We start from the raw sequence: 71112 nt of genomic DNA, 5'->3' as shown, positions 1-71112 counted from the left end.
CGATGCATCAAGACCTTCTAGAATTAACACCAAAAAAAGAGATGTCCTTTTCATCACAGGGGATTGGAATGCAAAAGTAGGAAGTCAAGAGATATCTGGAGTAACAGGCAAGTTTGACCTTGAAATACAATATGAAACAGGCCAAAGGCTAACAGAGTTTTGTCAAGAGAACACATGGTTCATAGCAAACACCCTCTTCCAATAAAACAAGAGTCAGCTCTACACATGGACATCACTAGATGCTCAATGCCAAAATCAGATTGATTATATTCTTTATAACAGAAGATGGAGAAGCTCTATACAGTCAGTGAAAAGAAGACCTGGAGCTACCTGTGGCTCAGATCAAGAACTTATTGCAAAATTCAGACTTAAATTGAAGAAAGTCAGGAAAACCACTAGCCCATTCAGGTATGACCTAAATCAAATCCATTATGATTATACAGTGGAAGTAATGAATAGATTCAAGGGATTAGACCTGATAGAGTGTCTGAAGAACCATGGATGGATGTTCATAACATCGTATAGCAGGCAGTGACCAAAACCATCCCAAAGAGAAAGAAATGCAAGAAGGCAAAGTGATTGTCTGAGGAGGTCTTACAAAGGGCTGGGAAAAGAAGAGAAGTGAAAGGCAAGGGAGAAAGGGAATACAGAGTTCCAGAGAATAGCAGGGAGAGATAGAAAGACCTTTATAAACGAACAATGCAAAGAAATAGAGGAAAATGATAGAATGTTAAAGACTAGAGATCTCTTCAAGAAAACTGGAGATACCAAGGGAACATTTCATGCAAAGATGGGCACCTAAAGGACAGAAACGGTGAGAACCTAACAGTAGCAGAAGAGATTAAGAAGAGGTGACAAGAATACACAGAAAGGGAACGTGAAAGTGAAGGTTGCTCAGTTGTGTCTGACTCTTTGTGACCCTATGGACTATACTATACAGGCCATGGAATTCTCCAGGCCAGAATACTGGAGTGTGTAGCCGTTCTCTTCTCCAGGGGATCTTCCCAATGGATCAAACCCAGGTCTCCTGCATTGAAGGCGGATTCTTTACCAGCTGAGCCAAAAGGGAAGCCCAGAATACACAGAAGATCTATACAAAAAAGGTCTTAATGACCCAGAAAACCATGGTAGTATGATCATTCACCTAGAGCCAGACATCCTGGAGTGTGAAGTTAATTGGGCCTTAGGAAGCATTACTACAAACAAAGCTAGTGGAGATAATGAAATTCCAGATGAGTTATTTAAAATCCTAAAAGATGATGCTATTAAAGTGCTGCACTCAATATGTTATCAGATTTCGAAAACCCAGGAGTGGCCACAGGACTGGAAAAGGTCATTTTTCATCCCAATTCCAAAGAAGGGCAGTGGTAAAGAATGTTTCAAACTATCTGACAATTGCCCTCACTTCCATGCTAGTATGCTGCTACTGCTGCTAAGTCGCTTCAGTCGTGTCCGACTCTGTGCAACCCCATAGATGGCAGCCCACCAGGCTCCCCCATCCCTGGGATTCTCCAGGCAAGAACACTGGAGTGGGTTGCCATTTCCTTCTCCAATGCATGAAAGTGAAAAGTGAAAGTGAAGTCGCTCAGTCGTGTCCGACCCTTAGTGACCCCATGGACTGCAGCCCACCAGGCTCCTCCATCCATGGGATTTTCCAGGCAAGAGTACTGGAGTGGGGTGCCATTGCCTTCTCCTCCATGCTAGTATGGTTACTCTCAAAATCCTTCAAGCTTCTGCTGCTGCTAAGCTGCTAAGTCACATCAGTCGTGTCCGACTCTGTGTGACCCCATAGACGGCAGCCCACAAGGCTCCCCCATCCCTGGGATTCTCCTGGCAAGAACACTGGAGTGGGTTGCCATTTCCTTCTCCAGTGCATGAAAGTGAAAAGTGAAAGTGAAGTCGCTCAGTCGTGTCCGACCCTCAGCGACCCCATGGACTGCAGTCTTCCAGGCTCCTCCGTCCATGGGATTTTCCAGGCAAGAGTACTAGAGTGGGGTGCCATTGCCTTCTCCGTCCTTCAAGCTAGGTGTCAGTAATATTTGAATTGAAAACTTCCAGATGTACAAGCTGGGTTTAGAAAAGGCAGAGGAATAGAGATCAAATTGCCAATAGTCAATGGATCATAGAGAAAGCAAGGGAATTCCAGATAAACATCTACTTCTGTTTCATTGACTTTGCCAAGGCCTTTGACTGTGTGGATCACAACAAAGTGTGGAAAATTCTTAAAGAGATGGGAATACCAGATCATCTTACCTGACTCCTCAGAAACCTGTATGTGGGTCAAGAAGCAAGAAGTAGAACCTTACATGGAACAATGGATTGGTTCCAAATTAGGAAGGAGTACGACAAGGCTGTATATTGTCACCCTGATTATTTAACTTATATGCAGAGTTCAATTCAGTTCAGTCACTCAATTGTGTCCGACTCTTTGCAACCCCATGGACTGCAGCACGCCGGGCTTCCCTATCCATCACCAACTCCTGGAGCTTGCTCAAACTCATATGTGCATATGTACTCATATATGCAGAGTACATCCTGCAAAATGCTGGTCTGGATGAAGCACAAGCTGGAATGAAGATTGCTGGGAGAAATATCAATAATCTCAGATATGCAGATGATACCACTCTAATGGCAGAAAGTGAAGCTGAAGCAGAGGCTCCAATACTTTGGTCACCTGATGGAAAAAGCTGACCCATTGGAAAAGACCCTGATGCTGGGAAAGACTGAGGGCAGGAGGAGAAGAGGGAGGCAGAGGATGAGATTGTTGGATATCATCACCGATTCAATGGACATGAACTTGAGCAAACTCTGGGAATTGTGAGGGACAAGAAGGTGTGCCTTCTTGGGATCACAAAGAGTCAGACACAACTTAGCGACTGAACAACAACAACAAGAAAATTCTGATCGTGCACAACTCTAAAAACACAGGCTTTCTTATGGAGAATAGCTCAGTATGGCACCAAACTCTTTGTTTCCTAAATACAATACTTCAGTCTCTCTCTGCCAAGGGCCGGTGCACTGGGATGACCCAGAGGGATGGGATGGGGAGGGAGGTGGGAGGGGGGTTCAGGAAGGACAACAAATGTACACCCATGGCTGATTCATGTCAATGTATGGCAAAAACCACTACAGTATTGTAAAGTAATTAGCCTCCAATTAAAATAAATAAATTAAAATTTTTTTCAAAGAATAAAAAAGTCAGATTTAAAAAAAGAGGTGGGGGGGGGGGGGAGCCAATATTCACAAATGACTGTTTCAGCACCTTATTTGACTTGGAAATGACTCACTGATTCAATAAACCTCCACCATTTATCTTTAATTATTAAGCTACCAAGTAGCTAAAGAGATTATTCTTCAGTACACATTTGCTTGCTCCTTGGAAGAAAAGCAATGACAAACATAGACAATGTATTAGAAAGCAGAGACATTACTTTGCCTATAAATGTATGTATACTCAAACCTATGGTTTTTCCAGTAGTCATGTATGAATGTGAGAGTTGGGCCATAAAGAAGGCTGAGCATTGAAGAATTGATGCTTTTGAACTGTGGTGTTGGAGAAGACTCTTGAGAGTCCCTTGGACTATAAGGAGATCCAACTGGTCAGTCCTAAAGGAAATCAGTCCTGAATATTCATTGGAAGGACTGATGCTGAAACTGAATCTCCAATACTTTGGCCACCTGATGCAAAGTGCCAACTTATTGGAAAAAACCCTGATGCTGGGAAAGATTGAAGGTGGGAGGAGAAAGCCTGGCAGGCTACAGTCCATGGGACCACAAAGAGTTGGACATGACTGAGCACATCTAGAGAATAGGCCGAGTTCAATTTTAGGAGTACATGATCTGGGAAATATTCAGTACTGAATTGATATGTGTTATTGAAGGTGGTTTAAGATTGTTGGTTTGATTAATATAGCCATTTTTAGAGTCATCAGTGTTAAGTAATGCAAGTGAGTTAAGAGCTTTTGGGTAAACACTTTAGGAATAATTGTTTTAGGAATGTGTTGTTGTTGTTCAGTCCTTCCCTGAATATTCCTTCCAATGAATATTCAGGGTTGATTTCCTTTAGGATTGACTGGTTTGATCTCCTTGAAGTCCCAGGGACTCTCAAGAGTCTTCTTCAGCACCACAGTTCAAAAGCATAAATTCTTCAGCGCTCAGCCTTTTTTATTGTCCAGCTCCCACATCTGTACATGACTACTGGAAAAACCGCAGCTTTGACTATACGGATATTTGTAGGCAAAATAATGTCTCTGCTTTTTAATATGTTGTCTAGGTTGGTCATTGCTTTTCTTCCAAGGAGCAAGTGTCTTTTAATTTCATGGTTGCAGTCACATTCCACAGTGATTTTGGAGCCCAAGAAAATAAAGTCTGTCACTGTTTCCACTGTTTCCCCATCTATTTGCCATGAAGTTATGGGACCAGATGCCATGATCTTCGTTTTTTGAATGTTGGGTTTTAAGCCAGTTTTTTCTCTCTCCTCTTTCACCTTCATCAAGAGGCTCTTTAGTTCCTCTTTGTTTTATGCCATAAGGGTGGTGTCATCTGCATATCTGAGGTTTTTGATATTTCTTCCAGCAATCTTGATTCCAGCTTGTGCTTCATCCAGCCTGGCATTTTGCATGATGTACCCTGTATAGAAGTTAAATAAGCAGGGTGGCAATATATAGCCTTGACATACTCCTTTCCCAATGTTCAACCAGGCCATTGTTCCATGTCTGGTACTAACTGTTACTTCTTGACCTGCATACAGATTTCTCAGGAGACATGTAAGGTATTCCCATCTCTGGAAGAATTTTCCCCAGTTTCTTATGATCTACACAGTCAAAGGCTTTAGCGCAGTCAATGAAGCAGAAGTAGATGTTTTTCTGGAATTCTCTAGCTTTTTCTGTGATCCAATGGATGTTGGCAATTAGATATCTGGTTCCTCTGCCTTTTCTAAATCCAGCTTGTATATCTGGAAGTTCTTGGTTCATGTACTGTTGAAGCCTAGCTTGAAGGATTTTGAGCATTACTTTGCTAGCATGTGAAATGAGCATTATTTTGCTAGCATGTAAAACGTATTTTAAACTTAGTCAATCCTGACTGACTATGTACAAAACCCTTTTTGGGTCCATTTTCCACAAACTTTTCATCATTTAACTAAGAGTTGGATTTGGCTTTTCTTTTCCTGTTCAGAGAAAAATTTTCTTGGACTGCCATTTTTGATAACAGATTTTGTGAGCTTCTTTGCCTTTAAGTAGTTTGTATTTGCTTTTGAGATGTCTGGTTTTTTTTTTTTTTTGGTTGAGGAATAATTATTGTCCAAGTTTCTTTATCAATTAATCAGATATTTAACATGATTCTTTTGTCATTTATAGATACTTTTGTACTCTGATCCTGTTACAAAAAGGTCTTAGTTATCAAGGAGATTCATAGGAAGAATATGGAAGCAGTTACAATAGTTCAACATCAAAATGATGTTGGGTGAAGATTTTCAAAATTCGTTTTTGAAAATTAATTTTCAAATTCAAGATTCATTTTCAAAATGCGAATAGGTGAGGACTCCAGCCCATACAGATTAAAACAAGGAGCTGTCCTGCCCCTGGGGCCCCTAGACCAGGTATCTAGAGATTTTTACTCCCTGACAGGCAGGGTCTATGGCCCTACTCGGCCTTGAAGCAGTTACAGAAGATAGACCATCACTCCTCTGCTTCCCAGAAGAATATGGGAGTAAAACCTCTGAGGGTGGAAATGAAATAGGAGTGTAGTGGGCAGGGTACAACCTTTGAAAGGATGACATAATCCAGGGATATTACAAAGGCTGTTTATAAGCAACTAGATCCAAGATGGTGGACTAGTCTACTTCCACTAGATCTGGAGCCTCTGTATATGCTCTTTGTAACACATGAGTAAAGTAAGTGATGCACCCACAGGTGAGTGGTGGCCCAACTCAAGGTAAAGAAACTTTTAAAGAAGTGAAAATGAAATAAGAGTTTTTTAGATAAAGAAATTTAAGGGAAGAAAATACAAATGAGAAAAAAGTTTTGAGTGAACTTTTAGAAATATATGTTCTAAGATCTCTCCAGATATTCTACAACAAGCTAAAATTGTGCTGCTGCTGCTGCTGCTAAGTCGCTTCAGTCGTGTCCAACTCTGTGCGACCCCATAGATGGCAGCCCACCAGGCTCCCCCGTCCCTGGGATTCTCCAGGCAAGAACACTGGAGTGGGTTGCCATTTCCTTCTGCAATGCATGAAAGTGAAAAGTGAAAGTGAAGTCGCTCAGTCGTGTCTGACTCTTAGCGACCCCAAGGACCGAAGCCTACCAGGCTCCTCCATCCGTGGGATTTTCCAGGCAAGAGTACTAGAGTGGGGTGCCATTGCCTTCTCCGAAATTGTGCTAAAATAAGTTAAATGATGAAAGGTTTGTGGAAAATGGACCCCATGATCAGTCAGGATTGACTAACTTTAAAATAAGTTTGGTTGAGTAAATGAACTTTAAAAGTAAGCTAGTGCAAAATACAAATTTGGCTTTTCTTTCTGTTAAAATGGCCAAGTTTTCTGAAGATGCTAAACTGCCTTTGATAACAGATTTTAAGTTTCTTTACCATTTAAGTGCTCTGTATTTGCCTTTGAACTCCTTTATTGTTACTTTGGCTAAATAAATAACTATTTCACAGTGACTTATGATTCCATTATGTTTATAAAAACTTCTTTTAAGTTCTTCTGACAAAACTTCTCAAGCCAAATTACCTGTATCTAACTTTGGGATGCTTCAAACAGCCTGTGAAACACCCCAAAAGAAGATATTAACCTAATGAAGTTCACTTGGTATGTTAAATTACGTGGGAGGCTGACCCTTCCAGGAGATGTTTTGCAAGACTGAAGACCCTTTTTACTTTACTTCCTCTCTACCTCTTCTTCTGTATACTACCTTTTGACTATATTTCCTCATTGCTTCTCTCTGTCTCTACTCTATAAAAGAACTTTCCTGACAAGATGGTTACTATGAGACATTAGTCTGCCGCCTTCCTGGTCAGTTAGTTTTCTGAATAAAGCTTATTCCTTGCCTCACACCTTGTCTCTCTGATTCACTGGCCTGTTGTGTGGCAAGCAGAGCAAGCTTGGATTTGGAAACAATTTTTTTTCTTTTGGAAAAAAATTTCCAAAAATTTTGGAAACAATTTCTTTTGTTAGTCATAGGTTTATAACTATAGGTCATCCAAGCTGTGAAAAATTTTCCCCTGGGGGCTATCAGATGAAACTGAAGCTCTTTCCATATTGATTGAAGAAACACTTCCCATACTGATCAAAAAACCCTCACTAGTGGACTGAAAACAAAACAAAATTTGCCAGCAGACGGAAGCCTTATTCCAGAAAACAACAGACAGCACAAAGCTCAGAGTGGCTGCTTCCAAGTCCCACTAAGCCTGTGACCTTAGTCCAAGCAGAGCCTTACAGACGGGATCTCCTTTTTGAAATGAACAATCCCAAATGAGAACCAAAATTTCCTCAAAGGGACAAGGTTGAAGGAGCCTGAGAGTGCACTCCTGGGATTTACCAGGTTCTGGTAGAGGTGTCTGGATGTCAGACACTATCTTTTCTGCTTTCTCAAAGTAATTCTGCAGAGTAGGAAGTCCAGGGCTGTTCAAGCTAGAGGAAGAGAGGAATATCCTCAAGGCAAAAGGGCCTTGGCAGCTGGTAGGGTGGTCCCTCCTCCACCCTGGAGTTCCAGCTGCCAGGATAGCAGATCGGTATGACTAGGGCTCAGCCTTTCAAGCAAGAGTCCTAGACAATCTGGCCTCTAGGGATCCCTCCCTGGGACTGTCTCTGAGTCAGCCCCAAGTTGGGTGCCAAATTTGATGCCAAAATCCCAACTTCTCTGTATACTGGTGCCAAATCAAATCTCAGAGACAGAGTTCAGGTGAAGTAGACTAGGATAGCTTTGTTGTCATGCCAGGGAAAGGGAGCCACAGTGGGTGAATGCCCTCAAAACCATGTGTCCACACTTGGGGAAGATAGTGAGTTTTATAGTAATTGTTCAAAGAGGGCATGATCAGCTCCTGGAGGTTCTTCTGATGGGTTGGTGGTGAGGTAAGTAGGAGTCAGCATCATGAACCTTCAGGTCCAACTGCTCTGGAGTCTCCAGGCTTGTGGGCAGCATACTATCATTTATCATTAACTTCTCCCACTTGGAAGCGGTTTCAGTATCTGCAAAATAGGCCAAAGGTTGTTGTGTGTATCCACTGATGGGGAAAGAGAACTTTAGCCCAAGCCTGCTTCTGACTGTTTGTTTCTCCCTGGTATCTCTTCCCCTCCTTTTTCTAATTAACAACTGCTTGTATCTGCCACTTGGAACCCAGGGAAGATCATGAAGGCTGAATGAAGCTGTTTCCTTTAATTAAAGAAATGGGGGACACAGAAACATCTTGTGCCCAGGAGCCCCACAGGGCCCTGCACAATATCATAGCCAATGAAGATGAAGTCCATCACTGGTGCGTGGCAGTGTGTGCATGTATGCACACACACACATGTACACTTTCCACGAATTCACAGTGAGGCTGACCTCAGACATGGTTGGATGTCCTCCTATACTTCCAGAAGTACAATTCCGTGTGCTGTGCATATATTCCATGCTGGTCAAGGGACATTCATGGTCAGTGAGTGACAAAGTGACCGATGTGTATGAGGTGATTGTAACTCTCACACAGGGCTCTGACTTTCCAGTCATTTTCACTGTTTTAAGTGATGCAGGTTCTTGGAAGTCCAGCCAGTCACTTCCTCAGCTGTCTGTTTTCACCCACCTTCTGCTGGCTTGGCTGTCATTCACAGCTGGACATGTTATTTTTTTTTTTTTTCCTTCCCTGGCTAAAATGCATTTCCTCCTGCTGGTTCTCAGAACACCAAACAAACAGACTTCTTGTCCCCAGTATGGTTCCATATGCCAATGTTTCCCCTCTCTGGGATGTACCCTCTGTTCACCCCAGAGAAGGGAGGAACCCAGGTGCTCTGACGTAAGCCATCTTGGCCTTGGGAGAAGTGTAGAGATGATAGCGCTTCTCTGAATGGTGTCCTTGGCAGCACAGGCCCTTGGGAGGGACGGGGACATTGCAAGACAACCCCCTTCAGGAGAAAGAGGGATTTGTGGGAGAGAAAAGTGTCTGGAATGGTTTGTGTGCTTTCCTCAGCAGGTGAGAAGAGGCCTCCTGTCTTCTCTAAGTACTTTTTAGTGGGAAGAGTCGTTGGATGTTTGCTGGCTTCTGAGACTGGCATAACATCCGGGTTCTTAGTGGTAAACCAAGTATCAGTGAGTTTTTCCAATCAGCCATAGAATGTTGGAACCGTGGTTTGGGTCTTGTTCAGAGCCTCCAGGAAGCACTCTGGTTGAACAGGCAGAGGGAATTTCCAAGAACCTCCCTGATGGACTGGGCAGAATGTTCCTTCTTCTCTCCATTAACCTACTCCTTTCCCCTGGGTCCTGGTGCACACAAGGTTTTGTTTGTGTCCTTCAAGAGTAAGAGTCTCCGTTTCCCCCAGTCCTGTGGAAGTCCTGCAATCTAATTCTTCTGGCCTTCAAAGTCAGGTTCCCTGGGGATTTATAATGCCTTTGCTGGATCCTCAGACTTCGAAGCCTGACATGGGACTGTGAACCTCCACAACAGTGGGACAACTTCTTCGATATTATTGTTCTCCAGTCTGTGGGTCAACCACCTGGAGGGTGTGGATTTTGCTTTTATCACGATTATACCCCCCCCTACTGTTTCACTGTGGCTTCTCCTTTGTAGCTGGACGTGGCACGTCTTTTTTTCCCTTGAGTTCCAGCATCTGCCTGTTGATGGTTATTCTATAACTGTTTGTGATTTTGGTGCTCTTGCAAGAGGAGATGAGCACATACATGTCCTTCTACTCTGCCATCTTGAACCAATGAACCCTTCTTTCCATTAATCTAAAATCCTTTTTTGATCAAGGCCAGTCTCCTACTTTCCGTCATTGTTCCATTTCTCTTCCTTTCTTTTTTTCTGCCTCTTTATTTATTTTTTAATTGAGGGATAATTGCTTTACAGAATTTTGTGGTTTTCTGTCAGATATCGACAAGATCTCTTCCTTCCTTACCTCTCCCTCTAAGAGAGCACCTGGTATTATGTGCTTCTTGTTTTGTTTCCTTTTCTTACCCAACCCTCCTTTTTCCTAATTAGTTTACAAATGATGCATTTTGATAAAGTTGGCTTCAGATGAAAAAGGTGTCAGATCTGTTCCTTGCTTTTGCAGAATGGCGTAGGGACAGAACTGGGAAAGGTGACAGACAGATCTTACAGCTCAGCCAAGACCTTTTGACCTGAAATAGACCCAGAGATGGTCAGGGTAGAGAAGAGCAGATAAACCAGCTATCATATAAGTCACACACTCAGGATTTTAAACAAAAGTCAACCTTGAGGTATTATGGCTATTATATGAGGAGTAAGGTGAGGTACATTTTGTGGTAAATCCACAGAGAAAATATCATTCAAATAAAATGCCCTATCACTCAGCAAGCATGTGCACACCACACAGATAAAACACTAAGCAACAAATAGAAATGCAAGCAGCTCTGGATGAAGATTCAGGAGGCCAGGTTCTGGGCTAACCTTGCTACCCACTGCCTGTGTGACCCTGGGGAAGTCACTCTTTATTTGCAGCTTTCAGTTTATCTATAAAGAGAAGTGGGCCCACTAAACACTTGTGTTGGCTCCCCAACGTTCTGGTGTTTAGGATTCTCTTGTGCATCATCAGATCCAGGAGCTCCTAGTACTCACCTCCTTCTGCCCTACCTGTTCAATCTTGTACAAATCATGTATCCTCAGGTCCTCTTTATACAAAAGGGGGATCAGAATCTTATTTTATTCTCTGTTAAAACCAGCTGGGATGGAGTTGCCTTTAGTTCTGAGGGATAAGGAGAATAAAATAATGAGAGGAATCTTGTTGAGAAAGGAGAAGGGAAATGCTGCTGGGAACATGATCATTCCCTCTGCCACTGAAGTCTTTCTGACCAGGGAGTCATCCTGAGTGACTTTCACTCTTTTTTCCCCCTCTGCTTTCCTCCCATCTCACACCTCAGTCACTGATTCCTATCCATTTGTCTTTCATAAGCCTCTTGCACTGGTCAGTTCCTTCCTTTCCCCACATTCTGGTTCTGCCCTGACTCACCCTAGTTTTGCCCCAAGATCATATCCTTCTCACTCGTCTCCCTGCCACCAATCCTCTCCACCCTTTTCTCCTCTATACCAAGGTTTTCCCTCTCGAGCTCCCTATTACCACAGAACAAAGTCTCATGTCTCATCCAAGGTTCTAGCCTGGAAGCTCCCATCTCTTCCGGTCCCTCATACACCATTCCTTTACCCAAGCTCTTCATTGCAGCCAAACTAACCTTCTCCTTTCCCCCACTGTGTCACCCACACTCCTGCTTCTGACTGTCTCTCTGCTGTCCTCCATGGCTGGCTGGCTGGCTCCCTTCTTGCTCAACCAGTATCTCAACTCTGTCTTGTCCATGGAGCCTTCCCTACCTGCCAAGCTCCAGGGAACACCAGATACTGCTTCTCCTTTTCTTTCTTTTGTTTTTCCTATTTATCATGTCTTTATGCATCTTACCTTTTGCCCAGATTAGATAATAAAATCCTCAAGAGCTCTAAATTGTATTGGGCAATCGATGATGTTTATTTTGAGGATAAAGATGATGACATGGGTGTAAGAATGACCTTGGCCTAATTTTGTCATTCAAATCCAAAGTCTCAGCTGTTGGTTCTAAAGCTGTTTTTGGAAGCTGTTTCTGGATTGACTAAAACACTGTGGTTATTCATAGCTAGAGGGCATAATTTCTGGATTTTTCTCTTTTTTCTTTCATTTTCCCCAACTTGAAGCCCCACTAAGTTTATTTGGAGCCCAACCTAGGATGCACAAAAACAAAGAGAGCCAGGAGAGCATGAGCGTCATTTGAATTTTGGTCCTTTTACAGTTGGATGAGCCAGGGCTCAGATGGTAAAGCGTCTGTCTACAATGTGAGAGACCTGGGTTCGATCCCTGGGTTGGGAAGATTCCCTGGAGAAGGAAATGGCAACCCACTCCAGTACTCTTGCCTTGAAAATCCCATGGACAGAGGAGCTTGGTGCAGGCTACTATCCATGGGGTCGCAAAGAGTCGGGCACGACTGAGCGACTTCACTTACAGTTGGATGAAAACAGCAGCTCAAGCCACTTTTCCAGCCTGGAGGTGGAAATTCAACATCTGTTTCCTAAATGACGGAAGAATCTTTCAGAAGCAGCAGGACACACCTGCCCCGGTCTTGTGAAACTTTATCCTTATGTCTCTTGGCCAGATGGAGGCTGGAATTCCACAAGAACGTTCTTGAGAAGGCACCCCGCACAGCGGCTGACTAGCCCTGGCATTTGTGGGTGGTGGCTGCCTGAGACATACCGTAAATGGTTGAGATCTAACTACTTCTTCCTGGGGCTCCACCCAGATAATTTGGGGATATGCAAAGATAATGAGCTCTGAAAGCCTGGGGTGAGGCTGGAATGGGGTGGGGTGCTACAGTAGACTTGCTCTAATAGAATCTGTTCTGCTTTCCTGGGAACCCAGGGAGGCCTAAGTGGTTATTTGCCTATCACTCTTCTCAAAGTCCTAGGAAGCGGGCAGAGGCCAGGGGAAGAGAGAGAAAGAGCCTTTAAGGTCCTGCTTTCTTGTTTTTGTCTTAAGAAATACAAGTTTTTAAGGTGCTATAGAATGTCCCTCTATTCTGTGAACAACAGGGTGTGGGCAATGCTATTTATTTATTTAAACACATTTTTATATTGGAGCATATTTGGTTAACAATTTGTGTTAATTTCAGGTACACAGCAAAGTGATTCAGTTGTACATATATGTGTGTCTATTCTTTTTCAAATTCTTTTCCCATTTAGGTTATTACAGACTATTGAGTAGTGTTGCCTATGCGATACAGTAGGTCTTTGTTGGTTATCTATTTTAAATGTAACAATGTGTATGTATCAGTTCCAAACTCTGAGTCTATCCCTTCGCCACTGCATAACCATAAATTCTCTAAGCCTGTGAGTTTTTTTCTGTTTTGTAAATATGTTCACTTGTATCATTTTTGAAGATTCCACATATAAGCAATACCATACGATATTTGTCTTTCTCTGTCTGACTTCACTTAGTATGATAATCTCTGGTTCCATCCACGTTGTAGCAAACGGCATTATTTCATTCCTTTTTATGGCTGAGTTGTATTCCATTGTATATATGTACCACATCTTCTTTGCGGCTTCCCTTGTGGTTCAGCTGGTAAAGGATCCGCCTGCAACGTGGGAGACCTGGGTTCGATCCCTGGGTCAGGAAGATCCTCTGGAGAAGAGAAAGGCTACCCACTCCAGTATTCTGGCCTGGAGAATTCTATGGACTGTATAGTCCATGGGGTTGCAAAGAATAGGACGTGACTGAGCAAACTTCACTTTCAGTTTCATGTCCACTGAGTCAGTGACGCCATTCAGCCATCTCATCCTGTCCTCTTCTCGTCCTGTCTTCAGTCTTTCCCAGAATCAGGTTCTCTTCTAATGAGTCAGTTCTTCACATTAGGTGGCCAAAGTATTGGAGCTTCAGCTTCATCACCAGTCTTTCCAATGAATATTCAAGGTTGATTTTCTTTAGGATTGACTGGTTTTATCTCCTTGCTGTCTAAGGAACTCTCAAGAGTCTCCTCCAGCATCATATTTCAAAGGCATCAATTCTTCAGTGCTCAGTCTTTTTTATCATCCAGCTCTCACATTCATGCATAACTACTGAAAAAACCATAGCTTTGACTATAGGGACCTTTGTTGGCAAAGTAACATCTCTGCTTTTTAATATGCTGTCTAGGTTTGTCATAGCCCTTCTTCCAAGGAAAGAATCACTAAATAGAGCTATTTTGAGAGTACGAGCAAAGTCTACTCTGCAAAAGGATGGAAAATGCCAAATTCCCAGGACAGGGAATAAGTGTAAAGCTAGGACTCCTAAATAACAGGGACGTGTTCTGACCCTGTGCTATTTACAACATCTATACATGAGGACAAGTTTCTCTGTTAGCTTAGATGGTAAAGAATCCACCTGTGGTGTGGGAAACCTGGGTTCAATCCTTGGGTTGGGAAGATCCCCTGGAGGAAGGCATGGCAGCCCACTCCAGTATTCTTGCCTGGAGAATCCCCATGGACAGAGGAGCCTGGCAGGCTACAGTCTATTGGGTGCCAAAGAGTCAGACACCACTGAGCAATCAGCACACACACACATACAGCGGAAGGATTGCTGTCAGCTTACACTTGCCCCATTCTGATTTATATTTGTCAGATTCTTGAGAAAAGGAAGTGTAGAGTTTGAAATAAATTTAGGAAGCCTCTGGTTCAGAGTTTCCCAAAGATTGTGTCTGAATCAGTGGAAAGGTTGTTAAAAATACAAGGGTCCAGGTTCTGTTCCTCATCTACAGAATTTGAATCTCTGGCATTGGAGCTTAAGAACCTTTATTTCTAGTACATCTCCTGGGTAAGTCTGATGTACAGGCAGGTTTGGAAACTAATAACCTGGTAGAGGGCTTCCCAGGTGGCGCTAGTGGTAAAGAATCCACCTGCCAATGCAGGAGACATAGGAGACATGGATTTGATCACTGGGTCGGGAAAATCTCCTGGAGGAGAGTCTGGCAACCCACTCCAGTATTCTTGCTGAGAGGAGCCTAGTGGGCAACAGTCCATGGGATCATAGAGCTAGACACGACTGAAGCGACTTAGCTTGCACGCAACCTAGTTGACCTTTCTATCTATCTATGAGATCCCCTGCTATATCCTTCCTGTTTAAAGTGTGGTCTGCACTTTGAGTAAAAGAGTCTGCACCTGCAGCATTGGAATTCTCTGGAGCTATCTAGAAATACAAACTCCCAGGGCCCACCCCAGACCTATCAAATCAGAATCTGCATTTCCACAAGATCCCCAGGTAACACTTATTCACATTAAAGCTGGAGAAGTACCGCTCTATCTCATCTTTGACAGATCACCAAGTCTCTGCTTAAAACTCCTGGTTGGAGACCTCATTACATGGCAACGTGCTTCTTTGGCGGGTGGTTCTTATTACTGAGTAGCTGTTTCTTAGAGTAAGTTCAGTTATTCACTCATTCACATGTATTTTCTGTTACTATGGGCACACTCTAAAAAGTTGAACAAGAGAAACAATTATCACATTTCAGCCATTTAAATTAAAAAAATTTTATTGAAGTATAGTTGATTTACAATGTTGTATTGATTTCTGCTGTACAGCAAAGTGAGTCAATTTTATATATATATATACATTCTTTTACATATTCTTTTCCATTATGATTTATCACAGGATATTGAATATAATTCCGTGGGCTATACAGTAGGACCTTGTTGTTTATCTATTCCACATGTAGTACTTTGCATCTACTAATCCCAAACTCCCAATCCAGCCTTCCCTCACCAAGCTCTGTCCTTCAGGCAACCACAAATCTGTTCTTTACATCTGTGAATCTGTGAACCGCAGATTAGTTCATTTGTGTTATACTGCAGATTCCACACGTAAGTGATTTCGTATGGTATTTGTCTTTGTCTGTCTGACTTACTTCACTTAGTATGATCATCTCTAGGCCCATCCATGTTGCTGCTAATGGCATTCCTTCATTCTTTTTTTTATGGCTGAGTAGTATGCCATTTTGTGTGTGTGTATATATGTGATCATCATCATCACCATCTTCATCCATTTATCTGTTGATGAGAATTTAGGTTGTTTCCATATCTTGGCTATTGTGAAAAGTACATTTCAGCCATTTTTAAAAAGTGTAACTCACAGGCAACGAGAACCTCTCTTAACAGAAATATGTTTTGTTCTTTCTCTGTTTTCACACAAGCCAGTGTGAGGCTAAGCATGCCTCTTTTTTTTTGTAGAAAAAAAGAGGCTTATCAAGGGCTACAAGAAGTTGGCCACACAATCCTGCATCCTGACTTTCTTATACCTCCTCCTAATGCAACAGCAAGCACGGCACATGGACCCTCTTCCAGGACACCAGCTTAACACCTTGCTATACAAAGGGTGGTCCATGGATCAGCAGCACTGGGAGCTGTGATGCTAAATCCCAAACAGGATTGTTAACTTTCCAGCCCTATCTTTCCAGGTCAGCCAGTTTCATCAGATTTAAAATCTGTTCATTGCAGCATTCCAAACTGATTGAGATCTTAACTATTTTCTTCTGTTGAAAGAATAAAAATACTTTTCCTTCCACCCTCCCCCAAGAGACCAGTTAAAAGCTTTGTGTCCTAGAAGGCTGGATTTTCCTTGCCTCCCAGGAAATTAATAAGCATTTTTTTAAAAAACAAACAAGCAGATAATCAACCTGCCAACCACCATCACTACCACCAACATAACTGACAAAACCTACGTCACAGTAGCCAGGGAGTTCCACTCAGGTGTTGGGGCTGCAGAGGAGCGGGGAGGAATGGAAGTCTACCTCTGAAATCCCTTTTTTCTTCTTCCTGTACCTGGGCTTTCAACTCTTGCCCTTAACTGAATTGGGAAATTTTGCTTCTTGCCCTGTGTGGCCTTGGCCCCTTTTGTCCTTTGCAGATTTGCTAGCAACTGATAAGGTCTTCATACTCTGATTCTTCAATTTCTGCCTGGTGACCCTGACATTAAGTCCTGGGAGGGGGTGAATTGAGAGAGTAGCTTTGACATTTATATGCTACTATGTGTAAAATAGATAGCCAGTGGGAAGCTGCTATTTAACACAGGAAATCCAGCATGGTGCTCTGTGATGACCTAGAGGGGGGGGATGGGGGGTGGGGGGTGGGGGGTGGGTTGGGAGGGAGACTCAAGAGGGAGAGTGTATATATGTATATATATCAATTCAGTTCAGTAGCTCAGTCATGTCTGACTCTTAGTGATCCCATGTACTGCAGCATGCCAGGCTTCCTTGTCCTTCACCATCTTCCAGAGCTTGCTCAAACTCATGTTGATTGAGTCAGTGATGTCATCCAACCACCTCATCCTCTGTCATCTCCTTCTCCTCCCGCCTTCAATATTTCCCAGCATCAGGGTCTTTTCTAATGAGTCAGCTCTTTGCATCAGGTAGCCAAAGTAATGGAGCTTCAGCTTCAGCATCAGTCCTTCCAATGAATATGCAGGACTGATTTCCTTTAGGACTGGTTTGATTTCCTTGCAGTCCAAGCGACTCTCAGGAGTCTTCTCTAACACCACAGTTCAAAAGCATCAGTTCTTCAGTGCTCAACTTTCTTTATGGTTCAATTCTCACACCCATATATGACTACTGGAAAAACCATAGCTTTGATTATATGGACCTTTGTTGGCAAAGTAATGTCCCTGCTTTTTAATATGCTGTCTAGGTTTGTTGTAACTTTTCTTCCAAGGAGCAAATGTCCTTTAATTTCATGGCTGCAGTCACCATCTGCAGTGATTTGGGAGCCCAAGAAAAGAAAGTCTGTCACTGTTTCCATTGTTTCCCCATCTATTTGCCATGAAGTGATGGGACCAGATGCCATGATCTTCGTTTTTTGAATGCTGAGTTTTAAGCCAGCTTTTTCACTCTCCTCTTTCACCTTCATCAAGAGGCTCTTTAGTCCCTCTTTACTTTCTGCCATAAGGGTAGTGTCATCTGCGTATCTGAGGTTATTGATATTTCTCCCGGCAATTTTGGTTCCAGCTTGTGCTTCATCCAGCCTGGCAGTTTGCATGATGTACTGTTCATAGAAGTTAACTAAGCAGGGTGACAATATACAGCCTTGACATACCCTTTTCCCAATTTGGAACCAGTCTGTTGTACCACGTCTGGTTCTAACTGTTGCTTCTTGACTTGCAGACAGGTTTCTCAGGAGGCACGTAAGGTGGTCTGGTATTCCCATATCTTCAAGAATTTTCCACAGTTTGTTGTGATCCACACAGACAAAGGCTTTAGCTCAGTCATTGAAGCGGAAGTAGATGTTTTTCTGGAATTCTCTTGCTTTTTCTATGATCCAACAGATGTTGGCATATTGTTCTTTTGTTTCTCTGCTTTTTGTACACCCAGCTTGTACATCTGGAAGTTCTCAGTTCATGTACTGTTGAAGCCTAGTTTGAAGTATTTTGAGCATTATCTGGGTAGCATGTGGAACAAGTGCAAATGTACAGTAGTCTGAACATTCTTTGGCATTGCCTTTCTTTGGAATTGGAATGAAAAGTGACCTTCTCCAGTCCTGTGGCCACTGCTGAATTTTCCAAATATGCTGGCATATTGAGTGTAGTACTTTAACAGCATCATCTTTAGGATTTGAAATAACTCAACTGGAATTCTATCACCTTCAACAGCTTAGTTCATAGTAATGCTTCCTAAGGCCCACTTGACTTCACACAGCAGGGTGTCTGGCTCTAGGTGAGTGATCACATCATCAGGGTTATCCGGGTCACTAAAACCTTTCTTGTACAGTTCTGTGTATTCTTCCCACCTCTTCTTAATCTCTTCTGCTTCTGTTAGGTCCTTGCAGTTTCTGTCCTTTATTGTACCTATCTTTGCATGAGATTTTCCCTTGGTATCTCCAGTTTTCTTGAAGAAATCTCTAGTTTTCCCATCCTACTGTTTTCCTCTATTTCTTTGCATTGTTAACTTAAGAACACTTTTTTATCTCTCTTTGCTGTTCTCTGGAACTCTGCATTTAGTTGGGTGTATCTTTCCCTTTTTCTTTTGCCTTTTTACTTCTCTTCTTTTCTCAGCTATTTGTAAGGCATCCTCAGACAACCACTTTGCCTTCTTGCATTTCTTTTTCTTGGGGATGGTTTTGGTCACTGACTCCTGTACAATATTATGAACTGTCATCCATAGTTCTTCAGGCACTCTGTCTATTAGACCTAATCCCTTGAATCTATTTGTCACCTCCACTGTATAGTCATAAGGGATTTGATTTCCCTTAAAAGTATTTTAAGCTCTTCTACTCCCACAATTCTTATTATCCTTCCTTGTTTGATTTTTCTTCATGGAACTGGCCACCCAATATTGTACCGTGTTTTACCTTTTTCTTTGTTTACCGTCTGCATGTCTACTTAGAACGTTCATTTCATGTGGTCAGAGAATGTTTAGTATATCACATATCCGCAGAGCTTACACAGTGGCGTATACACAAAAGACCAACACTAAATATTTGTTGAATCAAGTGAATTAATTAATAAATTGTGGACCAAACTTATAATTATCACATCTTAGGGGCCCAGAGAGGACTGCTAAGAATTCATACTCAAAATAATTTGTATCATCACTTAATTTCAACCTTAGTAGCTATAGCCAAATGATTCTTTTGAGGTAATAGCCGAAAACTTGATTCAAAATTATTGTGTAAATACAGATACGATAATTGGATACAGATTTATCTGGGGGGAGTCAATGGACTTTAATGAAATTAAACTTGAAAGACTCATAGATGGCAGAAAGTTCTGCCATTTATTAGATTTTATTGAAGAGATAAATTTCTTTGTATTTTTGTATTTCCAGGAGAACGCCAAGAAAGGGAGGAGCATGGAAAGAAAATTTTCAAGTCCCTGTGTTTCCAAGAATTGAAATCACTTCTCGGAGGAGGAGGGGCCATAGGAGCCAATGTCATCAGAGTCCTACCGTTGAGAACACTCCTTGTGCTCCAAATCTTGAACGTGTCACTGAAGACCTTGGCCAACTTGTTGGGACACTTTGTAGGGAAAATGGGGCTGCCCAAGATAAAAGCATTTGATTATCAAAAGCCAAGTATGTCTCTTAAGGAAAGGTATTTGAGTTCTGGCTAGGGCACACAAATGAACTGTTTCAGAGCCTGGGTGCTGCTGATCTCCTTTATTTTCCTACTGATTCTGGTAATGTCCATTCGGTAATACCCATGTGGTCCCACCTGTTCCACTGTTGACTCATCGCCTGGAAAGGGCTGGGGAGAGGTGAGGATGCTTCCTCTCTTGGTGCCCTGGGTAAGCTGTCTTGTAAATAGCACACTTGTACCAGTTCCTGGGATCACCAAAACACACTTGCAGCAGATGCTGTTGGCACCCTGCCCAGGTCCCCTTGACCAGCTGCTGAGCATGTTGGCTGTTAACAACTCATACATGCACTCACCTCAGCCCTTGGCTGATGGAAGGCATCTAGCCCAGTGGTTGTTAAGAGGTTCCATTCTATTTCTTCCAGGAAATCAATCAATTCTCCAAGGAGATCTGATCCCTTGTAATGAAGAATGATATATACAACCAAATCTGGATGCTAGGGATGCTCATTTCTACTGGAGAGTGACTGCTTCTGGACTCTCTAGATGGACAGAGCTGGGAACTATATGTATGTATGGAGCTCATGCAAACACACATACATACATACTTACATACCTATTTTCATGTCTGACTCTGTCTTTGTACATATTTTTTTAAACCTCCAGGAGTTTTATTGTTAACTCCAAATCTGATCCAGCACCACAGGCTTCACTGTCTGTTTTACCCCCTCTTCTTATTTGTAACTTTTTTCTCAGACACTGAGAAGCATGATTCTTGTTCTCTACAATATGATTACTTATTTGTTCAACTCTAGCAGACAAAGTACTTTCAGAATTGTGAACCTATAACCTTCTGAGAGATAAATTTACTAACTAGAATACAGTGTTTGTGGACAGCTCTTTTTGTCTTTAGCCTTGTGAATCCATCAAAGCACTACTTTCCAGAGTTATTTCAGGTAGTTCCTTATTTTCTCACTCCCTTCAGTGTGGTTATGTAAGTTGCTTTTAAGACAGTTAGAATTCTTGGTCGTAGTCTGCATTCCATTTTGGATCCCTCTCACAACTCGGTAAATAGATTACAATTTACATACAGTGACACCCACTCATTGTGACACACAGTTCTTTAGATTTTGAGTTGTGTTCCACTCTTTGGATCCCATGGATTGTAGCCCATCAGGCTCCTCTGTCCATGCGGATTCTCTAGGCAAGAATACTGGAGTGGGTTGCCATGCCCTCCTCCGGGGATCTTTCCAACCCAGGCCTCCCGCATCGCAGGTGGATTCTTTACCATCTGAGCCACCAGGGAAGCCCACTAAGCACACTCACAACTTGGTAAATAGTTTACAATTTACATACAAGGACACCCACTCACTGTGCCACACAGTTCTATAGATTGTAAGTTGTATACCACCACCATAGTTCCATATAAGACAGTTTCTTACCCTCCGCCCTAGTTTCTTTATGCTGCCCCTTTATTATTATTTGCTGTGTTAAGTCACTAAGTCATATCTGACTCTTTGCAATCCCCTGAGGAATTCTTTGGCAGGTTCCTCTGTCCTTCTCTGTCTCCCAGAGTTTGCTCAAATTCATGTCCATTGAGTGGTGATGCTATCTAACCATCTCATCCTCTGCCAACCCCTTCTCCTTTTCCCTTCAGTCTTTCCCAGCATCAGGCTTTTGAGTTGGCCCTTCACATCTGGTGGCCAAAGTATTGGAGCTCCTGCTTCAGCATCAGTCCTTCCAATGAATATTCAGAGTTGATTTCCTTTTGGATTGACTGGTTTGATCTCCTTATTGTCCAAGGGACTCTCAAGAGTCTTCTCCAGCCCAATTCAAAAGCATCAATTCTTTGGCACTCAGCTTTCTTTATGGTACAACTCTCACATCCAGACATGACTACTGGAAAAACCAGAACTTTAACTATGTGGACCTTTGTCAGCAACTCCAGAAGGAATGCTTTCAAACACATTCAGTGAGGCCAGCATTTATCCTGATATCAAAACCAGAGACATTACCACCCCTCCCAAAAAAATGCCCAATATCACTGATGGACGTGTTCACAAAAATCCTCAACAAAACATTAGCAAACCAAATTCAATGATACATTAAAAGTATCATACATCATGAGTAAGTGGAATTTATTCTAGGAATATAAGGATCATTCAATATCCATAAATCAATCAATGTGCTACGCCACATTAATACAATGAAGTCACATAATCATCTCAATAGATGCAGAAAAAGCTTATGAAAAAATTCAACATCCATTCATGATAAAAACAATCTCAACAAAGTGGGCATAGAAGGAACACACCTCAACATATAAAAGGTCATTTATGACAAACCTAGAAGCTAACATCATTCTCAATGGTCGAAAGTTGACAGCTTTTCCTTTAAGATCAGGAACAAGACAAGTAAGCCCATTCCTGCTACTTTTATTCAATATAGTACTGGAAGACCTAGCCACTGTAATTAGACAAGAAAAAGAAATAAGAGACTCCTAAGTTAGAAAGGAAGAAATAAAACCATCACTATTTGTAGATGACGTGATATTACATAGAGAAAACCATAAAGCTTCTACCAAAAATATTAGAGCTAATAAATGAATTCAGTTAAGTTGCTTGATACCAAATTGATATACAGAAACATTTTGTATTTCTATACACTTATAATGAACTATCAGAAGGAGAAACCAAGGAAACAATACCATTTACAATAGTATCAAAAATAATAAATATCTAAAAGCAAATTTAACCAAGGGGATAAAAAAATCTGTACTCTGAAAACTATAAGACCTTGATGAAAAAAAGATGACACAAATAAACAGAGAGCTATACCATGATCATGGATCAGAAAAATTAATATTGTTAAGTGTCCATCCTACTCATGGCAATCTACATATTCAATGCAATCCCTATCAAAATATCAATACCAACGACATTTTTCACAGAACTGGAACAAATAACCATAAAATCTGTGTGGAACTACAAAAGACCCTGAATAGCCCAAGCAATCTTGATGAAGAAGAATAAACTTTATCTTTTGTACTCTCCTTAAAAATACTGGAAATACTCTGTTTGACTTCAAGCTATCCTACAAAATTATAGTAATCAAAATAATATGGTGTGGATTTACATAAGATGATGGAGTAGAAGGATGTTCTCTCATCTCCTCCTGCGAGAGCACCAAAATTGCAACTAGCTGTTGAAAAACCATCGACAGGAACATGCTGGAACCCACCAAAAAAAGATACCCCACCATCCAAAGACAAAGGAGAGGCTGCAGAAGATGGTAGGAGGGGTGCAATCATGATAAAATCAAATCCCGTATCTGCCAGCTGAGTGACAAACAAACCAGAGAACAATAATACCAAAGAAGTTCTCCTACTGTTGTGAAGGTTCTGAGCTCCATGTCAGGCTTCTTAGCCTGGGGATCTGGCAAAGAGACTGGAAATCCCCAGGGAATCTGAACTTGAATGCCAGGGGGATTTGATTACAGAACTTCCACAGGACTGGGGGAAAAGAGACTCCACTCTCGGAGGGCACAAACAAAATTTGGCATTCACCAAGACCCAAGGGACAGGGACAATGACCCCACAGGAGACTGAACCAGACCCACCTGCAGGTGTTGGAAGGTCTCCTGTGGAAGGCATCGGTTGGCAGTGGCTCACCCCAGGAACCAGGGCACTGGTAGCAGCCGTCCTGAAAGCTGCTCCCTGGCTTAAGTCCTCTTGGAGCTCACCATTAACTCCTCTGTAGAGCCTGTAGGCCCCAGGGCTGGGTCACCTCAGGCCAAACAACTAAGAGGGAGGGAGTACAATGCCACCCACCAGCAGATAATTAGATTAAAGAAGACTGAAAAACACAGGTGATTGCAGAGAAGAAAGCATTTAAGTGAGAAATTAATATCTGGTCTTATGTCCTGGATATGTCTCCTAGTTTATAGTCTATGGGAACTTGAGTAGAATTTGTATCCTACTGTTGTGTGAAAATTGTATAAATCTTAGTTATGTTGAATTGGTTTGCTGTGTTTTTTGTCTACTATATCCATCTACTTCTCTGTATATTCATTCTATTGATTTAAAAAAAATATTATTTATTTCTTTTACTTTACAATATTGTATTGATTTTGCCATACATTGACTTGAATCCGCCATGGTTGTACATGTGTTCCCCATCCTGAACTCCCCTCCCACCTCTCTCGCCATCCTATCCCTCTGGGTCATCCCAGTGCACCTAAAGGAATCTCCACACTGTTCTCCATAGTGGCTGCACCAGCCCCAAGCACCCTGTATCATGCATCAAACCTGGACTGGTGGTTCATTTCACATATGATAATTTACATGTTTCAACGCCATTCTCCCATATCATCCCACCCTCGCCCTCTCCCACAGAGTCCAAAAGACTGTTCAATACAGCTGTCTCTTTTGCTGTCTTGCATACAGGGTTATCGTTACCATCTTTCTAAATTCCATATAAATGTGTTAGTATACTGTATTGGTGTTTTTCTTTCTGGCTTACTTGACTCTGTATAATAGGCTTCAGTTTCATCCACCTCATTAGAACTGATTCAAATGTATTCTTTTTAATGGCTGAGTAATATTCCGTTGTGTATATGTACCACAGCTTTCTTATCCATTCATCTGCTGATGGACATCTAGGTTGCTTCCATGTCCTGGATACTATAAACAGTGCTGCAACGAACATTGGGGTACACATATCTCTTTCAATTCTGGTTTCCTAGGTGTGTATACCCAGCAGTGGGATTGCTGGGTCATGTGGCAGTTCTATTTCCAGTTTTTTTTTTTTAATTTAAATTTATTTATTCTAATTAGAGGCTAATTACTTTACAATATTGTATTGGTTTTGCCATACATCAACATGAATCCGCCATGGGTGTACACGTGTTCCCAATCCCGAACCGCCCCCCCCCACCTCCCTCCCCATACCATCCCTCTAGGTCATCCCAGTGCACCTAAAGGAATCTCCACACTGTTCTCCATAGTGGCTGTACTAGTTTGCATTTTCACCAACAGTGTAAGAGAGTTCCCTTTTCTCCACACCCTCTCCAGCATTTATTGCTTGTAGACTTTTGGATAGTGGCCATTCTGACTGGCGTGAAATGGTACCTCATTGTGGTTTTGATTTGCATTTCTCTGATAATGAGTGATGTTGAGTGTCTTTTCATGTGTTTGTTAGCCATCTGTATGTCTTTGGAGAAATGTCTGTTTAGTTCTTTGGCCCACTTTTTGATTGGCTCTTTTATTTTTCTGGAATTGAGCTGCAGGAGTTGCTTGTATATTTTTGAGATTAATTCTTTGTCTATTGCTTCGTTTGCTGTTATTTTCTCCCATTCTAAAGGCTGTCTTTTCAACTTGCTTATAGTTTCCTTTGTTGTGCAGAAGTTTTCATTTTAATTAGGTCCTATTTGTTTATTTTTGCTTTTATTTCCAATATTCTGGGAGGTGGGCCATAAAGGATCCTGCTGTGGTTTATGTCAGAGAGTGTTTTGCCTATGTTTTCCTCTAGGAGTTTTATAGTTTCTGGCCTTACGTTTAGATCCTTAATCTATTTTGAGTTAACTTTTATGTATGGTGTTATATAGTTTGATATTGAAACTCCAACTAAAAATCTTAATTTATCTACTTAAAATAATTATAATATATAGTGGAACTGTGTGTAACCTTTTTCTGTATTTTCCAAGTCTCCTGCAAATGTGTTATCTATCATATTTTCATAATTAAGAAATGCTATTACAATCAGCAAAACGCCCTTGAGATTCTGTAATTCTCAAGACATGAATCATTTTAATTTATACTATAAAAAAGCTATTTATAAATAGCATTATTCTACTACTACTTCTTTTAAATGCATCAAGCACTTCTAAATATCTAGAAAGACTAGATATTCATATAAGAACGTAATTGCCCACTATGTACACAGCACTGTTAAATAAAATGCACACATGTAACGATGGTTAAAAAAAAGTAGTATGGTATGGTACGGGCACAAACATACACACACATAGATCAATGGGGCAGAGTAGAGAGCCTAGAAATAAACTCATGCACATATGATCAATTTATTGATGACAAAGGAGGCAAGAATATATATTGGGGAAAAGATAATCTCTCTTTTGGAGAGAAAAATTGTTGGAAAACTGAACAGCTACATGTAAAAGAGTGAAACCAGACCATTTTCTCACCCTCTATACAAAAATAAGCTCAAAATAGATGGATTAAAGACATAAACATCAGACCTGAAACTATAAAACTTCCAGAAGAAAAATCACTCTTAGACACTGATTGTAGCAATAATTTTTGGATCTTATTTCTCAGTACAGAGCAACAAAAGCAAAAAAAAAAAAAAAAAAAAGAGAGAGAGAGAGATCATATCAAACTAAAAATCTTGTGCACAGTGAAGTAAATTGTGGACAAAATGAAAAGGAACATACTGAATGGGAGAATATATTTGCAACTGATATGTCTAATAAGCAGTTAATGTTAAATATCCAAAATATACAAAGAACTCATACAACTCATTAGATAAAAATCTGATTTAAAAGGGACCTGAAACAGGAGTTTTCCAAAGAAAACATATAGTTGGCCAAGAGACATGAAAAGCTGCTAACCATCAGGGAAATGCAAAACCACAATGAGACATTACTTCACACCTTACTGGTGTACTGGGATGACCCTGAGGGACAGGATGGGAAGGAAGCGGGGAAGGGGGTTCAGGGTGCGGGACACGTGTACACCCACGGCTGATTCATGTCAATGTATGGCAAAAACCACTACAATATTGTAATTAGATTCCAATTAAAATAAATACATTAGAAAGAAAGAATTACCAAAAAGAGAACAAATAACAAGTGTTGGTGAAGATGTAGTAAAAAGAGAACCCTCATAAACTCTTGGTAGGAAATGTAAATTGTTGTAGTCAGTGTGGAAAACAATATAGAAAGTCCTCAAAAAATTAAACATATAACTACCATACCATCCAGAAATTCCACCCCTGGGTTTTTATCTGAAGAAAATAAAAACACTAATTGAAAATGATGTATACCCACAGTGTTCACGGTTGCATTATTTATAATAGCCAAGACACGGGAGTAGCCTCAAGTTCATCAGTAGACGAATAAATAGATGTGGCATATATACACAATGGATTATTACCCAGCTATAAGAAGAATGAAATCTTGTCATATGCAACAGCATGCATGTACCAAAAGGGTATTATGCTAAGTGAAATAAGATCGAGAAAAACAAATACTGAATGTTTTCATTTATATCTGGAATCTAAAACACAAAGAAACAAAAAAGTAGAATAAAACAGAAATAGATTTAGAGATACAGAGGACAAACTTGGGGTTGCCAGAAGGGAGGAGGGTTCAGGGATGTGCAAAATGGGTGAAGGGAATTAAGAGGTACAAACTACCAGTTATAAAATAAATAAGTCACAGGGATAAATGTACAGCATAGGTAATATAATCAATAATATTGCAATAACTTTGGTGCATAATCTACAAACATATTGAATTACTGTGTGGTACACCTGAAATTGTAACAAAGCCTTTGACTGTGTGGATCACAATAAACTGTGGAAAATTCTGAAAGAGATGGGAATACCAAACCACCTGACTCGCCTCTTGAGAAACCTGTATGCAGGTCAGGAAGCAACAGTTAGAACTGGACATGGAACAACAGACTGGTTCCAAATAGGAAAAGGAGTATGTCAAGGCTGTATATTGTCATCCTGCTTATTTAACTTCTATGCAGAGAACATCATGAGAAACATTGGGCTGGAAGAAGCAACAAGCTAGAATCAAGATTGACAGGAGAAATATCAATAACCTCAGATATGCAGATGACACCACCCTTATGGCAGAAAGTGAAGAGGAACTAAAAAGCTTCTTGAGGTAAATGGGGAAACAGTGGAAACAGTGTCAGACTTCATTTTTTGGGGCTCCAAAATCACTGCAGATGGTGACAGCAGCCATGAAATTAAAAGACGCTTACTCCTTGGAAGGAAAGTTATGACCAACCTAGATAGCATATTCAAAAGCAGAGACATTGCTTTGCCAACAAAGGTCCGTCTAGTCAAGGCTATGGTTTTTCCTGTGGTCATGTATGGATGTGAGAGTTGGACTGTGAAGAAGGTTGAGAACCGAAGAATTGATGCTTTTGAACTGTGGTGTTGGAGAAGACTCTTGAGAGTCCCTTGGACTGCAAGGAGATCCAACCAGTCCATTCTGAAGGAGATCAGCCCTGGGATTTCTTCGGAGGGAATGATGCTGAAGCTGAAACTCCAGTACTTTGGCCACCTGATGCGAAGAGTTGACTCATTGGAAAAGACCCTGATGCTGGGAGGGATTGGGGCAGGAGGAGAAGGGGACGACAGAAGATGATATAGCTGGATGGCATCACTGACTCGATGGACGTGAGTCTGAGTGAACTCCGGGAGTTGGTGATGGACAGGGAAGCCTGGCGTGCTGCGGTTCATGGGGTTGCAAAGAGTCAGACATGACTGAGCAACTGAGCTGAACTGAACTGAACACCTGAAATTAATACAATATTATAAGTCAATCATACTTCAATTAAAAAAAAGAGTGTTACTATCTCCAACTATAACTGAATTTGCCTATTTCCCCTTTCAAGTCTATCAATTTTTTGCTTCATGTATTTTGAAATTGTTAAGTGCATAAATATTTAGTTTTCTTATGTTCTCTTGATGAATTGGTGCATTTATCATTACAAAATATATTTCCTTATTCCTGGTAATATCCCTTGTTTTGAAATCTATTTTGTCTGTTATTAAGATAGCCTTTCTAGTTTTCTTTGGATTAATGTTTGCTTGGTACATCTTTTTCCATCCTTTAACTTTAAAAAACTAATTTGTTTTTCTTTTTCATTTCTACTTTTGTTTTCATCCAGTTTTATTGAGATCTAACTGACATACAGCACTGTGTAAGTTTTAGGTGTACAGCATAATGATTTGATTTATAAACATCATGAAATGATTATCAGTAAGTTTAGTGAATATCCATAATCTCATCAAAATTACAGAATGCAAAAGTACATATACAAAATTAAAGAAATAGAAAAAATATTTTCCCTTGTGATGAGATTGCTTAGGATTTACCTTCTTAATAACTTTCATATGTAATGTACAGCAATGTTAATTCTATTTATCATGTTGTACTTTACATACACATATTTTTCTTTTAACTGGAAGTTTGCACCTTTTGAGTGTCTGAATCCAATTTCCCCTTTCTCTACCCCCCACTTCTGATAAACACAAATTTGATCTCTTTTTCTATGAGTTTGTTTTTGAAATATAACTGAACTACAATACTATATTAGTTTCTGTTATTCAACAGTGGTTTGATATTTCTATACATTTCAAAATGATCAACATAAGTTTAGTTATGACCTCTCATCATACAATATTACATAATTATCGACTATATTCCCCACCTTGTACATTTCATACTCATGACTAGTTTACCTTGCAAGTAGAAGTTTGTATTTCTTAATCTGCTTCACCTATTTCTTTCCTCCCCTCTTCCTTAAACCTATTTGTTCTTTGTATCTATAATTCTGTTTCTATTTTGTTGTGTTTATTTACTTGTTTTAGTGTTTAGACTCCACATATAAATGAAATGAAAGTATTTATCTTTTCTGACCTTTTTTCACTCAGCATAATAACCTCACTCAGCTTAATACCCTTACAACCATGTTGTCACAAATAGCAAGATTTCCTTATATTTTTTAACTTTTAAATTATGAATGTCTTTATATTTAAAGCCAGTGTCTCAAGGACAGCATACAATCAGAGCTTGCTTTTTATCCAATCTGACAATCTCTGCTTTATGGTACGTTTAAGGCCCACAGCTCCATCTTCAAAGTCAGAGGCAGAGGGAGAAAAGCAAGAGTCAAGTCTATTATTCCTCATAAGATTGTTGCATTCCAGAAGGATCTCTTCTCTGAACCAAGGTCAGTTCAAGGGACAGTTAATAGACACAAAGCACGGACCCTGGGGGACACAGAAGAGTTTTGGAAGAAGCGTATGACATTCTTCCTCCTCTGTGAGAATAAGCACTAACTTTATAACTTCCAAGTAAGTTATAAAGTATCAGCTGGAGAGGGGAAAGAGAGTGATTGGACCGTTATGATGTAGCTCAGATGTGACCAGTTTAAGAAAGAAAAAAATGGGCTTGGGAATGGGAGTAGTTTTAAGGAGACAGTCCACTTCATAGGAGAGCCCATAGGTTTGAGTCAAAACATCTTGAACATTAATCCAGGCTCTACGTTTCCTGGTCATAAGATTGAGAAATACAATTAATGTCTTGGCTTATAAACATGTGAAAAGGAAGCCATTTTTACCCTTCATGATTGTGCAATCCTTTTTTAACCAAAAAGATTATCCAAACAATGGCACTATTTTAGGGAGAGCACAGTAAATATCGACTCTAAACATTCCTGATTAGGGATAGGGGAGGAACAGTCGCTGGTGATGGTACAGGGGATTTTGGCCTTTATGTTATGTAATCCAAACTTTACATTTTTAGCAAGATGTCAGTACACAAACATAGTGGGGATCAGGCTCTTCTTGATATCAGGATACAGACTCCTTCCAGAATCTGATAAAAGCCACAAACTCTTTCCAGAAAAATGGCCCAAGGAGAAAAAAGAAAAAAGCTCAAGGAGGGTTTTTCGTTTGTTTAATTTGTCCGCATCAGGGCTTAGTTGCAGCACGTGGGATCTTTGTTGCATCATGCAGGATCTTTGGTTGTGGTGCATTGATTCTCTAGTTGTGGTGCAAAGGCTCAGTAGTTGTGGCCTGCCGTCTTAGTTGCCCTGTGACATGTGGGATCTTAGTTCCCATACCAAGGACCAAACCCGTGTCCCCTGAATTGCAAGGTTGATTCTTAAGCACTGGACCACGAGGGAAGTCCCTAGGGAGTTTGTTTTTTTTTTTTTTTAGTTGAAGTATAGTTAGTTGATTTGGGCTTCCCTGGTGGCTCAAACAGTAAAGACTACACCTGCAATGCAGGAAAACTGGGTTCAATCCCTGGGTTGGGAAGATTCCCGGGAGGAGGGCCTGGTAACCCTCTCTAGTATTCTTGCCTATAGAATCCCCAAGGACAGAGGAGCATGGCAGGCTACAGTCCATGGGATCAAAGAGTCAGACACGATTGTATGACTAAGCACAGCACAGTCAATTTAGATCGTTAGTTTCAGGTATAAAACCTGAAACAGGGATTCAATAGTTTTATAGATTATATTCCATTTAAAGTTATTACAAAAGAATAGCTATATTTTCCTGTGTTATAAAACATATCTCTATTTCTTATTTATTTTATACATAGTAGTTTGTAATTCCTAATCTCATACCCCTATCTTGCTTTTCTCCCTTCCCTCTCCCCACTGGGTAAGGGAATCAGTAGACCCCTTGAACTCTGCTCATGGATCCCAGTTTTAAGAATCCTGATTTATATCAGTAAATAAAAGGAATAAAAATCTAGTTTACCTGTATAAAGATAATTTAATTATGGTTACTTAGACAAATCACTTATATTTGCATATCATGTGATACAGTACTTTGCTTATACTTATGTCAGGTTGACTTTGCTCTAAGTTAGATTTGGTGTAAAACCAAAGTTGTTTCAGGCTCCAACTTCATCATTTGTGGTTCATATGGCAAAGTGTTGCCTATTCACAATTTTAAAAGAAAAAATTAGAGTGATCTTTTTTCTTAAGAATGATAGTCTGCCTTCACAGTTTCACCTGTTGAAATAATTATTACTATTTCCCAGGTTGGGAATTGTGTGCTCTTACAGAATAAATTGGTAGGTAAGAGGTTGTGAAGCAGAGTGGTAAGGTGTTCAGGCTTTAAAGACAGGCCTGGGCTGGAGTCTCAGCTCCTCTGCCACTTACTCCAGTTCTACCTTCACGTTCTGGCCTTCAATAACTTCACTGACTATGAGAATAACAAATACCTACTTAAGGGAGTTCTAGGAGGATTAGGGACAACATAAACAAGGAGCCCAGGCTGTATTAGATCTTACATAAATAGGGCTATTGTTATAGTGAGTCTTTAGTGTTATACAAGAGCAGCTTTGTTGCTGATGGCTCCCAATGCCATACAATCAAACTGGGTTCAGGGGACAAGCAGCAGCAAATGACAAAGGCTGATAACTGCTGCCATCCCCAAGGTGCCAGAGAGCCGGACTCGAGGTTACAGGTTACAGGTGTGTCCCGCCTTTGGCAGCCCAATGAAGCACGTCTTCAGAATGGCACTTTATTGTGCGGTATCTAAGGTGGCTTAAAAATCGGGAAATAACACATGCAGGGGAAAAACCAGTGCAATAATGACATCTTTTCCTTCCTTACTGCTAGCTTCCTTGTTTCTTTTTCTCTGGTTCAGTGAATGCCAACCCAAAGAGTAATTAATCTTCTGACACTTTCATGTCTGGGTAACTGTCTTCACCTCCGGTCACTCCTCTGGGAAGAATGGGTGCATTCTGTGAGTCCCCGTCAACCAATTCTGAGGCCAAAGTGTCCCATGATTCAGTGTAAGACTGTGTGGTGTGGTGGGAAAAGTAGTAGCTGGGAACTCAGGACACTCGGATTTGGAGCTTACGACCATTTCTGTCCGAATCTACATAATGGGGGCCGATAGCGCGGCTTTAGTTTCCTCATTTGTCAAGCGCACCCAGCCCGGCTTTGGGTGTGAGCGAGCTTTGTTCGCACTAAAGACCAGCGGCAACCCCGCAGGACTACCCCAGCCGGCGTGGGCAGGGACTCAGCCCGGGCGGGGCCCGCGATGGGCAGGGCTTCTCCCGCGCCGCCTAGGGAACCGGGTTCCAGACTCCTGACGGCGTCTCAGTTGCCAGGGGAACCGGGGCGGCGCGCTTTCCGGCGCAGTCGTGCGCGGCGCAGCTGTCATGGCGGAGGCCATCTGGAGCAGTGATACCGGAGAGGCCGTGTACCGCTCTCGGGACCCCGTGCGCAACCTCCGCCTCCGGTAGTCGCATCACCCCAGAGCCCCGTGCTTTTATGCTCTCAGATAATTGGAACCTGAATTACACTTCTCCTTTGCTGGGGCCCTCGCTTCCGTTTGCAGTACTGACCACTGTCATCCCGGTCTCCTCGCGTCTCCCTCACTACCTGGAACCCTCTTCACTCGCAACTTGCTAGACTCACCCTTTCAGGACCCTACGCCCCCCAAATTCCTCAGAGCCCTATGTCTCCCTCCAATACACTCTCGCATCCTCTCCTCCCTGGGGCCCCATGCCCCCCTCCCCTCCTCTCTGTTGCCTGCACCCTGCCACATCTCTTGGTAGCCATAATCTCTTCAGTGGTTCGTTTCCCCATCCTTGCTCTGTGTTCGTCTCCTGCTTGTGTATCTTGTAACAGTATTTTGGGCTTCTCTTTTCCTGGCAGAGTCCACCTGCAAAGAATCACATCAAGCAACTACCTCCATTGCCAGCCTGCTGCCCAACTGGGGAAGGATCTCATAGACTTGGCCACTTTTAGGCCTCACCCAACGGCCAGTGGGTGTATTTTGGTGATGGGCCCCTTGGGGATCTGGGGAAGGGCCTAGGGCTGAGGTTACTTCTTAAGACAGAGTAGACCCAGGTCTATAGTCTGAGAAAAGGTATAGAGAGCTTGGGTTTCTTGTCCAAAGTCACTGGGCTGCTAACTGTTGAAGTCAGAATTTGATCCCAGGCAGTTTTAACTACTACATTATGTTGTGTGAAAATTGAATTCAAGAAGTGATTCCTATCATCAAGAAGCTGATCTGAACTGTGGTCAAACGTAGTGAAATAGCAAATACTGTGCTTTGGGTATATTATAAATTTACCTCTAAACCCAAATGCCATTTCTGACTTTTTTTTTTTTTTCTAAGAGAAAATATGACTCCAAACTTGAAACTTACAATATAAACACTTTTTAAAAACAAGTTAAACATTTGGGTCTGCTTGGAAAATGCACTTTTTTTTTTTTAACCTTGCTGTGTGGCATTCGGGATCTTAGTTTTCCCTGTAGGGATGGAACCCATGCCCCCTGCAATGCAACCACGGGACTACCAGGGAAGTCCCAGAAAATGTGCGTATTAGTATTATCTGTGTTCTAGCCTTTTTCTTTCTCTGAGAAGCCAGAAAAGTGAGAAAGAGAAGACAGTGTGTTTGTGTTAGGTCACTAGTCTCTTTGCTTTTGTTTCTGTTCAGAAATATTCCTGGGCAAAAGTGTAAGCTGGTGGGTTTTGAAGCATATATCTTTGGAAAAGGCATACTCATCTAGGAGTGTACATACTAGATTTGGTTCTTTTTTAAAACAATCTGTTATATGTCTTTCCTTTTCTCTCTTAATACTTGGTCTCTTAAGGTTACAGTGTTTGTGATTCTAGATTTATGGCTTCAGAAATAGTGAAGATAAAAATGCCATGGTTCATAGCAAATGTAGACAATCGGGATTGAGAAAGAGCTGTTCAGCCTATATCTAAATTTCAGCTCTTGACTCTGAATTAGATTAAATAATTCCTGGAGGACGTGATTTCTTTTATTAAAGTTAGTGGGGGTGATTAAAACTTCTTGGGTCTTAACCTTGGCTTCTGCACATATCTACTGCCTCTCTAGAGTGAGTACTTCATAATCAGTGAACTCCAACTGGTTTTGTGGCAAATATAAGAGCACAGACTTTGGTTATAACCCACCAGAGAGCAAGAAGTAGGGCTAGTTGGGCTCAAACATTTGACTCGCTCTGTTTTCTTTGGAGGTGGACACCGCCCAGAGGAAGAAGAAGAGGAGGTTGTGATTGGGTGGCAAGAGAAGCTCTTCAGCCAGGTGGGCTAGTGTCCCTTGTCTGCTCCGTGTCCCTGCACCTGGCCCACGTCCACCTGCCTGGTTGCAGGGAAAGGTTCCTGATACATATCGCCAAACTGACTTCCAGAAAGCTTACAGCAGTGTATACTTCCCACTGCTGTGTGTACGGGCTCAGTGTACGCACAGCACACATAAAACCTGCCACTAGCCAGTTTTATGATTTTGAGTAACACGCTTTTCACCTCTGGGCCACATACCAAAGCAGCACATGGTCTTGGTGTGCCAGTTCTATAGCAGCAGAATTGAGTTAGACTGTCGCTCTGGTTCCTTGTAGCTCTAACCTTTGTTGGCTTTTCTGTCCTCCATCAGTTTAGGTAAAACATCATGACAAATGATATTTGACCAAACAGTTGTAGCGACAAAATTAAAATACTCTCACTGGAACTCTGTTTCTTTGTGACCTCAGTTTGAAGTAGATCTGTACCAAAATGAAGCAGCCTGTCAGAGCCCTTTGGATCATCAATACCGTCAAGAGATTCTAAAGCTGGAAGATGCAGGTGGCAGGAAGAACCGACGGATTTTTACCTACACTGACTCTGATAGATACACCAATTTGGAGGAGGTATCATTCTTTCCCAAGGAGACAGACTCAGGTAGACTTACCCAAGCTCTGTAGCTCCCTTCACCTTGTTTCCCCTGGCTTTCTGGCCTCGTGCTTTAACTCAGAAGCCTGTTAAGTGAGCCTGTCTAGGAATTTCCGTGTGTTTCTGGCAGCCAGGCTGGAGTAGGTAGGTGGGCAGGTCTCTGGGTGGTGTTGCTGCTGCTCCCTGCCCCACCTGCTGGAGGGCCTGGGGGAGCCGGCAGTGTCTCTAATGCTAGGCTTGCAGACTGCACACTGCGGGGAGCAGCCACTAGGTTTGATTTTCCCCGTGCATTATGAGATCAGACAGGTGGATGGAGTCTAGAACCATCTAGATTAAATTCATCATGGGATTCAGCCAAAACCGAACATACAGATTTGAAGAGGAATTCAGTACTGTATAGGGAATGGCTTGTGTCCTCAGTTTGCCGATGACAGCGTACCCTCGTGGCCTCGTTTTAGATTTTCTTCAGTCACTGTATGATATGTTCTATCTTCTCAGTGAGATTATAAACTCCTTGAAGGAGGGGAGAGCCTATATTTTCTGATTTTTGTCTGTGAGTCTATAGATTTCTAAGCCAGGTGTTAAGTGAATGTTTTTGAAAGTTGTGGGTTGGTAGCATGTAAAATTTAGGTTGTCTGTTTTGGTAAAGAAAGGAAAATTACAGAGCGTTTTTCACGGAATACTTGTGTTACATTTGGCATCTTCCAACCACCTAGTGATGTCAGCATCTCCTGGGTAGACCGCCCCCAACTCTGTTGGTACGGGCTTACAGACTGCAGACTCATTTCTCAAGAGTAATGTGCTGCTACAACCTTAGGGCAAATCAGGGCATGGTCGGCTCTTCTCTGAGCTGTTTGTGCCTCTGCACCCTCCATCAGCGTGTGCTGTTGTGAGGTGGCTGCGCTCTCAAGGTCCTGTGAGGTTTCAGAAGGAAGATTTCCCTCCAGGTGCTTGATCCCACGTGGCCCTGAGCTGCTGGCTTATACCAAGCTGCTCTGTTTTCCCAGCACTGTCAGAAAATGACCACTGCAGCCAGCGAGATGCCGTCCTTCTTGGTCGAGCGAATGGCAAATGTCAGGCGGCGACGGCAGGACAGGCGAGGAACGTGAGTGCAAGTGTGTACGGGGCTGGGGAGGTCCTGGTGTTCCTTCTGTGCCAGTGTTCTTGGTGTGCTCACCGACGCGAGTGTCCCACTCTGCAGTGGAGTGCTCCCCTGTACTCCTCCTGGGTGTGCTCCCTTGCATTCTTCCTTCAGGGTCTTCAGGGGGTGCCAGGGAAGTGACCCTTCCTGTGGTGTCTCCCAGGGAAGGTGGCATTCTTAAGTCACGAATCGTCACCTGGGAGCCCTCAGAAGAATTCATCAGGAACAACCATGTCATCAACACCCCTCTTCAGACCATGTACATCATGGCAGACCTGGGGCCCTATGGAAAGTGAGTGAAGCTTCTCACTGCCCAACTCAGACCTTCATCCTCTTCTCCTGTCGCTAACCATCACCCTCCTGTTACGGTCATCCCAGGTATTTTGGAGGGAGGGATTTTGTTTCCTTCTTTTTCTTTGGAAGGAAATGTTTTACTCTGACTGTTCTCACCCCAGCCTCTGTCTTCTCCCCTGATGTGAACTGAATACCTCATCCTCTTTCCCGGAAATGGGACCAGCAATCTTGAACTCTGGTGTTACCTCTGGTTTCTAGGCTTGGCTATAAGAAGCATGAACATGTCCTCTGTACTCTGAAGGTGGACAGCAATGGAGTGATCACAGTAAAACCTGACTTCACTGGCTCCAAAGGACCCTACAGGTGAGAAGAGGAAGAAAGAGGTGGTGGAGACTAGCATTCCTTTGCTGGGCTTCACTTCTTGTCTCGAGTTGAGGAAGTTCTCAGAAAGCCCTTCATCTCTCCTAACGTTTAAATTCCCAGCCGACAGTTTGTTTGTCCCTCGGTTGGGTCTGGAGTGCCTCGTCTCCTGTTTTTCCAGTTAGTCCCTTTGTGGCTTTGACCTTACAGAATCGAGACAGAGGGGGAGAAGCAGGAGCTGTGGAAGTATACAGTCGACAACGTGTCTTCCCTCGCCCAGCCTGAGGAGGAGGAGCGGGAGCAGCGCGTGTTCAAGGACGTGAGTGCTGATTCATCCGAGAACCGGAGAGCTGGGAGCTGAGGCCGCGCCTGATGGTGGGTCAGCAGCGGCCGGGTCTTGCTCTTGATGGCCTCTCCTGACTTGGGAAGCCCTTCTAACCTATCAGACACGAGGCGTTGAGCCTGTTATAAGATCATTATGCTAATGATGATCTATCTGAGCATGGCCTGTGCTCTGTGCTAGGGCCTTCACATGCCTAATTTCATTTAGACTGTACCGCAGCCCTTCGAGGGAATGCTTATTTTATGACCATTTTGTAAGTGAGGCAATGGAGATCAAGAAGCTGAGTCTGCCCCAGGTCGCAGCAGCGTGGGAGCTGGCTTGGCCCCAGGCCAGTGGACTCCAGAGCCTCTGTGTTTCACTGTCCAATGTCGGCGGCAGGAGCACTCAGGCACCTGGCTCTCTGTGGTGTTTCCCATTCCTGCTGCGTTTCTCCCTCCCATTCAGACCTGAACCCTGGTCTGCCTGGGACTGCATCTTGAGTCTCGGTGTGGTTTGTTTCCTCAGCTCTATGGCCGGCACAAGGAGTATCTCAACAGCCTCGTGGGCACTGACTTTGAGATGGTGAGTAGCCCAGCTTCCCGCACCACCATAAGAGCGCTCTGACTCTAGCTGAGTGACCGTCCTCTCTTCAAGGTCCTCAAGACACACTCTTCAGTGTAAAAAGAAAGTAGAAAATAACATACAGAGTATAGTCCTTGCTGTGTTTTCGAAGTATTGCATGTTGATATAGAACTGTCGATGCCTAGGAAGAGGTCTCAAAGGGCACACGCCTTCTGGGGGCTTTCTCTGGGAAGGGGGTGGAATTGGGAGACAGCAGGTGGCTATTGAGGGGTGAGAGGGATATTTCAGGAATGTTTCCTTTTTATTCTCTAAACTTAGATAGTTTTGAATTTTTATCAGTGGTGATGCATTCATGTATTACTTTATAATTAATTTTATTGTTACTATGGAGTTGCTCAGTTGTGTCCAACTCTTTGTGACCCCATGGACTGTGACATGCCAGGCTTCCTGTCTCCTGGAGTTTGCTCAAATTCATGTCCACTGAGTCAGTGATGCTATCTATTAATTTTTTTTGTAAATAAGTATAAAAATGAAAAATGTCTTCCTTACTCTTAATGTAGATATTTTCCCTACATGCCCCATAAAGGAGGGAGGCATCTCATTTCTGTTCGTCAGATAGTTTGGCTTTTAAGACAAAACAGTTTAAGTCCATAATCCCGTGGTCCTGTTCTTTGTCTTCTGTTAATCCAGGAGTTCCATTTCTAGATCTGGAAACAAAGATAGAGTTAGCCTGTGGTCTCCCTCTCTGTTTGTAAAAATTAGCTTTCACTATTTTCATATTGTATTAGCAACAGATGTTCAATGTTAAAAAGTTAGCTAAGATAGAGACACAAATAATTTAAAAGGAAACTGCCTAGCTTCTTGGCCTCAGCCCCCAGAGGGAGCAGGGTCTCCGGCCTCTTGCTGTAGGGCAGTGGCAGCTGTGCCTGCTTCTCTTGACCATTCTCATAAGGTCCCCACACTCCATTGCCCCTTCCACCATTTAAATTAGGTGCTGCCCCTATGTAAAGAGCAATATTGCATAGGAACCTGGAATGTCAGGTCCGTGAATCAAGGCAAATTGGAAGTGGTCAAACGAGATGGCAAGAGTGAATGTTGACATTCTAGGAATCAGCAAACTAAAATGGACTGGAATGGGTGAATTTAACTCAGATGACCCTTATATCTACTACTGCGAACAGGAATCCCTCAGAAGAAATTGAGTAGCCATCATGGTCAACAAAAGAGTCCGTAATGCAGTACTTGGATACAATCTCAAAAACGACAGAATGATCTCTGTTCGTTTCCAAGGCAAACCATTCAATATCACAGTAATCCAAGTCTATGCGCCAACCAGTAACGCTGAAGAAGCTGAAGTTGAACGGTTCTTTGAAGACCTCCAAGACCTTTTATTTATTTATTTTTTCTTTTCTAACTTTTATTTTTTTTTTAATTTAATTTTATTATTTAACTTTACAATATTGTATTGGTTTTGCCATATATCAACATGAATCTGCCACAGGTATACATGTGTTCCCCATCCTGAACCCTCCTCCCTCCTCCCTTCCCATACCATCCCTCTGGGTCGTCCCCGTGCACCAGGACCTTTTAGAACTAACACCCAAAAAAGATGTCCTTTTCATTATAGGGGACTGGAATGCAAAAGTAGGAAGTCAAGAAACACCTGGGGTAACAGGCAAATTTGGCCTTGGAATATGGAATGAAGCAGCACAAAGACTAATAGAGTTTTGCCAAGAAAATGCACTGGTCATAACAAACACCCTCTTCCAACAACACAAGAGAAGACTCTATACATGGACATCACCAGATGGTCAACACTGAAATCAGATTGATTATGTTCTTTGCAGCCAAAGATGGAGAAGCTCTATACAGTCAACAAAAACAAGACCGGGACCTGACTGTGGCTCAGATCATGAACTCCTTATTACTAAATTCAGACTTAAATTGAAGAAAGTAGGGAAAACCACTAGACCATTCAGGTATGACCTAAATCAAATCCCTTATGATTATACAGTGGAAATGAGAAATAGATTTAAGGGCCTAGATCTGATAGATAGAGTGCCTGATGAACTATGGAATGAGATTCATGACATTGTACAGGAGACAGGGATCAAGACCATCCCCATGGAAAAGAAATGCAAAAAACCAAAATGGCTGTCTGGGGAGGCCTTACAAATAGCTGTGAAAAGAAGAGAAGCGAAAAGCAAAGGAGAAAAGAAAAGATATAAGCATCTGAATGCAGAGTGCCAAAGAATAGCAAGAAGGGATAAGAAAGCCTTCCTCAATGATCAATGCAAAGAAATAGAGGAAAACAACAGAATGGGAAAGACCAGAGATCTCTTCAAGAAAATTAGAGATACCAAGGGAACATTTCATGCAAAGATGGGCTCGATAAAGGACAGAAATGGTATGGACCTAACAGAAGCAGAAGATATTAAGAAGAGGTGGCAAGAATACACAGAAGAACTGTACAAAAAAGATCTTCATGACCCAGATAATCATGATGATGTGATCACTGACATAGAGCCAGACATCCTGGAATGTGAAGTCAAGTGGGCCTTAGAAAGCATCACTACGAAGAAAGCTAGTGGAGGTGATGGAATTCCAGTTGAGCTATTTCAAATCCTGAAAGATGATGCTGTGAAAGTGCTGCACTCAATATGCCAGCTAATTTGGAAAACTCAGCAGTGGCCACAGGACTGGAAAAGGTCCATTTTCATTCCAGTCCCAAAGAAAGGCAATGCCAAAGAATGCTCAAACTACCACACAGTTGCACTCATCTCACATGCTAGTAAAGTAATGCTCAAAATTCTCCAAGCCAGGCTTCAGCAATACATGAACCGTGAACTTTCTGATGTTCAAGCTGGTTTTAGAAAAGGCAGAGGAACCAGAGATCAAATTGCCAACATCCGCTGGATCATGGAAAAAGCAAGAGAGTTCCAGAAAAACATCTATTTCTGGCTTATTGACTATGCCAAAGCCTTTGATTGCGTGGATCACAATAAACTGTGGAAAATTCTGAAAGAGATGGGAATACCAGACCACCTGACCTGCCTCTTGAGAAATCTGTATGCAGGTCAGGAAGCAACAGTTAGAACTGGACATGGAGCAACAGACTGGTTCCAAATAGGAAAAGGAGTATGTCAAGGCTGTATACTGTCACCCTGCTTATTTAACTTCTATGCAGAGTACATCATGAGAAATGCTGGGCTGGAAGAAACACAAGCTGGAATCAAGATTGCTGGGAGAAATATCAATAACCTCAGATATGCAGATAACACCACCCTTATGGCAGAAAGTGAAGACGAACTAAAAAGCCTCTTGAGGAAAGTGAAAGAGGAGAGTAAAAAGTTGGCTTAAAGCTCAACATTCAGAAAACGAAGATCATGGCATCCGGTTCCATCACCTCATGGGAAATAGATGGGGAAACAGTGTCAGACTTTATTTTTTGGGGCTCCAAAATCACTGCAGATGGTGACTGCAGCCATGAAATTAAAAGATGCTTACTCCTTGGAAGGAAAGTTGTGACCAACCTAGATAGCATATTCAAAAGCAGAAACATTACTTTGCCAGCAAAGGTCTGTCTAGTCAAGGCTGTGGTTTTTCCAGTAATCATGTATGGATGTGAAAGTTGGACTGTGAAGAAAGCAGAGCGCTGAAGAATTGATGCTTTTGAACTGTGGTGTTGGAGAAGACTCTTGAGAGTCCCTTGGACTGCAAGGAGATCCAACCAGTCCATTCTGAAGGAGATCAGCCCTGGGATTTCTTTGGAAGGAATGATGCTAAAGCTGAAACTCCAGTACTTTGGCCACCTCATGCGAAGAGTTGACTCATTGGAAAAGACTCTGATGGTGGGAGGGATTGGGGGCAGGAGGAGAAGGGGATGACAGAGGATGAGATGGCTGGATGGCATCACTGACTTATGGACGCGAGTCTGAGTGAACTCCGGGAGTTGGTGATGGACAGGGAGGCCTGGCGTGCTGCAATTCATAGGGTCGCAAAGAGTCGGATACGACTGAGCGACTGAACTGAATTGAACTTGCCCCTATGTTAACGCATTTGAGAAATGAAGAAAACAGATCTGTGGAGAAATGGCAGGTGGGGAGGAAGCGTGGGTAGTCGCTCGCCAGAATCGGACATCTTGTGACAGGTCCTGTGGGGTTTATGGACAGGCTCGAGGAGAGGGGTCGCTTCCCTCAGACCTCCTGACCGGTCCCCACTTCTCTCTACCCCAGACCGCACCAGGTGCCCTCCGGCTCTTCGTGAATGGAGAGGTGGGTAAGTGTCTCACCAGATGGAGGTCCCCTGAGGCTTGGCAAGTGCCAGAGAGAGCAGTGTGGAATAGTCCTCCCCACTGCAGTGGTGGCCTTGGGTTGTCCGCAGTGCTCGGGAGACTCAGGCATGAGTCTTTCCTGGAAACACAGAGAGTCCCTGGCCCTCGGGAGCCTTGCTTCCACAAGTGGGTAGGCCCTGCAGGACTGGGTCAGGCGTTAGGGGTGATAGGGCAATACACTGAATCCGTTTCCTGTTTTCTTAGTTTCAGCCCAAGGCTATGAGTATGACAACCTCTACGTCCACTTCTTTGTGGAGTTGCCAACTTCTAGTAAGTAGTATTCACAAGTCTCTCTCTTTACCCCTTCTGACAGTTTTCCAGAAGCATTGGGTCAGGTTTCCTTCCCCACTCCTCCACTGAAATTGTTACCATTCTTATCAAGGTCATAGGTTACTTCCAAGATGTGGAATCCTGTGGGGACGTGTCTGCCTTCGCCCTCCTTGGTCTCCCAGTTGCCACAGCTCACTTTCCTCACTGCCCCTCTCCTCTTGCCTTCAGGCTCCGTGCTCCACTCAGCTCTCTCGTTGGTGGCTCAGCAGCCTCCTTGGCTGTTTCCTCGTCTGCTGTTGACCTAGAACTATTAGAGTATCCAAAGCCGGGCCTGGCCTTCTGTTACTGTCTCTCCACAGTCTTTCTAGGTGGCCCCATCCTTCCTGTGGCTTCAGTGCTGTGTGTGTGTCTCAGACGCCCAGACTTCTCTCTCTACTCTTAGCCTCCCCCTGAATTCCAGACTCATGCCCACTTACCTGTTTGTTGTTTCTGCTTAACGTGACCGAAAGCATCCCTGATCCTCCTCTTGCCGCAAACCTGCCATCACGGTCTTCTCCATCTTAGCAGAACCACAATATCATCTCCTTGGTGTCTAATACCAGGAATATAAGGGACATCCTCGATTCCCCACTTTCTCTAGTCCCTACCACCACTCATGCCATCAGCAATTCCTGTCAGGCTTGTTTCCCGAAGATGTCCTGAATGTCCTGTTCTCTTGAGGACCCTGGACCAAACCACCATCATCTCTTACTTAGGCCAAAGCATTAAATGTCTAATTTATCCTCTTGCTTCCTGTCTCGCTCTTATGTTTCTTTTCTTTTCTTTTTTAAAATAATTTTTATTTATGTATTTTTAGCTGTGCTGGGTCTTCATTGCTGCAGGGGCTCCTCTCTGGTTGTGGTGGTTGGGCTTCTCACGGCAGTGGCCTCTCTCGTTGCAGAGCACGGGCTCTCGGGCACTGAGGCTTCAGTAGCCGCAGCTCCCGGGCTCTGGAGCACAGGCTCAGTAGTTCTGGTGCACAGGCTTAGTTTTTCCTCGGCTTGTGGGAGTCTTCCCGGACCAGGGACTGAACCTGTGTCTCTTGCATTGGCAGGTGGATTCTTTATCATTGAGCCACCAGGGAAGCCGCCTTACATTTCATTTGCCATACATACCACAGCCTAACCGAGCCTATAAAATGTAAACCAGCTGTCTCTCTTCAACTTAAAGCCCCAACAGCTTCCCTTCCCACTTTGAGCAAAGTCCAGACCCCATTCTCTGAATGAGCTGGCCCCGGCCTGTCTTTCCTTTATAACATTCCAGTCATGCTTCCTGTTCCTCAACAGGCCAAGTTCATTCCCACTCTAGGGCCTTTTCAGGACCATTTCCTATGTCCGAAACCTTTTGAATCCTATCTTTGCATGACTGGTTCTGCTTCAGTTTAGGTCTCAGCCTAAGTTTCACCTCCGAGTGGTCCCTCAGCATCCCTAAATGGGCCTCCAGGCCTCTCAGTCTCTTCATGCTGTTTTATATTTAGCTTTTATCACTCCCTGATGGTCTGTCGTTGGTTGGCTTTCTGTGCCCCCTCCCACTGCCAGCTAGAAGGTTAGCTCCCTGAGAGACAGGAAGCTTTTCTATCCGGTCACTGCAGTGTCCCTAGGGGCCAGTCATAGCACACAGTGGGCCCAGTGAACATGGCATGAGTGATTGGTCATGTGCCTGAATGACTGAATGCAGAAAGGAGCTTTGTGTTTCTCTCAACTGCTCGCCTTCCTCCCTGGTTGACTTTGTGTGGTCTTTGGCTTTTAGACTGGTCAAGCCCAGCGTTCCAGCAGCTCTCAGGAATAACACAGACCTGTGCCACCAAGTCCCGGGGGATGGTATGGCAACAAGAGGGGCGCCTGGAGGGAACAGGGCTGCTCGCAGCATGACATCCAAAGATGATCGGGCTAGCAGTGTGGGGAGGACTCCAGAGCTGGGTCTGGTGCTTTGCTGTGGGCCCTACAGGGCCGCCTTGTCCCTGGATTCTCTGCCTTTTTGAGAATGGCAACAGCTTGCGTCTGGGTGTCCCTTCCCCTCTTAGCCTCTTATTTCCTGTGTGGAGTGATAGTTTTTCCTTTTCCATTGGGACTATGACCTTGTCACTGGCCACAGGAAAAATGAGTGCCAGGTGAGGCCTTGCCACTCCGTGGCACTGAGTTTAAAACAACAGCCCTCCTTTTTAGGATAACGTGGCCTACTTCTCCTACCCTTTCACGTTCGAGGCCTCCTTCCTCCACGAGGATGAATCTGTCGGTGAGTGGCCTGGCCGGTCCTCGGCCTTGGGGCTCCTCAGATGCGCCCTCTCCTGTGGGGGCCTCCCAGGACCTGGCCGCTTCTCCCCTCCACAGATGCGCTCCCAGAGTGGCCCGTGCTCTACTGCGAGGTCCTCTCACTGGACTTCTGGCAGCGGTACCGCGTGGAAGGCTACGGGGCTGTGGTGCTGCCCGCCACCCCAGGTGACTTCTCGTCCCTGCCCTGCACGCAGCCCTCTTGCCCCCACTCCTAGATGCAAGGCTGATGCTTCAGAGGACTCGACCACTTCCTGGGAGAAGCGGGGATGGCTGGGAACTAGAAGCACTTAACTTGCAAGATTCTGTGTTCCTTTTGAGGGCATTTTCTGTCTCCATTAGAGACAGCTGAGCAGCTCTGGACTCTGATTCCGGCTCCTCTGATTTGACCTGCAGCCTTGGGGGAGCGACTTCACTTTCATTTTTCACTTTCACGCATTGGAGAAGGAAATGGCAACCCACTCCAGTGTTCTTGCCTGGAGAATCCCAGGGACGGGGGAGCCTGGTGGGCAGGCATCTATGGGGTCGCACAGAGTTGGACACAACTGATGCGACTTAGCAGCAGCAGCAGCTTAGGGGAGCAGCCTGTGTCAAGATGGGCTCTGAACAGACGTGTAGTGAGTGGGTCACCGTTCCTCTAGAAATAATGGCCACTGTCTTCCCTTGTGTGCCAGGCAGTGTGCTGAGTGCTTCTTGTTTAATTCTCCCCACCACTCTTTGAGGCATAGGTGTTGGTATTATTTCCGTTTTACTAGACGAGGAGAATGGGGTTCAGAGAGGCTGAGAAACTTGGGCCAGCGCCCAGGTAGTAACTGGCAGAGCTAAGATCTGAGCTTCTGTCTGATTGATTCCCACGTGGGTCCCCTAAACCTCCGTGGTGACCTTCACCAGAGGTCAGGCCGTCCCCAGACCAGGTGTTTTAGTGGTGGCAAGGCCCGTGTCACTGCTGGGGAGCCCGCGAGGGACCGCAGGCCCTTCCCAGCCCTGGCTGCATCCTCTTCTGCCCAGGCTCTCACACCCTGACGGTCTCCACCTGGAGGCCCCTGGAGCTCAGCCCGGTGGCTGAACTGCGGAGGTTTTTCATTGGTGGCTCTCTGGAGCTGGAGGACCTCTCCTACGTGTGGATACCAGGAACCTTCAAGGTGACTTTTGTCTCTGGGTAGATTTCATCATGGGAAGTTATGTCCCTGTCTTCTGGGAAAGGTGCAGTCTGGGTTAAGTCCCCTTAATCGTTCATTGCTTCATCAGTGCTTAGTCTCTTCCTTTCTGTGGCTCCAGTGGGAAATCTCAGCCATACCTTGAAGCACATACAGACAGCAATGCGCTCCTAGGAGAGCTCTGAGAAGTAGGACGCTTAGAGGTTTCCCCTGGTCCCCATCAGAGTAACTGGCCCCTTCCCCCAGCCCATCCCTGAAACCTCAGGAAGCAGAGGGTCAGCCGGCTTCTTAGAAGACTGCTAATTCTCAAATGAGGCTAGACTGTTCCCTGATTGACAGTCGGGAGGTGATGGCATTTGGGTGTTGGGATGAATTTTCCCCAACAGACCTGTTCTCCCCAAGAATGGGAATAAGAATGGGAGTGAGGCCAGCATGGTGCCTGGGGTCTGGAAACCACCCGAAGCCTGACACTAACCGGATCCACAGGGGGAGCGTCTGAGCCGCTTCGGACTCCGCACCGAGACCACAGGCAGCGTCACCTTCCGCCTGCACTGTCTGCAGCAGTCCCGGTGAGCGGCCCCGGCCCTCTGCCTCAGACCTCCTGGTCCCCAGGGCTGCAGAGCAGCCGTGGTCAGGTGGCTGGCTCCCCCACAGGGCCTTCATGGAGTCAAGTTCCCTCCGAAAGAGGATGCGGAGTGTGTTGGACCGTCTGGAGGGATTCAGCCAGCAGAGTTCCATTCAAAATGTGCTGGGTAGGCTTCTCCCTCCACCCAAGTCCAGCCACCCCACCCCTCCCGACATCCATGTGGGCCCCATCGTCCCCACACCGTGGTCCTGACTCCGTGTCTACTTCCCTCACAGAGGCCTTCCGGCGAGCCCGGCGCCGTATGCAGGAGGCCCGAGAAAGCCTCCCCCAGGACCTTGTGAGTCCCTCAGTAACCTCGGTCTCCTAGCTCACTGCAGCCCTGGCCTCTGTGATGAGTGATACCCACCACGGCCCAGGCCCTGCCACCTCTTCATCTTTCTGGTTAGAGACCCCACTCACCTGCTGAGAACCAGAGGAGCTGAGAATCCTGACCCCCCACCTGCTCTTCAGCTGCCAAATGCCCACAGGTGGTTGCCTCTTGATATGTCAGCCCCTGCACGTGCCCCTCACAAGAGGACAGGTGTTTCGGGGTTGAGACCCGTTTGGGGGTAAGGCCAGAGTCACTTCTGTCCTCAGCTCCGCCTGCTCTCCGGCCTGTCTCTGGGTCTTGGGGGCAGAGTGCTGTGGTTCATCCTGTTCTGCACCTGCTGCACACGTGGGGGCCCGAGAGAGAAGGCAGGCGAGGGAGGTCTTCCATCCCCACCCTGGGAGCCCACCTCCTCTTCCTGCCGAGGGCTGGCTGCCGGAGTAAGTGAAGGCTGAAGGCAGTCCTTTCTGCTAGATGGCTAGTGGCTTTTATTGTGTTTTTTTTGTACATAAAAAGGTTTACTACCATCTGACATTCTGTCGGCTTGTTTTCTGCTCAAGTCTCTGGTATGGCCAAGGTATTCTCCTTAATGTCGGGGCCCCTAACACTGCCGCCCTTCCCTGCCTTTTCCTACTCCAGAGGTTCTTTGGATTCTCCAAACTCAGCCCCTAGGAGGGTCTTCAAGGTTAGTGCCAGCTGGGTCTTAGCAGCATTCCTCTGAAACATCTGGAGTGAAGTGTACGACAAGTTCCACGCCGCCCCATCCCCAGCCCAAAGCAGAAACAGCTTTTGCCCTCAGTGGTGCTTTCTTAGGAGAAGCAGCAAGTGCTGCCCACCCTGCAGGCTTCATAGGAAGATCGTGGGGTGGCTGGAGGCTGGGACTCTGGCCTCCCATTAGGCAGGGGTCAGGAACAGGCTGGGAAGTGGACAAAAATGGCTGGAAACCCTCCTTCTCGCCTGGGCCTCCCAGAACCCCTTGCTTGGCTCTTGAGCCCTTGTACGCAGCGCTGATATGTGACCTGACATGTGAGAGGGTTGCTTGGTGGAAGGGTTCATCGCTGCCGGGTGCCCCGGCCACCACTCCCAGCCAGAGAGCCAGCCATAGCCGGCAAAAGCATGAGCAGGAAACGGTTGCTCCAGGCGAGAAGGTAGCCTTGTGGTCTTCCCCAGGTTTCCTGGTCTCCGAGGTCAGAGGCCTGGGCTGGACTCCTGCGGAAGCAGCACAAGCAGACAAGTGAGGGACTTGCTGGATGTCCAGAAGCAGAGCTCTTTTAGGGTGTTGACGACTCGGCCGAGGCTAGGTGGATGCTTCCTAATTGCCCCCCAAAGCCCTGGGCCCTGGGAGTAGCTGTCGACCCAGAGGCTAGCATACTGGGGAGCCACTGGGAAAGCATGTCCTGTCCCTCGAGACGAGTTCTGTGTTTCCTGCTTAGAGGCCTGAAAGGACAGCCGAGTCCAGGGACGGATGTGAAGTTCTGAGCCAGCTCCGGCTGTTGGAGGAGACCCCCTTACCTGGGGAGGCCTCATCTGCCTCTCCAGGCAGATACATTCAGGCCGGGGATGTAGGAGCAGGGCACAAAGCCCTGGGGGCAGAGCTGGCCCTGAAGATGCCCCTTGGATCGGTGGTGATACCAGGGTTGTCACAGTTCGAGACAAGGAGTTGTGGCTCAGGGCCACGTGCTGTCTCTCGGTGAAAACACCTCAATTCTGCCCCCAGAACCTACCAGGACAGTGGAGAGACATGGGTGAAGGTTGTGGGGGATGAACAGGAGTGAGCGCCTGCTGTGTGTGAGGGAGTTTAACCACAGGGCAACATTATTTCATTCAATTCTCCAAAATCCCTGCAAAATAGATATGGTTCCCATCTTATAAAGGAAGAAACGTGTTCAACAGTCAGATAAATTGCCTTGGTTTTAAGTGCACGGTAATTTTAAGTATCTAGGATTGGATTTGAACCCAGGTCAATGCCAAATCCAAATGAGGAGTCAAGTCTTAAACCACAAAGTTGGTGGGAAATCAGATTTATTAGTAGCTTGTTATGCCTTTGTTTTCTGGGATCCTCAAGCCTGAAAGAGCCAGGCTGAGACATTTGTCTCCTGGGTTAAAGGTGCCTCCAGCTCAAGCAAGTGGCCTCTCTCTCTCTGACCCAGCCTCCTGGTCTCAGATCCTATGAACTTGGAATCGATGAAGCTAAAAAGAATATTCTCTCATCAAGTCTTGAAATTCTAGTGCCTTTCTGCCCTGCCTCCAGGGCTGGTCCTTTTAGGGGAGGGTCATTTACCTGTCTCCATCTTGGGCTCTTCGGAACTCAAAACTTCGGTTCTCAAAAAGACAAGCCAGAAGAGGCCCCACTCGGGCCCCTGGCAAAAGAGGCTCTGTGATGGCCCCGATTCAGATGGCAGTTGTCCGGTGTCCCGTGCAGATCCAGGAACTTCCTTGCCAGACCCTCGTTTTTCAGAACCCGGCTAAGCTGTGCCAGATTCTGAGGCTGAAAGAGCCTGCAGAAGCACCTCCAAGCATTGTACCCTGTAGGGCAAAGGGCAGGAGCAGTTTCGTCTTCCCCCTGCGGATTCCCGTTGGCGTCTGCTCACCACGATTTGTCCTGATTTGTCCCAGGAGAGCTGTGTGGTCAGGCAATATTGGGCAGAACAAAATCCCTGCTGGCAGAAGAGGCCTTGAACTTTCCAAAGACCGAACCACTGCTCTCTGGTTTTCAATTTGAGCAGACAGCTGTGTTTCATGTGTACACTGAGGAGTATGTCCTAATGTAGGAAGCTGTTGTAAACCAACACTCACCACCACCATACGATCAGGGCATTAACTAGGCATAAGTGAGACAGTATCCAGAACATAAAGACTCCCAGATTTGTAGAATGACTGAATAAGTCAATGAACAAACCAAGGGATGAAGAGCATGGGTAAAATTTAGCTGCTTAGAAGATGACCGCCTGCTGCATAATTCCATTTATATGAAAGGTCCAGAATAGGCAAACATGTAAAGCTAGGTTACTAATTGTCAGGGATTGGGGTGGGGATGGGGAGTGACTATTATTACTGTTTCTTTTGTGAGTGATGAAAATGTTCTGATATTACATATGATATACAAGTTTATACTAAAATCACTGAATTATATACTTTATAGGGTAAATTTATGATATATTAATTATATCAATATAATTTAAAATTAAGTTTTAAATTAAAATTTTAATTAAAAAATATTTTTTACCCACTGAGAAACCAAAAAAGATTAGCCATGTTGATTTTTCAGCCATCAGGATCCCACACCAGGACCAAATCACATGATATGATGGGACCATCAAGATAGGAGATAGCTTTGCCATGACCCAAAGAGACGTCAGCCCAGCGCTGTCCACTGAATTACAACTCCGAAACACCATCCCCAAGCTGAACAAAGGAAAACCATATGATGTTTCCCATTAATAGGCACTGCTGTGTGAATATCCTCAGGATCCTCACACTTCTGAAGTGCTTTATAATCCTCATGTTATCAATGGGTATTTGCTGAGCTTGAGCAACTGTGACTTTTCCAAGGTCACCCCCACCATTCCATGGAGCTCAAACCAGGCCTTCCAACTCCAAATTTGGTATTGGACTTGGGGAGGGATTAGTGGAGACTGCAAGAGCTAGGATGAAACAGCTTAAAGGGAACAGGAACTCGCTGTGCGGTTAACTTGGGCAGCTAGCAATCTCAGATCTCCAGCAGGAGGCGCCACCACTCTGTCGGAGCACCAAAGTGGAGGGAAGGAAAGAAAGGTTCTTGAGAGTCTGCTATGTGCCTGCCTGGTCCTGTGTTAGGTGCACTAGGAATTGCCCACCCTTTACTGTATACTGCCAAAGATTAGCAGAGGCAGATGGGGCTTCAGGTTGCATTTATTTTTTATTTTTTTTTTTTTTCAGGTTGCATTTAGACAGGAAATTAGGAGATGGGGAGAGGGAGAGAGAAGCAAGGCTCTGGCCGAAGCCTTCCCCTAACATTAAGTCAACAGAACACACTGGGCATAGCAAACACCCTTCTCCAACAACAAGAGAGACAGCTCTACACACGGATATCACTGATGGTCAACACCAAAATCAGACTGATTATATTCTTTGCAGTCAGAGAAACTCGATGCAGTCAGCAAAAACAAGATCTGGAGCAGACTGTGGCCCAGATCATGAACTCCTTCTTGCAAAATTCAGGCTTAAATTGAAGAAAGTAGGGAAAACCACTAGGCCATTCAGATATGACCTAAATAAAATCCCTTATGATTGTGTAGTGGAAATAATAAACAGATCAAGGCATAAGATCTGGTAGACAGAATGCCTGAAGAACTACAGATGGAGGTTTGTAACATTGTACAGAAGACATGACCAAAACCATCTCACAGAAAAATTCAAGAAGGCAAAAGTTAGTTGTCTGAGGAGGCTTTACAAATAGCTGAGAAAAAAAGAGAAGTGAAAGGCAAGGGAGAAAGGGAAAGACATACCCAACTGAATGCAGTTCCAAAGAATAGCAAGGAGAGATAAGGAGGCCTTCTTAAATGAGCAATGCAAAGAAATAGAGGAAAATAATAGAATGAGAAAGACTAGAGATCTCTTCAAGAAAACTGGAGATACCAAGGGAACATTTCATTCAAGGATGAGCACAATAAAGGACAGAAATGGTAAGGACCTAACAGAAGCAGGAGAGATTAAGAAGAGGCGGCAAGAATACACAGAGGAACTATACAAAAAAAGTTCTTAATGATCAGAAAATCATGATGCTGTGGTCACTCACCTAAAGCCAGACATCCTGGAGTGTGAGGTTCAGTGGGCTTTAGGAAGCGTTACTATGAATAAAGCTAGTGTAGGTGATGAAATTCCAGTTGAGCTATTTAAAATCCTAAAAGATGATGATGTTAAAGTGTTACACTTAATAAGACAGCAAATTTGGAAAACTCAGCAGTGGCCACAGGATAGGACAGAATCCCAAGAAGGGCAATGCCAAAGAATGTTCAAACTACCATACAATTGCACTCATTTCACATGCTAGTAAGGTTATGCTCAAAATCCCTTGGCTTCAGCAGTATGTAAACTTAGAACATCCAGATAAACAAGTTCCATTCAGAAAAGGCAGAGGATTCAGAGACCAATTGTCATCATTAGTTGGATCACAGAGAAAGCAAGGGGTTTCTAGAAAAACATCTAATTTTGCTTCACTGACTATGTTAAAGCCTTTGTGCAGATAACAACAAATTGTGGAAAATTCTTAAAGAGATCGGACTACCAGACCACCTTACCTGTCTCCTGAGAAATCTCTATGCAGGTCAAAATCAACAGTTAGAACTGGACATGGTTCAAAAATGGGAAAGGAGTATGACAAGGCTGTGTATTGTCACTTGCTTATTTAACTTATATGCAGAGTATATCCTGCAAACTGCCAGTCTGGATGAATCACCGGCTGGAATCAAGATTGCCGGGAGAAACATCAAGAACCTCATATGTGCAGATGATACCACTCCTATGGCAGAAAGTAGAGGAACTAAAGAGTCTCTTGATGGGGGTGAAAGAGGAGAGAGAAAAAGCTGTCTTAAAACACAACATTCAAAAAACTAAGATCATGGCATCTGGTCCCATCACTTCATAGCAAATAGAAGGGGGAAAAGTGGAAACAGTGACAGACTTTATTTTCTTGGGCTCCAAAATCACTGCAGATGGTGACTGCAGCCATTAAATTAAAAGATGCTTTCTTCTCAGAAGGAAAGCTATGACCAACCTAGACAGCATATTAAAAAGCAGAGACATCACTTTCCCAACAAAGGCCCATTATAGTCGAGGCTATGGTTTTTCCAGTGGTCATGTGTGGATGCAAGAGTTGAACCATAAGGAAGGCTGAGCACTGAAGAAATGATGCTTTGCAATTGTGGTGCTGGAGAAGACTTTTGAGAGTCCCTTGGACTGCAAGGAGATCCAGCTAGTCACTTCTACAGGAATTCAACCCTGAATATTCAGTGGAAGGACTGATGTTGAAGCTGAAACTCCAATACTTTGGCCACCTGATGTGAAGAGCTGACTCATTGGAAAAGACCCTGAAGTTGGGAAAGATTGAAGGCAAAAGGAGAAGGGGAAGCAGAGGATGAGATGGTTAGATGACATCACTGACTCAATGGCCATGAATTTGAGCAAACTCTGGGAGATGATGAAGGACGGAGAAGCCGGACATGCTGCAGTCCATAGAGTCGCAATGAGTCAGACAGACTTGGTGACTGGACAACAACAATAACATGGTGGACTGAACAGGAGGAAGAAAGGAGAAATTTTGAACCTAATTCGAATTGTACTACTTCCTAGTTATGTGGGCTTGGGCCAATTACTAGATGTCTCTGAATTTGTTTTCTCATCTATAAAAATGGCTGTCACAGCTGCTTTCAAGGTCATTGGGAGGATTGGAAGAGTTAATGTCCATTAAAGATCCTAGCAAAGTGCCTAAGTTTTCTTCTTTCCTGGGATAAAGTCTTTTTGTGTCCTTACCAAACAACTAAGGCAGGCTTACTTTTACTCCACTGGTTCTCTACTTCTCAGGCTCTTTGCCCTTCCCCACTCAGAGCCAAGATCCAGTTTCTGTATCCCTGGGACTTCCTCCTTGGATCTTGCCAGGGTGATGGGCAGGGGCAGTTCTTCCCTGCCTTTTAAAGCTACTGTGTGTTTTTTTTTTTTCCTACTTGGAAAATCCTGATGTGCTTGTTCAGCTCCTGTGTCCAACCTGTTGTGTCCCTAAAGCTAGAGACCCTGGTGAGAATGGAGAAGATGTGGCAGGACAACAAAAAGGAGGTCCCGGGGATGCTTTACTGCATCAGCCTCAGCACATCCTGTAGACAGTCCCAGTCAGAAAGGAGGCACCAGGGATCTTCCCTGACCCACCCTGCTTCCCACCACCATCACCAGCAGCCCAGCTCTGGGGCAGCCTGGGAGGAGGGGCCGGCAGCCCCCTCACCCGGAAGGCTGTGGTACCAGCTGCCGCTGCATGTTGGGCAGCCAGGTCCAGCCCAGTCCTTTTCACTTGCTGAAACAGCCAGTCCTGGAGCTCATCGCTAACCTAGAATCTTGAGGGTTCAGCTTGGCGGGGGTGGTGGCCATGAGGCCTCCAGGGATGGGGTCAATACCACTGGGTGGCAGGGAATATGAGCACAGATTGGACCAGCCTCTTGGAAGCCCCAGAGTCATCACATGATGCCAAGCTAGCTCAGAGCTGGACAAGCCAGTCATTTGCATCTATCAAGTTTGTATCAGGAAACAGGGGCCTGGGTGGACACGTAGGAATCTGGACCTGGCAGGGCAAGAAGTCTCTCATACTTCTTTGAGAAGAAGTGGAAGGCAAGCTCCTTTCAGGACCACAGCCACCCATCTCCTCCCCTTTTAGAAATCGTCTAATCCCGGAGCGGGTGGCAGACTCATGACTGAAGGTCTTGGTGACACCTGCTTTATTTTCACAGTCCTGGCGGGGACGATCAGCAGAGGCCTGGCCTCCTGGCACTAAGCTGGGCTCCACCCCTACTCCCACCTGCCCCTGGGGAACCTGGTCACCATCATACGCGATCTGCCAGCTGGCAAAGAAGGCAGAGCTGAGTGGGACTTGGGAGTTGGGTGCTGAGGCCTGGTACTGGCTGTCCAGGTGGAACATGAAGGGCTGGAGCGTGGTGTGGCTGCAGTGGAAGGCCAGGGTGAAGACACTGGCATGGTATGCCTGGGAGGGCCCCAGGGCTTTCCTGGACCTGTTCTCTCCCAGAAACAGGTGCAGAAAGTCCTGGTAGGTGAAGATCTGAAAGAAAAGATGGAGGAGGAACGTTACTTTAGTGGCTGCCCACCTACTCCATTGTCTTTGGACAGATTTTTTGCTTTTCTGAAGGGCTGCTCAGACACACTGATTCTTTCTTGGCATTATGTTAATTGTGACAGTGTTAATTTCCCATTGTCTGATGAGCGATACTGACGCCCAGAGGGGTTGGGTGACATGAACAGGGTCACAGAGCAAGTTAGTGGCAGAGTTGAGGGTACAGGTCGTAGCTCAGGAACACCCCCAATCACCCAGACCTAGTTGACTTGAGGCACATCTATCTGGTTTGTGCCTTCTCATGGCTCCTAAGGGATGCTGGGGCCCAGGGCCTCCTACCTGGACCATGGCCCCCACAATCTTCCGAGCCTCCTTGTACAGCTTGTCTCTGGTCCACCAGGGATTCGGGCATCTCAGCTCAGTCACCAGCCGAGTGTGCATGACTGCCAGTTTTGGGGTTTCAGTTGACTGGGTATCACCTTGAAAACCCCAAGTTCAGAGTCACCACAGTCCTTCCCAGAGAAATGTCTTTCTAGTCCCCAGACACTAAGTCTGGGGACTAGAAAGAGGCAGTGAGACTTAGTGACCTGCGCCAAATTCCTGGCCCCCACCGGACCTCCATCTCCTCAGTTGTGCTTCGAGGCTCCACTGACCCACACAACAGCCCGGAGGGGGAGGACAGCAGTGCCTAAGTCTCAGCTCCCTATGTTTCTAGAAGGGGTTTGTGTACCGTGGGCAAGCATGGGGCAGCTGCCAGTTTGGGGCAGAAAAACCTTTGCCTGATGATCCTGCTTGGCAGGATGATCAGAGCCACGGCTGGTGGGGATCCTGGGTGATTCTACAAGCCTTGCCTTTGAGACTGAGTCAACCTGTCCGGTGAGTTGCATCCCTCTGCAGGGTCTCTCCTAGGGGCTGGACTTCTTCTTAGCTTTGGGCTTGGTATCATACTGTTCTTCCCAGGGAGCCCCAGGGAAGGAGAAAGAAGGAGAGTTGGGCAGAGCCTGTTTCTGTAGCCAGACCTTCTCCTCGAGGCCAGGAAGGAAAGTGCTGTACTGAAGGTGGCCTTACACACGGTCATTTGCTGTTTTTGAGCTAAGCCCTTGTGTGTGGTCTTAATCAATCTACTCTTAAGCAGAGCAAGGAGCCTGCTGCTCTTAACAGGAACAAAGAAACATACAGTCCTTAGAAAGGGGGCTGGAGCCAACTCCCTATGAAGGAGGTGGTAGTGCAGAGTGGAAAGAGCCCAGACCTGGCCACTGCACTGACTCCAGTCCCCATGTGGACTCTGCCATCAGACACTCTGCTCTGGGGTGCATTAGTTATCTTTGCTGAGCTTCTCGTCTGCAAAACGAGGGTGATGCTAATGCTGCCTTTTCAGGGCTGCTATAAGGATGAGAGATGGCACATTCAAATATCTTAAATAAGCAGAAGTGATGGCCATCATGATGATAGAGAGCGGAGGACGGGGAAAGACCCCCAGGAAATTTTGGATTATGTATCTGGAAGAAGGTACCAAAGAAGGTACCTCCCTAGTGCAGGGAGGAAACTGGCTTCTAAGGAAATTTAACCTACAGTAGAAAAAGTATTAGGTGGAAGTGAAAGCTGCTTTCAGGTAATTAAAGAGGCTATTACTGTGTGAAAGAGAGAGAGCTTCTTCTCTGGGGGTCTAGAAACTCAGTGAAGAGCAAGAGATGGACGCTGGATCAATATGAGGTGGGCTTTTGAAACAATCAGCACCACTCCAGATGGACTGTGTAGGGGATGAGGCCCTTATGGTACAGAGAGTCAAGCAACGATTTCTGGACACACACTTGTTTTGCAAAAGAACTCCTTCCGACATACTGATTCTGGGAACCATGCACAGATCTGTGTACCTAATATTGAGGTATGAAGTCATGTACCCCCTACGGAGTACCCTCTGGGCTTCCCCTCCTGGAACCTGGAACTGGCTCTTTCCTAGGGAGACAAGACTGTCCACTCCCGAGTCTGATGTGCCAGGAAGCAAGGGATGCATGCCAAGTGGTTCAGCGAAGAGGCAGGGTCATTGTGCAGGTTTTCAACGGGCAGCAGGGCCCAGCCATTGTCCTGGAAGCGGGTGCTGAGTGTGAGAAGCCCCAGGAAGTTGGTCTGGTTGCGGAGCTACATGACGAGGGCGACCTCATTGCCATACAACATGCTGGCATCCACGAAGGAGGTGAGTCCACTGATCTGGTCGCGGACTTTGTTTTTGCTTTTGTGCCAAGCGGAAGAAGGAGATGCAGTCTTGCTGACTGGTGATGCCTGGGTCATTGGGCAGGGTCTGAGGTGGAAAAGGAGTCACTTACACGGGGGCCCTTCATGAGCAAGCTCACCCCTCCAGGTCATCCCCCACGTGCTTCAGAGCCTTGCTCAAAACTCCCTTCTTAGCTGCTCTATATATAGCACAGGAGCTCAGCTCCAGCCTCCATGACACCTACAGGAGTGGGATGAAGGCTCAGGAGGGAAAGGGCATATGTATATATATAGATGATTCAAGTTGTTTTACGGCAGAAACTAACACAACATGCAAAGCAGCTATACTCCAATTGAAAACAAAAGCAAAAACTCTCTTATTCCAGGAAATCCTCCTTGACTCATCCAGGCTCAGGCTGCTCATCAGGTTATCTGAGCATCCTTAGCAGTTGGTGCTGCAGAGTCATGAAAGGTTACACATGGATGAGGCCTTAGATCCTGATGTTACAGACAGGGAAACTGAGGCTCAGAGAGAGGAAGGACAACTCCGTGGGAGAGCGGGGAGTGGAAACTAGTTCTCTGACATGAAGGCTCGTGCTGCTTTCACTCTACTCCGCTCAGCAGACATCAGCCCCTTTCTGTGCTGCGTGCCTTGGAGGTCGTGAAGGTCAAGAAAACTCCAGACTGGCTGCAGGAAGCTGGCAGTTCACTGAACACAGACCTGCACATAGAGTAATGTAACTCTAAATTAAGGTGGTGTTTGCTGTGTTAGATTTAAAAGTCAGAAGTGCTAGTCGCTCAGTCAAGTCTGACTCTGTGATCCCATAGACTGTAGCTCGCCAGGCTCCTCTGTCCATGGGATTCTCCAGGCAAGAATGCTGGAGTGGATTGCCATGCCTTTTTCCAGGGGATCGTCCCGATCCAAGGATTGAGCCCAGGTCTCCTGCATTGCAGGCAGATTATTTACCATCTGAGCCAGCAGTGAAGCCAGTAACGGTATACTAGGAAGATAGGGGATGGCCCCCCAGAGAAGCCAGAGGAAGGAGCCAGCCAGGGGCCCTCACATGACACATTGCGAGAACAGTAGGGGTGAGTGAACATGTGCGTACATGTGTGTGGGGTGGTGGCTCAGTGCCCAGCAGAGGCTTTGCTCCTTGGAGTCCATCATTTCTTCCCTAGTGTCCCACAGCATCCTTGCTCTCAGCATGAAGCAGAGCCCTGTCCTCCCAACTGGACCCAGGAATTTGCTGGAACTGCAGGGGCCTTGGCCCACCCCAGAGGGAGGGAAGGACAAGTGCTAAGAGACTTTAAAGGCTTCCAAAGCAGCAGCCCGGAGGCTTCCCCTGTCGGAATGCCACCCACAGCTCGACGCCAGTCTCAATTGCTTCCCCTTTCGTGAAACCTGCACTGAACCTCCGGGCAGGTTGCCCTACCCTCACCCCTCAAACACATACAGAACTAGGTGTATGTGTCAGACTGTGCATCTTGTTATTGTCTGAGACTCCAGCATCTCAGGCAGCTCCCTAAGGCAGGTGCTCTAGGCTTCCAGATGCCCAGCCCCAGCTCTTGGCCAGGGATGGAGCCTGGGAGACCACAGTACCTTGGTGGGGAAGCAGGAGGGCAGGTGGACACAGGTGCTCTCACAGTCGACACCCTCAGTGAAGGCTACTCTGGCTGGGGACTCAGGGGCGAAGTCCAAGTCACAGTCAATGAACTGGCCACACTGCATGAACTTAAGGGACTGGCTGTGGTCGGAGGTCAGCCTCTCACTGCAGAAGTGCATGATATGGTTGGAGACAGCCTGGACCTGGTGGGAGAGCAATCAGTGTGGGGCTGTGACCCCACACATGTCAGAGCCAACCCAGGACTCAGAGGGCGACAGGTTGCCCCCGCTGGAGTTAACACAGTCTCTCCTCCTCTCCCACCCTCCCCTCCCCTTTCCTGCTTTGTCCCACTTCCTATGTGGCTGTCATTCCTACAGAGATGCTCTCCAGCCTGGCTTCTGAGGATTCCAGGAGGAAAGAAAGGGGAACAGACCAGATTGGCTGACTCAGACCCCACCAGCTCCTCCAGAGAGATAAATGATAGATTGATTTATACAGACTAGTGGATAATTAGATAATAGGACTGATTGAGAGATGTAAGGATTGGTTGCTAGGTGATGGATGATAGAGAATTGGATAGATGGAATGAGCAATGGAAGAAAAATTGATAAATAGATGATGATGATGGATAGATGATAGATTGTGATATTGACATATGAATAGAAAATTGATAAATTGTTAAATGAGAAATAGGTCAATACATAGAGCTACATTAAGCTGTATTGCTCTTGAAGGTACTTTGACATGAATTCTTTCAGAAAAAAACAGTACTATAATGGCTACTACTAATATCTTCCCGAGCCAGAGATCAAACTCGGGTCTCCTGCATTGCAGGTAGATTCTTTACTGTCTAGGCCACCAGGGAAACACAAGTGCTAATATATCACATCCTATAATGATGTTTGTATCAAGGGCTTTAATAGTCATAACAGAAATCTGGAGTGGGTTTTACAGCTGAGGAAACTGACTCAGCTGGAGTCCTTGCCCAGAGTTATCCGCCAGCCCATGGGAGAGCCTGGTTCAAGCCCTGTCTGGCCGACTCTGTCTGTGCTTCTGTTCTCCATGTTTAGAAGAGATGAAGTACCCTCCAGCCCCTCAGTCCTGACTCACAATGGGGAGGAGCAAGCTGTTGCCCATCTTGCCGGGGTCCAGCCGAAGGGGAGAGACAGCCTGTTCTCGTTCTCGGCTGGCAGCCAGCACACCAGGGGCTGGTTGGAGACCCCCAGCCAGGGTCTCTTCCTGCAGCAGGGGGTGGGTTGGGGTCAGTAGGGTTGGGAAGGAGCGGCGGGTGGATCTGACCCCCTCCCAGGTCAAGTGCCACTCCAGCACCCACTCGTTGTTGCATCTCCCAGTGATGGTGCGATATTGGTTGCCGCACTTCTCAGCTTCTTCCTGGGGAGCGCAGTCACTGGCCTGGGACAGCAGCCGCAGCTGGGTTTCATTAGCACATCTCGGGGTGGGGTGGTGGGCAGGGTTCCAGCTTCTTCTTGAGCAGGTCTGTTCCATACCTCCCATCCCTTTCCTCTCTCCCCTCCCGACACCCCAAGGAGTGCATCCTGCACCCCACCCCTTTCCCCGCCATCTGGCTTTCTTCCACTCCACAGTACCCATGACAGTGAAGGATCTGGATGCCTGGAGTTGTAACTTTTCTTCAAGCAGCCCCAAGGCCACATGAACGACTGTCCTGGTGGCTGCTACCGGTTGTCTGAAGAAGGACAGGAGGTCCGTGGGGCTGGCCGAGCCACTGAGAAGGTGCTGCTTGATGCTGCCCAGCAGAGGAGGAAGGGGGGCTGGAGGGAGGAAGCACACCACTGAGCAGAGCCCCAGCTGAGCAGTCAGGACAAACGGACAGAGGAGGGATGGAAGGGAAGCTCTCTACCACCATGGCATTGCCCCACACGATTGGTTGTGCTGAAGGCTTGCTGTCCCCTCTTGGACTGGCCATAGCGACCCCAGCCCCTACCCTGTTTGCAGCTGTGGACCCAGTGCCCTGGGCCTGTCAGTGTTTGGAATGTTTGTAAACAGTGTTTGGAACGTAAGTAAACCGTGTCCTGTCCTGTCCTGGCTCAACTCCATGAATTCACACACCCTCTTCCACCCTGGAAAGGAGGACATGTCCCTTTCCCCACCAGATAGGATTTCCACCTTCTCCAGGTGACCATTTGAAGCTCCCAGGGTCTTGACCCCATTTAGGCCAGTTAGGTGAAGTGGCGCAGGGGGTTGGGGGCCACAGGGTGGTGACTTGGAGCCTTTGGGTGGGCACTAGGTGGGCCCCGTGACTATCTCTGGTGCAAGGCCGAGAGGCCAGGAGCTGTGCTGCCCGAGAGATATGAGAATGGGTGGTCCACTGAGCTTGGGGGCCAGGGTGGGACACTCCCCTGGGTGGACTGTTTGGGAAGCTTGGCTCCCTGTGAGGCACGTATGAGCTCCTCCCTCTATATGTGGAGTCCAGAACCCATTGCTGGGAATGGACCAGGTTCCTCACAGGCTCAGGGCCTGGCTATATAACCCAGGTGGGTTAATTTTGACTCTGTATTAAATCTTTTTCTGTGATTTTAACTTTTATTTTGCCACTTTTCTTATTAGAGACATACATAATGGCCTGCCTCAGGGAGCCCTGCCCCTGCCCCCCTTCGCCTGACCCTTGGGCTAGGGTGCCTTTGTTTGGCTCACAGCCAGATAGCCTGACCCTGCCCACCTGTGAAGGACTGTGACATTCTTTGTGAGTTCTCTGTGTGGGAAATAGCTCCACTTATCTGCTGCTTACCAGCTCATAAATTCACTTCTGGGGGGCTAGAATTGCAGATAGCTCTTGAGAAATTTGTATGCAGGTCAAGAAGCAACAGTTAGAACTGGACATGGAACAACAGACTGGTTCCAAATAGGAAAAGGAGTTCGCCAAGGCTGTATGTTGTCACCCTGTTTATTTAACTTATATGCAGAGTACATCATGAGAAATGCTGGACTGGAAGAAACACAAACTGGAATCAAGATTGTCGGGAGAAATATTAATAACCTCAGATATGCAGATGACACCACCCTTATGGCAGAAAGTGAAGAGGAACTCAAAAGCCTCTTGATGAAAGTGAAAGAGGAGAGTTAAAAAGTTGGCTTAAAGCTCAACATTCAGAAAATAAAGATCATGGCATCCGGTCCCACCACTTCATGGGAAATAGATGGGGAAACAGTGGAAACAGTCTCAGACTTTATTTTTCTGGGCTCCAAAATCACTGCAGATGGTGACTGCAGCCATGAAATTAAAAGACGCTTACTCCTTGGAAGGAAAGTTATGACCAACCTAGATAGCATATTCAAAAGCAGAGACATTACTTTGACAACAAAGGTTCGTTCTAGTCAAGGCTATGGTTTTTCCTGTGGTCATGTATGGATGTGAGAGTTGGACTGTGAAGAAAGCTGAGCACTGAAGACTGGATGCTTTTGAACTGTGGTGTTGGAGAAGACTCTTGAGAGTCCCTTGGACTGCAAGGACATCCAACCAGTCCATTCTGAAGGAGATCAGCCCTGGGATTTCTTTGGAAGGAATCATGCTAAAGCTGAAACTCCAGTACTTTGGCCACCTCATGCGAAGAGTTGACTCATTGGAAAAGACTCTGATGCTGGGAGGGATTGGGGGCAGGAGGAGAAGGGGACGACAGAGGATGAGATGGCTGGATGGCATCACTGACTCGATGGATGTGAGTCTGAGTGAACTCCGGGAGTTGGTGATGGACAGGGAGGCCTGGCGTGCTGCGATTCATGGGGTCGCGAAGAGTCAGACACGACTGAGTGACTGAACTGAACTGAACTGATGGCATTTTTGTTTATTGACATGACAGGAGATATTCCATTTCACACCACCCATGAAATGGCTATAAGGCAGTGAAACTAACACATCCCCCTGCCTGAGGTTTGCTAGTCTAGGAAATATTTGCAAGAATTAAATGGTCTTTTCACTTTGTTTCCTCACCGCCCCCCAACCTCTGATCCATAAAAGAACCTGGCATCCAGGCACCCACAAGCTGATTGTTTTGAGACATTAGTCTGCCATCTTCTTGGTCAGCCAGCTCTCTGAACAAAGTCATATTCCTTCCCTCAACACCTCATCTCCCAGACTTATTGGCTTACCCTGCGGCAAGCAGAGCAAGCGTGACTCGGTAACAGCTGGACCTCAGGGGTTAGGGAGTCATGTGGGAGAGCTCTTCTTGGGTAAGAAAAATGAGCAAAATGAGGGTCCAAGATGGAGCCACATGAGAAAAAGATTTGTAGTGAGACTCATCAAAAAGATCACTTGGGGTTGTCAGGCGAGTGTATTTTCCTCGGTTCTGTCTTGTCCGAACAAAAATTTGAAGCGATGGATGTTAGAGAACTCGGCGTGTCATAGCTCTAGGATGCACCGTGTTATAGCTCTCAGGTCTCAGACAGACCGTGTTACAGCTCTTGGACAGATGAGTGTTACAGCTCCATGTTACAGCTCTATTTTATTAAGAAAATAGCAGGAAAATCCATCCCCTGCAAAGACTCAAAGAGAAGAGAGTGGGGGAGCGCACTGGCGCATGGGAGAGGGAGAGAGAGATCCCCGGCCCTTTGGCTTCTCTTTTTATATGTTTTTTTTTTCTCCCCCCGGGCCTGCCGTATGTGAATTGGGCTAGCCAGGAGTGCTGTTTGTTCTACCTGTTCTCCGGTCCCCGACCTTCCTTTGTTTTATTTTTGCGGGCTTTTTCCTTCCTTATCTTTTAGCCACCGCCATTCTGGACTTCTGTTTCCTATTCTAACTACCTAACAGGGTGACAGGGGATGAGGCTGCCTGGACACTAGGAATAAGGGGGCTGTAGGAAGGGTCAGGAACGTCTGGGGACTGTGGCCCAGACCAGCCAGATCCCCACCTGCATTCCCTCCATCCCTCCCTGGTGACCATGGCCATATGAGGCCATGAGGGACTTCACCCCACTGGTCCCAGCATGCTGGCCCCTCTGGGACACCTCCTGGCCCTCCACGCAGTGTCTTCTAAAGAGACGGGCTCTCCCTGGACTTACGCAGTCTGGCTCCTGCCACCTCTCCTCTCCAGAGCCCCATCTCATCTCTTTGTTCCTCTGTCCTCTAACCACTCCTCCCATACCCCTGACTTCAGCTCCAGAGACAGGTCTCCTGCCACGACGGGTCTCAACACAAAGGTCCCTTTCCCTTTGTGCCTGGTGATTCCTGCTGACCTTCCAGTCCCCACCCACTGGCCATGACTTGGGCAGCCAGGTCTTCCTCATCCTAGCTCTTACAGCTCCTTTCCTAGAGCTTAGCATCGTTGTGACTATACTTGTATTTCAGTGCTTGAATCTGATTAGATCTGTGAGAGGCAGGCACACAGAGAAGACACATGCCTCTTGTGTTGCTCACTGTAGCCTCAGCACCTAACCCACTGCCTGGCAGGTCCTGAACAAGTATTTGTGGAAGGGACACATCTGTGACCTTGCCTGTCACAGTTCTCGGGTCAGGGGTGGATTTGTGCTGTATATCTATTAAGACCTGGTGACTCGGGTCAGGGGTGTTGTGGCTCCTGGGCCAGGCCAGCCCTGGGGCAGTAGATGCTGTTGCAGGCCTGGCCCTGCCAGGCTGACCCCCAGATCCTTAACCATGAGGGAGCCTTCCCATCCTGGCATCTTTCAGCTGAGACTCCCAAGATCCTTTCTTCCTGCCCTCCTCTGGCCCTCTTGAAACCTCGAGATTCTACAACCACTTTCACAGGAACCATCTGCCAGGCTTGGTAGAACTGCTGGCCACAGGTCTGATTGGAGCTCTTTATCTGCTCAGCTCCAACGACCCCCGAGGAGACACTGTGGTGGCCAGGACTCAGGACCTGGTTCCAGGGATTCCTGGGAATGAGGCCCTTGGCTCTGTTATTATAACAGGAACACTGAGGTCTGCCGGGGGCCTGAGGGACTGTGGCTGCAGCTGCAGGCTGTGCTTGAGGCTGGGGCAAGCTGGGGTGTGCATGTGTGTGCCTGTGTATACATGTGTGCTCTAGAGCCGAGGACTCCCCTGAGAGAGGCAGCTCTGAATGTTCTGTTTTTAGTGAAACCAGGAAAAACTCACTGCGGGGCCTTGGCGAGCTGGCTTGGGAGCCCACCATGCCACCCCAGCTGCCTGACCTCTCTGATCAGCTGGCAATATCAGCAATGGGCAGGGATATTTAGGAGGCAGGAGCAGTCCTGGTGAGAACTAGAGATGTGCAGGTCCAGGCTAGGGATGAGGGTCAACTGAGGGCCACTGCACCTTCCTTCTCCTCGCTTCTGCCCTGACCTCATGTGAGAGTTGTGCCTCGCCTCCTCCATCAGTCAGGAAACTCCCAAGAGCAGGGCCTGGGGCAGGAGAGGAGGGCCCTGGGCTTTCTCACCAGGCAGACCCTGCTGTGCATGAGCAACGTGAGGAGTGAGAAGGTTTGATCTCAGAGGCAGGCCGCAGTAAGCGGCAGCTTGCAGCAAGCAGCAGCGAGCAGTAGCTGGAAGCAAGGTCTTTGTTTCTGGGATTGGGAGTCCTAACCACTGGACCACAAGGGCCAGCAGTGAGGGCCTGAGTCCTTCATTCTTGCCTGCCTTGTCGAGAATGAATTCAGGCAAGGAGGCAGAAGGTAAAGAGTAAAGCAAAAAGTTTGTTGAAAAGATAAGTACATGTGGAAAGATGCACAGGCGAACTCAGAGAGAGTCGCACTCTTGGGAAGTTTAAGTCCTCTTTAAGGGGCCAGTCTTCCGGGTCTGTCTTCTTTGTGGCCAGTTGTATTGTTTTGACCCCATGACTAATTTGCCTCTGGGCCTCTCCTCTGGGTGCACACGCCCCCCTCAGTGGAGGTAGATCTCACAGAAAAGGCTTATGGGTGAGGGTAGCAAGACTTATTAAGGCCTGGCATCCCCTACCTGTTTGAATCCATGAAGACTTTTGAGCAAGCACAGTGTCTTCCTTGCCCCAAGGATGGGAAGTGTGTGACCTTTAATCTTTTAGAAGGGTTTAGTCCCACTCTTTTCCTGCCATAAAAGTGCCCAGTGTCCAGTTATTTACCCTATTCCTGTTGCTGGTTTTTGTATCAAGGTATAGATCTCAAAATATAGCAGGAGTCTAGTCATGAATTTGTAGTCTTGGAGCCTGTTTGTCTCTTGCTTCCGGAAATGTAAATGGGGGCCTGGAGCTCTCCTCACTCCAGGAGATGTGAACAGGAGGCCCGTTGTAAACACCACGCCTGGAGCCCATTTGTCTTATACCTCAGGTTCTGTGGGGCATAAGAGCCGGAGGGCACTGCCACTGGTAGGGTAACAGGCCCGGAGGTGGGGTTCCAGTAACAGGGACTGCAGCTGGTTCGGGGTGATCCACTGTTCTTGCTGTCCGCCAGCCCATTCTCTGTGAGTTCTCGTTGAGTTCTCGCAACACCACTGCGAGGCAGGTTTGGCCGCCTGAGACCTTAGCTTTATTGTTGGGGGAAAGAGTGGGAACAATCTTGGAGCCAGGAAGGGCTCTCCACCAGTGTCTGACTCTCCCAGCCTTTCTGCTCCCCCTGGCTCCCAAGGGTGTGGGTGAGACCTGATGAGATAGCCTCCTCACACAGGCTGGGAGGGGGCCTCAGGCTTGAGAAGGTCCCCCCAAGAGGGCCTGGAGGGGGCGCTGGCAGGCCGCCCTGGCTGCTCCCATTCCCATCCCCAACCCCCACCTCTAGGGTGGCCACTGTGCGTGGGATGAAAGCCAATCTGGGGCAAAGCGGGCAGGGGAGGCGTCCCGAGCCTGAGAGTGTTGGCTGCACAGCTGCCACCAGAAAGGGCCTGAGGCATCCATTTTTGCCTCCTGGCATCTCAATACTTCCGGAAAGAATGAATGCCTGAAAGCTGTAGGAATTTAGACACCCCATTGAATGCAATAGTCTCTGCCTGGGGCACTTATAATTTAGAAGGCTCAAAAATGCAAACAATGGCTTGAAAGACTGTAGAGGTTTTATCCCTGCCTGTCCTGCCCCACCCCAGTCACAGACTCCTCAGCTTCTGGTGTGGTTATTAGCTTGGGGGTCGGTGGTCCCAGTGTCTTGGCAGCACTGGAGGTGGCAGGTGTCAGCATCCAATGTCAAGGGCAGACAATCCGCTGGCCAGAGCCTTTTGTGCTAAGTGAGGCCTGCTCTCTCTCTCCTCTCTTCCCATCCTACACCCCTAATTCAGTCTTCTGAGATGGGCATGGGGAGAAATGAGACCCTTCTCTGCTCTTCCCTGTCCCTGGAGGGCACAAGTCTCATGAATGCAACATGACTTGACACCAGAGTGGGCTGCCCTGGGTCTGCCCCTTGTACTGGGCTCTGGGCTAGGGCAGCTCTTCACTTCTTTGTGTCCATCTGGGCAGTGATGATGGAATCAGGCCTCACATCCAGCGTGGGCACAGGATTATCCCAGAAGAGATGGAGCCAGGTGCTCCCCCAACGCTTCTCCCAATTACTGAAGGCTGATTGGGCTGATGTATACTGTCTTCCAGGACTAATGAGGGGTTTACAGTACTGTTTATTTGTTTATGTTTTTGACCAAAATTTATGGAGAGTCTTCACAATCCAGGGCCTGCGCTGGTGGTAGGGTTATAGTAGTGAACAAAAACAGCCATCTAACAAAGGAGAACCATGAAACAAACATGCCCTTGCAGGTCTGAGGAAGGAAAAAGCTCTAGGTAAATCCATATAAACGCAAAAGGGTCCTCCTACCCTTCAGTGTTAGGTGATTTGCCCAAGACGACAGAGGATGAGACGGTTGGATGGCATCACTGACTCGATGGACATGAGTTTGAGCAAGCTCCAGGAGTTGGTGACGGACAGGAAGGCCTGGCGTGCTTCAGTCCATGGAATCGCAAAGAGTCGGGCACGACTGGGTGACTGAAATGAACAGCGGATTAGTGTAGGAACTTGAATTTGAATCCAAGTCAAGTTCTTAATCCACTCTACCAGGTTTGACCCTGTCACCATCCTCTGCCCAGAAACCAATATGGCCTATTTAAAATATAAATTTTATAGCGCCACCACCCCTTTCTACACACAAACCTTCCTAATACTTTCACTGCAGTTAGAATAAAATTCAAACTCTTTCATGATCTGGTTCCTACACAAATTCTTTGACATTCCTCATTCAAAAAATGGAGTCTAATTTGCTTGTTCACTTCTGTCTAATAGAATGTATTGGAAGTGATGCTATGTGATTTCTAGGTTAGGTGTAAAAAGAATTGAGCTCCCACCTGGCTCTCTCTCTCTTGGGACACTTGTCCTTTGGAAGCTACCATGCTGTGATGGTAGCCCCAGGCCAACTGAAGAGACGTCAGTAGCCTCACCTATGCATCCAGCCAACACCAACTTCAACAGCTAGACAATGTGAGAGAATGAAACTGCAAGCCATTCCGTCCCTGGCCTTGAGTCTTCCAGTTGAGGTTCAAGACTTCCAGAAGCAGAGATGAGCTGTCTCCACCATGCCCTGTCAGAATTCCTGGCCCACAGACACTATGAGATAAAAACATTACTGTTTTTAGCTGCAGTGGTAGATAACTAACACAACACCTCAGACTTCACCTCCTCCCAAGAGCCTCTCTGTTCATCACACTCCAGTTATGCTGACCTCTTTCTTTCTGCTTTGGGCACCAAGTTCATTCTTACCTCAGGACCTCTGCATTTGCTATTTCTGGAATACGTGCCCATCACATGGACCTTTGTCTGACTGTCTCCTTCTCATTGTCCAGGTCTTTGCTCAAATATCCCCTCCTCAGAGAGTGCTTCCCTGACCACATTTTATAATGCTACCCATCCTACCAGCCACATTACCCCAAAGCATTTCCTTCAAAGCTTTTATTCCATGAAATTATCTTATTTACTTATTTGTCCTTTTATTGCTTATCTGTCCTTCATACTTCTTTCTTCCTCTTTCCAGCCCCTCCTGTCTGGTGTGGATGTGGGGAGGATGAGACAGGGAAACAATACATCCTTTCCTCATGACAGTTCCCAGTGAGAAGGAGCAGGTCTCCTGGTCGTTGTGGCTGCTCTGTCAGTTTGGTCTCAGCAAGGCAGCTGTGGGCAGTGGTGTGAAGTGAGATTAATTCCCAGCCCTGTAACTGGACCTGGGTAACCTGGATGAGGACCAGGAATGCTAGCCACCAGACCAACAACGGCTAGAGGCTAGAAGCTATTTTCCCTGGATCTTTGCCCCCAGGGAAATATGCATTTATCATGAAGGCAGAAACTGTCAATGGAGGTACAAGTTTATTATTAGAGACAGCACAACAACAAGTGGGAGAGCACACAGGGAAATGGTTCATTTAGTTAAGAGAAGCAAGGCAGAGGTGCACACCTAGAGAGAAAGGGTGTGGGCATCACCTCTAGGGAGGAGGAGCACAGTAAAGAGGTGACTAAGTCATTTATACAAGTCAGTTCTTACAGGTGTTTGTATTCCTGGTTCCAAATTGGTAAAGGAGTACGTCAAGGCTGTATATTGTCACCTTACTTATTTAGCTTCTATGCAGAGCATATCATGTAAAATACTGGGCTGGATTAAGAATAGGCTGGAATCAAGATTCCTGGGAGAAATATCAGTAACCTCAGATGTGCAGATGACACCACCCATATGGCATAAAGTGAAGAGGAACTAAAGAGCCTCTTAATGAGTGAAAGAAGAGAGTGAAAAAGCTGGCTAAAAACTCAACATTCAGAAAACGAAGATCATGGCATCTGGTTCCATTACTTCATGGCAAATAGATGGGGAAACAATGAAAACAGTGAGAGACTTTATTTTCTTAGGCTCCAAAATCACTGCAGATGCTGACTACAGCCATGAAATTAAAAGACTCCTGCTCCTTGGAAGAAAAGCAAATACAAACCTAAACAGCATATTAAAAAACAGAGACATTATTTTGCTAAAAAATGTCCATCTAGTCAAAGCTATGGTTTTTCCAGTAGTCACATATGGATGTAAGAGTTGGACCATAAAGAGAGCTGAGTGCTGAAGATTTGATGCTTTTGAACTGTAGTGTTGGAGAAGACTCTCGAGAGTCTCTTGGAACTGCAAGGAGATCCAACTAGTGAATCCTAAAGGAAATCAGTCCTGAATATTCTTTGGTAGGACTGATGCTGAAGCACCTGATGCAAAGAACTGACTCATTTGAAAAGACCCTGATGCTGGGAAAGATTGAAGGCAGGAGAAGGGAACGACAGAGGATGAGGTGGTTGGGTGGTATCATCAACTCAATGGGCATGAGTTTGAGCAAGGTTCAGGAGTTGGTGATGGACAGGGAAGCCTGGTGTGCTGCAGGCTGTGGGGTGGAAAGAGTTGGACTAAGCAGATGAACTGAACTGAATTCAGGCCAATTATCTGGCTTCTTTTCCCATACCCGATCCACTCTGGGACCCTCCCTCAGAGTGGGCATGCACACCTCAGCCGAGGTGGATCTCAAAGTGAAGGCTTCTGGGAGAAGCAAGACTCATCATGGTCTGGTGTTATCCCCTGACTTCTAACCCACAAGGAGTCTTTCTGTGCATGTGTAGTGTCTCCTTTGTCCCAAAAGAGGGAGGAAGCAGATCCCTTAATCGTTCACTCAAACAAGGTTTTCCCCTCTTTGTCCTTGCCACGGCTATTACCTTGACCATTGCCATGATTATTACCTTAAGGTGTATACAAGAGACAAATGCTGCCTATTATACCCTGTTTCTGTTGTTGCTTCCATTTTGGAGGGCAAACAGAAGGCTGATTGTAAATGCCTTAACTGGAGCCCACCTATCTCTTGTCTCAGAAAATGCTAACAGTTTTAAGTATCCAGCCTGAAGCCCACTCCTTTGTACCCCATGAAATGTAAACAGGAGGCCAGTTGTAAATGTCTAACCTGGAGCCCATCTATCTCCTACATGAAGTTCATGCTGCTGGTCAAACCAAAGGCCATGGGCCCATGTTCAGATTCTTGGGAGATCTTGGGGCACATTCTGTGTCATGGGAGACAGGCTGCAACTCAACTTTTTCCCTCACGCAAGGCTTCACCTGCTTTATTGACACTCTAGAAGAGTCCGAAAGTATATGTGATCACCTCTTTCAACCACTTAACACTCCTCGGCATAATACCCTTGGTCTTCCATCTCTAAATCTAATTTACCCCCAGATTCTCAGGACCCCATTTGTTTCTCTCACACACACGTGCGCGTGCGCACACACACACGTGTGCGTGCATGCACACATGCACCCACAAACACACAGGGTTTATGAGGAGTAGGGTGGTAGGAACAACCCATCTGACAGGAAGGACTATTTTAGTGCTGACATTATTTAGAGTTGCATGAACACGGTAATTATAACAAGCACCTTTAGTCAGTTTTATTGTTGTTTTTAAATTCAACAAGAAAACAGAAAACACTTTTGTCTTGCACGGGCACCCTCTGCCCTGTACTTGGTGTGTCCCAGTGTCCATGCAGTTAGAAGACATGGCCAGGGGTGGAGATCCAGGCAGGCAGGTGTCACATCATTGTCCCTGGGTGTCCAGCTGCCTCCTCCTGCCCTTAGCTCTCTCT

General features: G+C 45.6%; 2 protein-coding genes and 1 long non-coding RNA gene across 7 annotated transcripts; 2 read left to right on the top strand and 1 right to left on the bottom strand.

The window, feature by feature from the left end:
• The first annotated feature begins 9127 nt into the window (after positions 1-9127).
• On the top strand, positions 9128-19752 carry LOC112442599 (uncharacterized). Its single transcript, XR_003030764.2, has 2 exons — positions 9128-9695; positions 19512-19752. It is a non-coding gene; the product is annotated as an uncharacterized lncRNA (long non-coding RNA).
• A 12936-nt stretch (positions 19753-32688) lies between these two features.
• On the top strand, positions 32689-47484 carry MKS1 (MKS transition zone complex subunit 1). Of its 5 annotated transcripts, NM_001031766.2 has the most exons (18): positions 32689-32786; positions 33206-33315; positions 34541-34608; positions 35054-35209; positions 36239-36336; positions 36536-36664; positions 36925-37029; positions 37237-37345; positions 37874-37930; positions 42166-42208; positions 42468-42533; positions 44322-44392; positions 44738-44807; positions 44903-45010; positions 45851-45984; positions 46486-46568; positions 46654-46751; positions 46861-47484. In NM_001031766.2, the coding sequence occupies exons 1-18, from the start codon at positions 32707-32709 to the stop codon at positions 46950-46952; spliced, it is 1677 nt and encodes a 558-aa protein (NP_001026936.2). In that variant the 5' UTR covers positions 32689-32706; the 3' UTR covers positions 46953-47484. The 5 variants fall into 5 exon arrangements, with proteins under 5 accessions (NP_001026936.2, XP_015313998.1, XP_015313997.1 ...); XM_015458512.3 differs by lacking the exon at positions 33206-33315; XM_015458511.3 differs by lacking the exon at positions 33206-33315 and having other exon boundaries at positions 35054-35240.
• Positions 47485-48475: 991 nt separating this feature from the next.
• LOC788751 (eosinophil peroxidase) lies at positions 48476-60522 on the bottom strand. Its single transcript, XM_059878656.1, is given in 17 exon segments — positions 48476-48534; positions 48537-48599; positions 48602-48672; positions 49234-49344; positions 49346-49515; positions 53947-54023; positions 54026-54100; positions 54519-54750; positions 55102-55243; positions 56756-56998; positions 57000-57061; positions 58574-58780; positions 59688-59725; positions 59728-59816; positions 59911-60027; positions 60175-60404; positions 60457-60522. Coding segments are annotated over 17 exon segments (2052 nt in total).
• Between the last annotated feature and the right edge of the window lie 10590 nt (positions 60523-71112).

Source organism: Bos taurus, chromosome 19 (assembly GCF_002263795.3).
Source record: "Bos taurus isolate L1 Dominette 01449 registration number 42190680 breed Hereford chromosome 19, ARS-UCD2.0, whole genome shotgun sequence".
Taxonomy (NCBI): Eukaryota; Metazoa; Chordata; class Mammalia; order Artiodactyla; family Bovidae; genus Bos; species Bos taurus.
This window is presented reverse-complemented; position numbering and strand designations above follow the sequence as displayed.

Excerpts from the sequence above, each read along its gene's own strand:
- MKS1 (NM_001031766.2), top strand. The coding sequence starts at position 32,707 with ATGGCGGAGGCCATCTGGAGCAGTGATACCGGAGAGGCCGTGTACCGC. Across the intron at positions 37,346-37,873 it reads AGCAGCGCGTGTTCAAGGAC|CTCTATGGCCGGCACAAGGA; the intron begins GTGAGTGCTGAT and ends TTGTTTCCTCAG. Across the intron at positions 44,808-44,902 it reads CCACGAGGATGAATCTGTCG|ATGCGCTCCCAGAGTGGCCC; the intron begins GTGAGTGGCCTG and ends TCCCCTCCACAG.